Source organism: Triticum aestivum, chromosome 1A, assembly GCF_018294505.1.
Source record: "Triticum aestivum cultivar Chinese Spring chromosome 1A, IWGSC CS RefSeq v2.1, whole genome shotgun sequence".
Classification (NCBI taxonomy): domain Eukaryota; kingdom Viridiplantae; phylum Streptophyta; class Magnoliopsida; order Poales; family Poaceae; genus Triticum; species Triticum aestivum.
The window spans coordinates 549,220,924-549,293,012 of NC_057794.1; the positions used below are offsets into that span (position 1 = coordinate 549,220,924).

The following is a 72,089-nucleotide window of genomic DNA, read 5'->3' on the forward strand; positions in this document are numbered from 1 at the left end:
CATTTTCGGATTGGACCGAGACTTGCCAAGTGGCCTTGGTTTACTACCGGTAGACCGCCTGTCAAGTTTCGTGCCATTTGGACTTCGTTTGATACTCCAACGGTTAACCGAGGGACCGAGAAGGCCTCGTTTGTGTTGCAGCCCAACACCCTTCCAATTTGGCCCAAAACCCACCAAAACCTCTCCCATCGTCTAGAGCGTTCGATCACGATCGCGTGGCCGAAAACCGCATGTCATTTGGAGTCTCCTAGCTCCTCCTACCAATATTTATAGCCCCTCCTCCAAAAATTCCGGGTCAAAACACCCCCTAAAACCCTAGATCCGCTCGCGCCGCCACCGGACGTGTCCGTTTCCAACTGGACACGTCACGCCGCCGCGTCGCACCAGTGGCAGGCTGCCACGTGGCGCCACCGGCCGTCCCCGCGCCGAGGCCCGGAGAGCCCACGGCGGGCCCTCCCCGGGCCATCTCCTCCCGCCGCCCGCGCCATCTTCTTCATCGCCCGCGGCGACCTAGCGCCCCGCCACCTCCTGTCGCCGCCCTGCCGCCTCTGTCGCCGACCTCCGCAAGCGACCTCGCCGCCGGCCGCCGCAGCGCTCCGGCCGAGCGCCGCCCCTCGCCGTCCGCGCCGGCGGCGCTTCCTCCGCCCCGGCTTCCTCTTCCTTCGCCCTGGCTTCCTCGCAACTCCGGTGAGCTTCGTCCACTCCGGCGAACAGGAACCCCAATGAAGCTCGTAATCCGCGCCGATCCGGATCTGGATCTGGAATTGCACCTAGGTTGACTTTCCCTGAAACCCTAGTTTTTTGCGATTTTCATCATGTTGTATCTCTGCATCCGTAGCTCCGATTTGCACGTGTAGCATATCAAAATGTTCGTCTCAATGAGTACATCATTTCATCTCATTGCACCATTTTCATTTGAGCTCATCTTGATGCCCGAAATGCTGTTAGAAGAGGGATATGTGATAAAATTACCAGATCTGTTTAATCAAATAGATATTTGTCATTTTTGCCATGATTAATGTGTGCATGATATGCTCCTGAGCTCTACATGAGTTTTGTTATATGCCATGCCATGTTTACAGAGGTGCTTACCATGTATTTTTGTGACATGTGTGGTGACTAGCACAAGCTTGCAAAGTAGCGTACTCGGTAATGCTGATTTCAGGGACTTAGAATTTGGAGAGGATCGGATCTGGCTTGTGGGTGGGAGAGGAAGAGAGGCACCCCATTTATAGGCCTGTGGGTGGGAGAGGAAGAGAGAAAGGATGAGAACAGTGCGTGTGTGAATCCGGACGCGTGTGTGTATCCGTTACGTTTTGCACACTTAAATTTTTGCACGAAAATGATGCATGGGGCGCGTGCGTGCATCTGAATCACTGCATAGCTCTTTGACCGGGCGGTGCATGTGAATCGCTGCCCTGAACCACTGCCTTGAACCACCTAGCTCGCCTCGCTATCCTAGCTCGCCTAGCGCGCCTCGCTATCCTAGCTCGCCTAGCGCGCCTCGCTCGCATGCATGCACGTCGCCGCCTCCCGCGCATGCAAACCCACGTCGCCGCCTCCATGCATGCAAGGCCTAGAAAGGCTGAGATGGGCTATTTACTGCGGTGTCAGGCCCAGACAACGAGACGGCCCAACGGTCCATCCAGCGCGCCCGGTATTTGTTAAAAAACAATCTCCCAGCCAATCAGATTGCATCTCGCGGATCGCCCCCTCCTCCCCGCAGATTCCTTCTAGAAGGGTTAGATCGATGACCCTTGATCGCCGGTAGGGTTAGATGAACGGTCCTTGTTCAGCGCTAGGGTTAGCGGGATTTGGGAGGGGTTTGGAGCAGTCAAAGCTATGTTTGACCAGATTTCAAATGAGCATAATAATTTAAATAAAAATCAGAAAAATAAAAAACCTACGCACATACTCTTCTTATGTCATATACTAACGTTTTAAGTTGATAAACAAGCTTTACATACATTTAAATGATAAGTTCATGTGTATTGTATGATATCTTGAGTATCTCAAACTCTTTTGTATGAAGTGAAAAGAAGTGTTTTGGGGAAATGAACATGAAAATTTCAAAAAGCTCACCACAGCTTCATTTTGGAGTGACTAAGAAGGATCCATGCTTAGTTTTTCATTTTGATGTTTTAGACTTGTTTAAATCTTGGTCAAAGTTAAGTTTGACCAGAATTCAAATGAGCAAAACAAATTAAAAAAATCAAAAAATGGAAAAACCAGCGCACATAGTCTGTACACATAGAATATATGTGTAGGAAAGTTATTTGGCTGATTTAGACAAGGTCGAAAAAAACCTTGCTTAGAAATGAGGCCGTTTACCCTTACCTTTGGACCCCTCTTTTTAGCACATTTTTCATGAAAATTTCAAAAACCTCACCAGAACTTCATTTTGGATTGACTAAGAAGTATCCAGGCTTAGTTTTTCATTTTGATGTTTTAGACTTGTTTAAATCTTGGTCAAAGTTAGGTTTGATCAGAATTTAAATGAGCAAAACAAAATTCAAAAAAATAAAAAAAAGGAAAAACCATGTGCTCATTCAAACATCATCCAACAGATATTTAAACATGATGTCAAACATACTTCTAACATAGGTCCAACATCATCCAACAGAAATACAACATGTCAAGTGATAAATGTTTCATAATACAACATCATCCCTTATTCATAATGTTTCATAATTATTCATAGATAGCGTTGGGGCTTCTGTCTGTTCCTTGAGCTTCTTGCCATCACTTTGCTCCTCGTGCACCTTGTGCTCATTGCTTCTTCTCTTCTTCTCTTGGTTGTCGGTACCTTGCGCATCTTCTTCAAACCTATCATAGAGCTGTGCAAAACATAAACGGTAATGAGATCATGTCAAGTGATAGATGTACAGTAGTATTTGACCCTTGCAAGATTTACATACCTAGCAGAACTCACAACAACAGAAGGTTGGTCACCATTTGGAGCCTCACTTGGATCATCATTTGGAGCCTCACTTGGATCACCATGATCACCATTTGGTGCCTCACTTGGATCACTATTTGGAGCCTCACTTGAATCATTATTTGGAGCATATTTTGGATCATCGTCAAAATCATGCGGCTGTTGACCATCATCATTTGGAACCTTGTCAAAATCCTCATCTGATGCAACCAGCTGTTGACCATCATTTTCATCATCTGTTGAGGCAACCGGCTGCTGACCAACATTTTCATCGAAGCCTTCATCGAAACTCGCTCCGAACGCTGGATCTACTGTGTTATTGTAACACCCCGGATGTAATTTACCTTATATGTATCCCAATTCTTGCCGTTTCCGGCCTAAGTTATTTTATTTTCCTCGGGTTCGGTTTTTTTGTCTTCATGTGTTGTTGCCTTTGTCATGCATCTCATATCATGTCATCATGTGCATTGCATTTGCATACGTGTTCGTCTCATGCATTCGAGCATTTTCCCCGTTGTCCGTTTTGCATTCCGGCACTCCTATCTCCTCCGGTGCCCCTTTCTACCTCCTTTCGTGTGTGGGGGTTAAACATTTTCGGATTGGACCGAGACTTGCCAAGTGGCCTTGGTTTACTACCGGTAGACCGCCTGTCAAGTTTCGTGCCATTTGGACTTCGTTTGATACTCCAACGGTTAACCGAGGGACCGAGAAGGCCTCGTTTGTGTTGCAGCCCAACACCCTTCCAATTTGGCCCAAAACCCACCAAAACCTCTCCCATCGTCTAGAGCATTCGATCACGATCGCGTGGCCGAAAACCGCACCTCATTTGGAGTCTCCTAGCTCCTCCTACCTTTATTTATAGCCCCTCCTCCAAAAATTCCGGGTCAAAACACCCCCTAAAACCCTAGATCCGCTCCCGCCGCCGCCGGACGTGTCCGTTTCCAGCCGGACACGTCATGCCGCCGCCCCGCACCAGTGGCAGGCTGCCACGTGGCGCCACCGGCCGTCCCCGCGCCGAGGTCCGGAGAGCCCACGGTGGGCCCTCCCCGGCCCATCTCCTCCCGCCGCCCGCGCCATCTTCTTCATCGCCCGCGGCGACCCAGCGCCCCGCCGCCTCCTCTTACCGCACTGCCACCTCTGTCGCCGACCTCCGCAAGCGACCTCGCCGCCGGCCGCCACAGCGCTCCGGCCGAGCGCCGCCCCTCGCCGTCCGCCCCTCGCCGTCCGCGCCGGCGGCGCTTCCTCTGCCCCGGCTTCCTCTTCCTCCGCCCCGGCTTCCTCGCAACTCCGGTGAGCTTCGTCCACTCCGGCAAACAGGAACCCCAATGAAGCTCGTAATCCGCGCCGATCCAGATCTGGATCTGGAATTGCACCTAGGTTGACTTTCCCCGAAACCCTAGTTTTTTGCGATTTTCATTATGTTGTATCTCTGCATCCGTAGCTCCGATTTGCGCGTGTAGCATATCAAAATGTTCGTCTCAATGAGTGCATCATTTCATCTCATTGCACCATTTTCATTGGAGCTCATCTTGATGCCCGAAATGCTATTAGAAGAGGGCTATGTGATAAAATTGCCAGATCTGTTTAATCAAATAGATATTTGTCATTTTTGCCATGATTAATGTGTGCATGATATGCTCCTGAGCTCTACATGAGTTTTGTTATATGCCATGCCATCTTTACAGAGGTGCTTACCATGTATTTTTGTGACATGTGTGGTGACTAGCACAAGCTTGCAAAGTAGCGTACTCGGTAATGCTGATTTCAGGGACTTAGAATTTGGAGAGGATCGGATCTGGCTTGTGGGTGGGAGAGGAAGAGAGGCACCCCATTTATAGGCCTGTGGGTGGGAGAGGAAGAGAGAAAGGATGAGAATGGTGCGTGTGTGAATCCGGATGCGTGTGTGTATCCGTTACGTTTTGCACACTTAAATTTTTGCATGAAAACGATGCATGGGGCGCGTGCGTGCATCTGAATCACTGCATAGCTCTTTGACCGGGCGGTGCATGTGAATCGCTGCCCTGAACCACTACCCTGAACCACCTAGCTCGCCTCGCTAGCCTAGCTCGCCTAGCGCGCCTCGCTCGCATGCATGCACGTCGCCGCCTCCCGCCCATGCAAAGCCACGTCGCCGCCTCCATGCATGCAAGGCCTAGAAAGGCTGAGACGGGCTACTTACTGCGGTCTCGGGCCCAGACAACGAGACGGCCCAACGGTCCATCCAGCGCGCCCGGTATTTGTTAAAAAACAATCTCCCAGCCAATCAGAGTGCATCTCGCGGATCGCCCCCCTCCTCCCCACAGATTCCTTCTAGAAGGGTTAGATCGATGACCCTTGATCGCCGCTAGGGTTAGATGAACGGTCCTTGTTCAGCGCTAGGGTTAGCGGGCTTTGGGAGGGGTTTGGAGCAGTCAAAGCTATGTTTGACCAGATTTCAAATGAGCATAATAAATTAAATAAAAATCATAAAAATAAAAAACCTGCGCACATAGTCTTCTTATGTCATATACTAACGATTTAAGTTGATAAACAAGCTTTACATACATTTAAATGATAAGTTCATGTGTATTGTATGATATCTCGAGTATCTCAAACTCTCTTGTATGAAGTGAAAAGAAGTGTTTTGGGGAAATGTCGTGGAATTGTCACGGCAGATGTCCTAGTGTAAGGACTTAGTCGCGAGGCCAACCCATCTACGTGGTAGCTTGAAGGGGTTGAGCGGAATCGAGAGACGCAACACACAAGACGAGGATTTAGACAGCTTCGGGCCACAGGAAACATCATCCGGTAATAACCCTACATGCTGTTTGTGGCTAGGTCTCATTATGATTATGAGGAAGTCATCGTAAGCTGGCTCTCCTCTTTGTGTCTAGCCCTAGATATTGTTTCTTGTTGCTTGTCCCTCTTGGGGAGCCCTGCCCCTCCTTATATAAGTTAGAGGGGCGGGTTACATGTGGAGTCCTATTAGGATTAGAACTAACTTATTCTCTATTACAAGTCGGATACAAGTACAGGTCTTGCTTCCTCTTAAAGGAACTATTCATCATGCCTTCTGTCTTAAGCCGGCCTACCATAACGTAAGCCGGCCTTCTGGGCCTTGAGCCTCCTGGGCCCCCGGGTCTTGTCGCTCCTCTGATCCGCTTGCCAGGTCACCCATAAGTCACCAGGATCGGGCGGGTCACTTAGTGTGTCGTCCAGTCAGGGCGGGTCATTAGTGAGTCACCAAGTCCAGCAGGGTTATACATCTAGCCGGGTCATACCGCGGGGTATATCCCCGACATTAGCCCCCTAGTTTAATTTGGATTTATCCATGTTAAACTGATATGCAACATAAACACAAGAACAAACTGACAGGTTGTACTCCGGGTTAAATATTCTTGTAAGCCGGCACTTGATCATCCTTAAGTCCTTGTCATCTCCTCCTTCTGGAAAGTCCGGGTCAATAGGCCAGCTTCATATTCAATTTGCTGACGTTGGTTTCTCACAGAGAAATATTGTGAAGAATAATCCACTTGAGTCGGCCTCCAAAGCTCCAGCTTTAAAAAATATTGGTCTTGAAATGCTTATCTGATTTTCAGCCGGCTTGAATATGTAAAACTTGCCGGTTTATCATTACCAAAAACTGCTGGATTATAAAACAGACGATGGCGGGTCATAATTGTTGTTGACATCGGGTTATGTAATTGATCCTCCTGATTTGCTCAAAACTGATAATTTGAAGATTTTTCTCCCTTATATCCATATTACCTGTAGCCCCCAAGTCTTGAGCAGAACAAAGTGATGGTTTAAGACTTGCTCCAATTAATGTTGCAACCTTGAAGAAATCCTGTTTATTCATCTCAATCATATAAACTGAATATTCCACACATGTAGCCCCCAAGTGCCAGGTTGTCATGCTTGCAGCAACCTGGGACTGGTAATTGCTTTATGCTCATGAAAACTTCAACCAGTGTAGCCCCCAAGGGCCGGGTTATTATGCAATGATGAGCAGGGACTTTGTAGATATAACCATGTAAATTTGAACAGCAATGTGTAGCCCCCAAGGGCCAGCTTAGTAAGATAATACTGAGCTGGGACTTTGTATATAATTGATAATAACATCATATAATATAGTCTCCACCATGGGGCTTGAACCCACATCCACAAGGTTAAGAGCTTTGTACTCCACCAATTGAATAGTGGACCGTTCAATATAATGGATTAATGCTTGTGTACCTTGAATTTTTGACAGGAGCAATTGGTAACCCCCAAAGGCCAACTCATTTAGAATGTGATGAGCCGAGTCTTCAATAAGTTGAGCAAAAATTGACTTTGCATTAGCCCCCAAGTGCCATGGTGCATGCTGGCAGTGACATGGGACTTGCATATTCGATGTAATCTCAATTTGAATAATGTAGCCCCCAAGTGCCGGGTCATAAGCCTGCAGCGACTCGGGACTATTCCTTCCATTGTAGAATAAATCATATCCATTGATAAAAATAATAGCCGTTGCGCTAAAGCAACTTTGAAAACCTCAATCATAACACTGGTTATTGATAATCACAATAGAAATCCAGCCATGTTGGCTATTCAAGATTTGAATAATATAACCCGATATGAAAACCTCAATCATTCAATGTCATCATGAAAATCCAGCCAGTTTTGGCTATTTAAAGATTTGAATACCTCATCGGTCGACAAGTAAATCCGGAGTTTAAATACCTGGCGGCTCTTGGCCGATGACGACTTAATGCGCATTCATTGTAAGCCGAAATTTTTGTAACCCGGTGGCCTATAGCCCTTGAGAAAATCAATAATTGATAACCCTTTTGAGACACCAATTTCAGTGATGAGCTTGGACTGAAGCATTTATATAAGTCATAATTCTGCAAATCCCGCACAGGGTTTAAACAACATATGCCCTGGCGACTTAACATCAAGAGCCAGGGCGGGTAAACACCCAAATGTAGTCTTACCCTGCACACAAGTAGATCACAAGATCCCTATGATCCTTTGAATGATACTGCCAGTTTATGTGACCCGTACAGTGAGGGTGAGAACCCAATTCTATAAAAGCCGACACATATGATGTTTGTTATGTGCTGACAACTCTATTGATCAAGGTTAAGCCGGTGGAATCAAAGCCACTCCCTAGATGCTTTCAAATATGATCAAAAAAGTCTCAAGACAGTCAAATAACTGCGATTGCAAAAAACTGTACAAGAGAGACAAAATTTTGAGGCTTCTGATTCGAATACGATCAGTAAACCATTCCAAAGGGGTTAAGCTAAGATTCGAATACGATCATATAGCCCCCAGTGGCTTTGGCGTTGCCGATCAAGAGGGTACCGACAGCTATGTTCTCTTTGGTTCGAATACGACCTATGTTTGAACAGGAAGCCCCCAAATGACCTTTAGAGTTGTTTAGCGACGCTGATTCGAATACGATCCACGTCAATTCCCAAAGGGGTTGAGCTATGATTCGGATACGATCAAGAAGCCCCCAAGTGGGTTCGGCAGTTTGCCAATCAAAAGGGTATCGACAGCTATGTTCTCTTTGGTTCGAATACGACCTATGTTTGAACAGGAAGCCCCCAAGTGACCATATAAGTTTTGGCATTGCGCCGATCAAGAGGGTACTGATAGCTATGCCCGATGAGCAGGAAGCCCCCAAGTGACCATAATAAAATAAGCCGTAAGGCAGGATACCTATGTTTAAACCGCGCATCATGGCAGCAAATTCTTTTTGGCAACCTTTAATTTTTCTTAGAACTCGAACTTATGAGAGATTAATTCTTTTTGAACCGGAACTTTAAACCGGATTTGAAAGCTTCAAAAATTTGTGAGGGACAAATTTACCTTGAGCCGGATTTTAAACCGGATTTGAGAGCTTCAAAAATTTGTGAGGGACAAATTTACCTTGGGCCGGATTTTAAACCAGAATCCTTATTTTGAGCCGGAAATCTTCTGATGGCTTTGAAATTTTCATCAATCTAGCAGTAATCTCCGGGGACGGGTTATTTTTCCCTTCAATAACCTGGAGTTCTTGAATTTATTGAAACCGGCTAATTTTTGCTGAGTCATACCATTGTAGCCCCCGAGTCTCAAGACGACTCGAGGAGTTGGCTTGAGATTCTCCATATTTGACCATAGTAGAAGGTACATATCATTGGCGTTGATAGCGCGATGTAAATCCACAGAAGGTTGAGGTGACTGCGGCGGGTTATAAATGATCCCATATGAGCCGTGTCAGCAACTCGGCCAATGGTTCCTTCCAACTTGCTGTTTGAAGTTAACCAAACTGTAGTGGCGGCGACTTGTGCACCTGCCCATTGAACCATCCAGTGCAGACGGCGGCTGATAATATATGATAATTTGCCTCTAATTTGTTGGAAGAAAACCGGGCTTCCCAAGTAGTGACTTGCTCATACTCAATAAACAGCTCATCCAGACAAGTGCGGCTCGGTGTGTCGATGTAGACCAGGCCGCGAGAGACGGACGGTAAAGACGACTGCAACATCTGAGGCGGCACAGACAGATGAACCGGCCGTGGCGTTGTAAGCCGGTGCGAACGGGCAAGTTGTCTTCCTTATTGTTAGACGGCGTGGTCGCCAGAGACAGCCACGGTGTTGTAAGCCAGCGCGGTCACGAGAGACGGCCACGGTGTTGTAAGCCGGTGCGGAGTCCGTTGAGTAACGATGACCACCTGTGCCAAAAGATGTTGGCGTGCCTCCATCTCTGCGGTATAATATCACTTTTTGTCATAAATAATTGCCCTGCATAAACAATATTGCAGACCAAGGCAAAGATAAACTTGTTCTTTGACAAAAACAACATGTGCTAATAAAACAAACTTGGATGGATATCACCTGATTTGTTTGGACGACGGATGATCCATTTATCGCGACAGAGGTGGCTCAGGCAGACCAGCAACTCAATATAGTCCGGCGGCTCAGGCAGACCAACCACTTAATATAACCCCGGTGGTTCAACGCGGCAAGGGCGGCTCAATGCGGCTCCGGCGGGTTGATGTAGATTAAGCTGCACGGGCGGTGACTTGCGCACACCTGTTCCATCAGTAAGCGGGCGCAGAAGCTGGTGCATGATGGTGCTGACGTACACTTCATAGGCACAACATGGCACCACCTTTGCTGCACATAAAAATATACAGACCAAAGTAATTGTTTTTTGATGAAAACAATATGTTTAATAAAATAAACTTAAACTGATATCACCTGATTTACTCGGTCGACCGATGACCCGTTCGTCGTGACAGAAATGGCTCAGGTAAAACGGTGACTTAATATAATCCCGGCGGTTCGAGAAGACTGGCGTCTCCGGCGACTCAACACGGCAGAGGTGACTCAACGCGGCGCGTATGTAGCCGGTTCTATTGGGTGGCACAGCACAAACAAACGTCCCCTTTTCTCTTTTATATGACAACAAAACAATTGCAGCACCACGTCCCCCTTGGGTTGATGTCCTCGAACCAACACATACATGCATGCATGCACTGCTCCATTATCCTATGGCCACAACAATTTTTCTTTCTTTCACGCCTGTGCCTCCACGCGGGGCGAACCCGGCAGCCCAGAGGCCACAGGCACGGTGGCTCAAGAACTCAGCAGTGGACAATTTGGCGCGACGTCAGCGGTAGTACAGCGGCTCAACAGCTGCAGCGGCAGCGTGCTAAGACGGCGGCGGCTCACCCCTGCTGCAGTTGATGCGGCGCGTGGCGTGGCGGTTTTGAGGCGGCTCGGTGTGGCAGCTGGCGATTCAGAGGCAAACCAGGGTAGCGGCTCTCAGGAGTGCACTGCTGCTGCGGCGGATCCTGCCGCCACTGATTCTTACTCCCACGCCGTAGGTCCGCTGTGGTGCCGTGCTAGTTTGACTTTCCATTAATCAGAAAACACACTGACGCGCATATGAGCTGGAGCCAAGACGAACGTGGTATATGTGCATGAAACAATGCACACCTTTGAGAACCCACGTGATCACCAAGTAGTACTTGTGGTTGATGAAATTATCTTTGGCCTTTACCCAACATGTTGTAGTACCAGCAACTTATGATTTGATGCCTCGGAGTTTTAAATCAGCAAAACAGTGCACCGTAGTAGAATTTGACTGTCTCGGTGATTTGACAACTAACCAAGACACAGCGCAGGTAATCCTGATGGTTTGATTGCATAGGAAACCGAATTGGGGCTAACCTCTGCTGCCGTGTACGAGTTGAATCAGCAGAAGAAATATTTGTCGGTCTCGATAACGTCTGACAAGGCAGAAAAACAATCTTGCTTCGGATTGATGGATCACCAGGTTTACGGCGCCGGTGGCTCACAGAACGCTCCAACCCTAGTTTTCCCGAACTCGGATCCCGTATCTGCCAACTCCAAAATTAGTTACAATCTCGATTCACAGAACGATGGCTGTGCCGGCTCTACCCAAGGTTGTCCGGCGGCAGGCTTTCTTCTACGATCGTTCCGTGCCGACTCTTTTCATCAGATCAATTGCGAGCTTCTCGAACCCTAAAAAAGATTCCTTCAAAACTCAGCATCACCGTGCGCAGGCCCCACGGTGGGCGCCAACTGTCGTGGAATTGTCACGGTAGATGTCCTAGTGTAAGGACTTAGTCGTGAGGCCAACGCATCTACGTGGTAGCTTGAAGGGGTTGAGCGACATCGAGAGATGCAACACACAAGACGAGGATTTAGACAGCTTCGGGCCCCGGGAAACATCATCCGGTAATAACCCTACATGTTGTTTGTGGCTAGGTCTCATTATGATTATGAGGAAGTCGCCGTAAGCCGGCTCTCCTCTTTGTGTCTAGCCCTAGATATTGTTTCTTGTTGCTTGTCCCTCTTGGGGAGCCCTGCCCCTCCTTATATAAGTTAGAGGGGCGGGTTACATGTGGAGTCCTATTAGGATTAGAACTAACTTATTCTCTATTACAAGTCGGATACAAGTACAAGTCTTGCTTCCTCGTAAAGGAAATATTCCTCATGCCTTCTGTCTTAAGCCGGCCTACCATAACGTAAGCCGGCCTTCTGGGCCTTGAGCCTCCTGGGCCCCCGGGTCTTGTCGCTCCTCTGATTCGCTTGCCAGGTCACCCATAAGTCGCCAGGATCGGGCGGGTCACTTAGTGTGTCGTCCAGTCAGGGCGGGTCATTAGTGAGTCACCAAGTCCGGCAGGGTTATACATCCAGCCGGGTCATACCGCGGGGTATATCCCCGATAGGAAATGAACATGAAAATTTCAAAAAGCTCACCACAGCTTCATTTTGGAGTGACTAAGAAGGATCCAAGCTTAGTTTTTCATTTTGATGTTTTAGACTTGTTTAAATCTTGGTCAAAGTTAAGTTTGACCAGAACTCAAATGAGCAAAACAAATTAAAAAAATCAAAAAATGGAAAAACCAGCGCACATAGTCTGTACACATAGAATATATGTGTAGGAAAGTTATTTGGCTGATTTAGACAAGGTCGAAAAAAACCTTGCTTAGAAATGAGGCCGTTTACCCTACCTTTGGACCCCTCTTTTTAGCACATTTTTCATGAAAATTTCAAAAACCTCACCACAGCTTCATTTTGGATTGATTAAGAAGTATCCGGGCTTAGTTTTTCATTTTGATGTTTTAGACTGGTTTAAATCTTGGTCAAAGTTAGGTTTGATCAGAATTTAAATGAGCAAAACAAAATTCAAAAAAATCAAAAAAATGGAAAAACCACGTGCTCATTCAAACATCATCCAACAGATATTTAAACATCATGTCAAACATACTTCTAACATAGGTCCAACATCATCCAACAGAAATACAACATGTCAAGTGATAAATGTTTCATAATACAACATCATCCCTTATTCATAATGTTTCATAATTATTCATAGATAGAGTTGGGGCTTCTGTCTGTTCCTTGAGCTTCTTGCCATCACTTTGCTCCTCGTGCACCTTGTGCTCATTGCTTCTTCTCTTCTTCTCTTGGTTGTCGATACCTTGCGCGTCTTCTTCAAACCTATCATAGAGCTGTGCAAAACATAAACGGTAATGAGATCATGTCAAGTGATAGATGTACAGTAGTATTTGACCCTTGCAAGATTTACATACCTAGCAGAACTCACAACAACAGAGGGTTGGTCACCATTTGGAGCCTCACTTGGATCATCATTTGGAGCCTCACTTGGATCACCATGATCACCATTTGGAGCCTCACTTGGATCACCATTTGGAGCCTCACTTGAATCATTATTTGGAGCATATTTTGGATCATCGTCAAAATCATGCGGCTGTTGACCGTCATCATTTGGAACCTCGTCAAAATCCTCATCTGATGGAACCAGCTGTTGACCATCATTTTCATCATCTGTTGAGGCAACCAGCTGCTGACCAACATTTTCATCGAAGCCTTCATCGAAACTCTCTCTGAACGCTGGATCTACTGTGTTATTGTAACACCCCAGATGTAATTTACCTTATATGTGTCCCAACTCTTGCCGTTTCCGGCCTAAGTTATTTTATTTTCCTCGGGTTCAGGTTTTTTGTCTCCGTGTGTTGTTGCCTTTGTCATGCATCTCATATCATTTCATCATGTGCATTGCATTTGCATACGTGTTCGTCTCATGCATTCGAGCATTTTCCCCGTTGTCCGTTTTGCATTCCGGCGCTCCTATCTCCTCCGGTGCCCCTTTCTACCTCCTTTCGTGTGTGGGGGTTAAACATTTCTGGATTGGACCGAGACTTGCCAAGCGGCCTTGGTTTACTACCGGTAGACCGCCTGTCAAGTTTCGTGCCATTTGGACTTCGTTTGATACTCCAACGGTTAACTGAGGGACCGAGAATGCCTCATTTGTGTTGCAGCCCAACACCCTTCCAATTTGACCCAAAACCCACCAAAACCTCTCCCATCGTCTAGAGCATTCGATCACGATCGTGTGGCCGAAAACCGCACCTCATTTGGGGTCTCCTAGCTCCTCCTACCTCTATTTATAGCTCCTCCTCCAAAAATTCCGGGTCAAAACACCCCCTAAAACCCTAGATCCGCTCGCGCCGCCGTCGAACGTGTCCGTTTCCAGCCGGACACGTGGCGCCACCGGCCGTCCCCACGCCGAGGCCCGGAGAGCCCACGGCGGGCCCTCCCCGGCCCATCTCCTCCCGCCGCCCGCGCCATCTTCTTCATCGCCCGCGGCGACCCAGCGCCCCGCCGCCTCCTCTCGCCGCCCCGCCGCCTCTGTCACCGACCGCCGCGAGCGACCTCGCCGCCGGCCGCCGCAGCGCTCCGGCCGAGCGCCACCCCTCGCCGTCCGCCCCGGCTTCCTCTTCCTCCGCCCCGGCTTCCTCGCAACTCCGGTGAGCTTCGTCCACTCTGGCGAACAGGAACCCCGATGAAGCTCGTAATCCGCACCGATCCGGATCTGGATCTGGAATTGCACCTAGGTTGACTTTCCCCCGAAACCCTAGTTTTTTGTGATTTTCATCATGTTGTATCTATACATCTGTAGCTCCGATTTGCGCGTGTAGCATATCAAAATGTTCGTCTCAATGAGTACATCATTTTGTCTCATTGCACCATTTTCATTTGAGCTCATCTTGATGCCCGAAATGCTGTTAGAAGAGGGCTATGTGATAAAATTGCCAGATCTGTTTCATCAAATAGATATTTGTCATTTTTGCCATGATTAATGTGTGCATGATATGCTCCTGAGCTCTATATGAGTTTTGTTATATGCCATGCCATCTTTACAGAGGTGCTTACCATGTATTTTTGTGATATGCGTGGTGACTAGCACAAGCTTGCAAAGTAGCGTACTCGGTAATGCTGATTTCAGGGACTTAGAATTTCACTAAGTCCTTGTCCTGATTTTGTATTTATGCCATATGTTCATGTTGTTTCCTAGTGATCCGTGCCTCTTTTGAGGATGATCAGTAAGGATGATTTGTTAACATTGTGGCTCTCTACCCATCCATGTCTTTGTTTGCATTTATGGAGCACCCTAGCTTGAGTCAGTCGAGCTCTACTTTTGCTATTTCGTGATTCTTGGCAGATTGTTGACTTGTTAGCGATTTTGCCGAGGATATTGTTTTTGATCCGTTCATGCTATGTTGTTGTTCTTGCCATTTCTATCTTATATGATATGTATTCTTGATGGGTGTATGCTTAGTTTGTCATGCCATGCTCTGTAGTGTGTGCATCGAGCTCGTGAACATGCCTACTCGCTAGCTGATTTGCATGCTCCAGTTTTTCACTAAGTTTGTAGTCTGATTATGTTTTTGCCATGTTCACATGCTTGCAATTGTATTTTCTGACCCCTTTTGGCTCAAGGTCACTAAGGCGCTTTTGTTAAGTGCTTTGAGTAGCTTCATGGAATGGCTTGCTTTGCCATGTTAAGTTCCTGTAGCATGTAGTTTGCATGCTCTAAAGTGTGCTACCTGATGTTAAATTCCAGACTTGTGTTAATTTCACTATCTGAAACCTGTTATCATTTGCACTTTTTCCATGCTTGTTTGAACCTGTTAATGGATGAATTGGCCGTAGCTCAGTGTTCATCTTTTGTCAAGCATCATGAGTGGATCTCTGCCATGTATTTTGTTGTCATGTGTGAGTGCTGTAGCATAATTATCTTGATGCTTTTAGATGGCTACTTGCTAATTATCGCAGACCGGTGCCATATTTGTTTTGCTTGCCATTTCCAAACCGTGCATCCGATTCCGGTGATCTTTATATCGATTTCAACCGAAATCACCTCACCTTTCCAGTGGCACTCTTGGATTTCCAAGTTAAGGCCAGGTTCAATCACTCCTTGTCAAATCTTGCATATGCATCACATATCGCATCCCGCATAGCATACCATGTTCGCATCATGTTGTTTGAGCACTGCACGTGGTTGATTATGTTCCTTTTGCTTGTTTGTATTGTTTGGGTAGAGCCGGGAGACGAGTTCACTAACGAGGAGCCCGTTGAGTTTTCTTACGAGGATCAAGTCTACTCTGACAACTTTGCAGGCAAGATGATCATACCCTCGAAATCACTTCTATCTTTGCTTGCTAGATGCTCGCTCTTTTGCTATGCCTATGCTACGATGCCTACCACTTGCTTATCATGCCTCCCAAATTGCCATGTCAAACCTCTAACCCACCATGTCCTAGCAAACCGTTGATTGGCTATGTTACCGCTTTGCTCAGCCCCTCTTATAGCGTTGCTAGTTGCAGGTGAAGATTGGAGATCGTTCCTTGTTGGAACATTGTTTATTGTTGGGATATCACCATATTATCTTGTTATCTTAATGCACCTATATACTTGGTAAAGGGTGGAAGGCTCGGCCTTTTGCCTAGTGTTTTGTTCCACTCTTGCCGCCCTAGTTTCCGTTATATCGGTGTTATGTTCCCGGATTTTGTGTTCCTTACGCGGTTGGGTTATAATGGGAACCCCTTGACAGTTCGCCTTGAATAAAACTCCTCCATCAATGCCCAACCTTGGTTTTACCATTTGCCACCTAGCCTCTTTTTCCCTTGGGTTTCCGGAGCCCAAGGGTCATCTTATCTAAACCCCCCCGGGCCAGTGCTCCTCTGAGTGTTGGTCCAAACAGAGCCACTTGCAGCGCCACCTCAGGGAAACTTGAGGGTTGGTTTTAGTTGTACGTAGTGTTCATATGAGTGTGCCCTGAGAATGAGATATGTGCAGCTCCTATCGGGATTTGTCGGCACATTCAGGCGGTGTTGCTGGACTTGTTTTACCATTGTTGAGGATGTCTTGTAAAACCGGGATGCCGAGTCTGATCGGAATGTGTCGTGAGAAGGAATATCCTTCGTTGACCGTGAGAGCTTGTGATGGGCTAAGTTGGGACTCCCCTGCAGGGATTTGAACTTTTGAAAGTCGTGCCCGCAGTTATGGGCAGATGGGAATTTGTTAATGTCCGGTTGTAGATAACATGAAACTTAACTTAATTAAAATGAATCAACCGCGTGTGTAATCGTGATGGTCTCTTCTCGGCGGAGTCCGGGAAGTGAACACGGTGTTGGAGTAATGCTTGACGTAGGTTGTTCTAGGATCACTTCTTGATCATAGTTCTTTGTTTGTGCTTTGCCTTCTCTTCTCGCTCTCTTTTGCAAACAGGATAGCCACCATATATGCTAGTCGCTTGCTGCAGCTCCACATATTACCTTGCCTTACCTATAAGCTTAAATAGTCTTGATCGCGAGGGTACGAGATTGCTGAGTCCCCGTGACTCACAGATTACTTCCAAACCAGATGCAGGGACCGATGATACCATTCTAGATGATGCGCTTGAGCTCAAGTGGGAGTTCGATGAAGACTCCCGTCGTTACTATGTGTCTTTCCCAGATGATCAGTAGTGGTGCCCAGTTGGGGCGATCGGGGACCATGTCGCATGTTGGGGTTGATCTTTTATTTTGGTACTGTAGTCGGACCATGAGTGTATTGGATGATTGTAATGTTATTCATGTATTTGTGTGACGTGGCGAGTGTAAGCCAACTATGTATCCTTTCCCCTTTTATGTATTTACATGGGTTGTTGTGAAGATTACGTTACTTGCGACATTGCTTTCAATGCGGTTATGCCTCTAAGTCGTGCTTCGACACGTAGGAGATATAGCCGCATCGAGGGCGTTACAAGTTGGTAATCAGAGCCTTCCCCGACCTTAGGAGCCCTCTGCTTGATCGAATCGCTGGCATTGTTGAGTCTAGAAAAATGTTTTGAGTCATTTAGGATTATATATATCGGAGAGTTTAGGAATTCTTTTTACTCCCCAGTCCCTTCATCGCTCTGGTAAGGCATCCTGACGTAGAGTTTTGACTCTTCTCTTCTCAAATTTCACTAATTTTTTTAGGATCACGCGGGTATCTTGGAATCGTTCCGATCGATTTGTGACGAGAACATTGTTCTTGGTGCCTCCTGTCATTTAGGGGTTGTGGCAGTGTCCCGGGGAGTTGAGCTCCGAGGTGTTGTCGTCACAATTTTATCATTGAGATTCTGGAATACCTGAGTTTCGCCGACATCAAAAATCTCTTCTATGCAGTTGTTGGTGAGATAACCTCGATGCCACCCAGTACTGGGGTGGGAGTTCGGGAGTATTGCCATAACTTGTATAACGGATGCTTTTCGAAGGCTGAGGTAAATGATTTCCGAAGTTTTTCTCGGTTATGTGTTGAAGGATGGATACAGCTGGATGTAGGATTTGCTAGATTTGGGTGAGATATTATGCTTCCCCTGTATCCCCAACACCTGATTGCATAACCGGAAAGGTTCGGGAGTTTCATAGGTGGGAATTCTGGTAGCTCTAGTTCTTCTTCCACAGATATTTGGTTTGAGATTGGGTGATCCTTGCCGAGTATTCGTTCTTGTTCCGTACCTTGTTGTTTTTTTTCTTCTACCTCAATTCTTAGTGGCTTCTCAATTTATGGATATGTGACCATTTCTACTGGAATGCATTCGTTCATTTTGTTCGGATGTGAAGACTATATGTTGCAATTTCAACCCGTTGGATTCAGCTTCAATATTTGTCTATCAATGTGCTAATGGATGTCAACCTCTTCAGGATGGCTCCTCCAATGCGCACGACTCTGAATCCTGATCCGCCACCACCACCTCCACCTCCGGAGGCAAGGCAAGCTGTGATGGCCACTACCAATGCAAACACGCAACTGATCATGCAACTTCTTCAAGAGCGCAATCAAGGGAACCAGGGCCAAGGCAACAATCAGAATCACTTTGCTACACTCAAGAAGTTCCTTGCTAACCAGCCAAAGACCTTCAGCAATTGTGTTGAGGCAACTGACGCTGATGATTGGCTCGTGGACATATGCAAGCACTTCGAGTGCAGTAACATCAGGCCTGAGGACTTTGTCAAGTTCGCTTCCTTCCAACTCAAAGACCAAGCTGCAGAATGGTTTCAGCAGTACAAAGATTCCAGAGGAGGCCGTGTGGTTACCTGGGATGAATTCCGTCAAGACTTCAAAGCTCATCATATTCCTCAGAGCGTGGTTGAAAGCAAGCGTGAGGAATTCCGCAACCTGAAGCAAGGCTCTATGTCTGTTTATGAGTACAACAAGATGTTTCAGAAGCTCGCCCGTTTTGCTAAGCATGACGTCCCTGACAAAAAGAGCATGATATACCAGTTCAGGGGTGGTCTCAGAGAAAAAATCCAGCTAGCTCTCGTTCTCTTTGAGCCCAAGAGGTACGATGAGTTTTACAACATGGCAATGAAGCAAGAGACTGCTCAACTGAAGTGCGATGCTTCCAAGAAGCGAGTCAGAGATGCAACTCCTTCTTCCTCAACTCAAGTGGCTAAGCAGCAGAAGTATTGGCTTCCTCCTCCTCCGTTTCGTCAGCCTTATCAGCAGAAGAGCAAAGGTGGCAGTGGATCTTCCCACCCACCCAACCCTGGCTTTCAGAACAAGACTTCGTCTCAAGCTCTAAGATCGAGTGCTCCGTATCACCGTCCGCTTTTCAGAGGTGATGTGCAACAAGTGCCAACAGAAGCGTCACTATGCCAACAAATGCTTCAATCGGAGGCGTCTCCCTCCTCCTCCTCCTGTGAGATCGGCAAGTACAGCTGTGGTCAAGCATAACCCCAAGCACGCCAAGGTCAACTTGTTGAACGCAGCTCAGACAGAGGACTCGCCAGATGTCATCATGGGTAACCTTCCTGTTAACGATGTTCCTGCAAAAGTTCTTTTTGACACTGGTGCATTGCTTTCTTTTATTTCAAGACCATTTGTTGCCAAGCATGATTTTGTGACCGAAAGGGTTCCTTTCCCGTTGAAGATTGTGTCCCCGGGCAAGCAAATGACTTCTAACAATTGCGTCCCAGATGTCTCTATCATGTTGGGCGACTACAAGTTTCTGTCCTCTCCAGTGGTTCTTGGTAACTCGGATATTGATCTTATTCTTGGAATGGATTGGCTTTCTAAGCACAAGGCTCAGCTTGATTGTGCTGCCAGGCAGATTCAATTGACTCATTTGTCTGAGGATGTAATTGTCTTTGCCGCTCGTGATGATACCATCCGTCTGTTTTCTCTCAACGAGAAGGGTGAACTGGATGCCATCTCTCAAATTCCAGTCGTTTGCGAATATCAAGATGTCTTTCCAGAAGAGCTTCCAGGAATGCCTCCGCACCGGCCAATTGAATTCGTCATCGATCTTGAGCCTGGCACGGAACCTGTTTGCAAACGTCCTTACAAGCTTGGACCTGAAGAGTTGAAGGAGCTGAAGAAGCAACTCGATATTCAAGAGTGAATGGGTCTCATCCGACCTAGTTCTTCTCCGTGGGGTTGTGGAGTTCTTTTTATGAAGAAGAAGGATGGAACGGACCGACTTTGTGTTGACTACCGTCCATTAAACAAGAAGACTATAAAGAACAAGTACCCACTTCCCAACATCAATGAGCTGTTCGAACAACTCAAAGGTGCTCAAGTATTCTCCAAGCTTGATCTCCATATGGGCTATCACCAGATTCGTCCATGAGCAAGATATTCCCAAGACGGCGTTCAGAACAAGCTATGGTTCATATGAATACACTGTCATGTCTTTTGGTCTCGTCAACGCTCCTCCGACTTTCTCTCGCATGATGAACTTCATCTTCAACACCTACACAAATGACTTCGTCTTGGTCTACCTCGATGACATTTTGGTCTTTTTGAAGAACAAGGAAGATCATGCCAAGCACTTGCGTTTGGTGCTCGTTAAGCTCAGAGAATATCAGTTCTACGCCAAGTTCTCAAAGTGCGAGTTTTGGCTCGATGAGGTTCTCTATCTTGGGCATATCATCTCTGCCAAGGGCATAGCGGTGAATCATGAGAAGGTGTCTACAATTGTGAATTGGGAACCACCTCAGAACGTGAAGCAACTCCGCAGCTTCCTTGGGCTCGCAAGCTGTTGTCGAAAGTTCGTTGAGAATTTCTCAAAGATCGCGAAGCCTCTTTCAAACCTTCTCCAGAAACACGTCAAGTACGTTTGGTATCCGGAATGTGACATTGCTTTCAACACCCTGAAAGAGAAATTAGTCACTGCTCCAATTCTGACTCCTCCTGATGAATCCAAACCGTTTGAGGTCTTCTGCGATGCCTCTCTTCAAGGTCTTGGTGCAGTGTTGATGCAAGAGAAGAAAGTTGTGGCTTATACCTCTCGCCAGTTGAAGCCCAACAAGAAGAACTACCCCACTCATGACCTCGAGTTGGCGGCAGTTGTGCATGCTCTTTTGACTTGGAGACATCTCTTATTGGGAAGGAAAGTGGACATCTTCACTGACCACAAGAGTCTCAAGTACATCTTCATTCAGCCTAATCTCAACCTCAGGCAGACTCGTTGGGTCGAAATGATTCAAGAGTATAATCCGAGCATCGAATATACTCCAGGTAAGGCCAATGTGATTGCTGACGCTTTGAGAAGGAAGGCGTACTGCAACAGTCTGATTCTCAAGCCTTACCAACTCGAGCTTTGTGAAGCTTTCCGCAAACTCAATTTGCAAGTTGTTCCTCAAGGTTTCCTCGCCAACCTTCAAGTATCTCCTACTTTGGAAGATCAGATTCGTGAGGCTCAATTTCTTGATGCTATGGTGAAGAAGGTGAAGATTGGGATTGCCAAGAGTCAACCCAAGTACAAGTGCTATCGCCTTGATGACAAGGATACTCTCTTCTTCGAGGATCGCATTGTTGTGCCTAAAGGTGTCCTTTGTAAAGTCATTATGAATGAGGCTCACAATTCACTCTCCATCCACCCTGGGAGTACGATAATGTACCAGGACCTCAAGCAGGTTTATTGGTGGACTCGAATGAAGCGCGAGATTGCTCAGTTCGTGAATGAATGTGATGTCTGCAGAAGAGTGAAGGCAGAACACCAACGACCAAATGGTCTCCTCCAACCTCTTGCCATTCCAGAATGGAAGTTTGACCACATTGAGATGGACTTCGTGACTGGGTTTCCAAAGTCCAAGCGTGGCAATGACCCTTTAGTTTCCGGATCGTTGAGTTGAAAGACTGCTAGATTATTGTGCACATAGTCAACTTTGCTCACTTCTCTGAATTGGCTTCTGGCCCATAACTTGGAGTGGTGTGTTTCCAAGTATTCTTTCATTTTGGGATTCATGTATAACTGCCTCAAGCGGTAGTTGTGCTTCTTCACACTGCATGTCAAAGATGCTGGCCATAAATTCTCGGTATACACCTTTCCTTTGAATTTCTTCATGAAATTTGCAGCAAGGTGACGCATGCATTCCCTATTCTCTACTCCAGGTAACACATTGTCCACGGCCACTTCTAAACCTTTGCAGGCATCTGTATGAATGACCAACCCATTGGGATGTGCAATAGCCCGGCGGAGGTTATGCAAAAACCAAGTCCAGCTCTCCTCAGACTCTGTCTCCAGCACACCATAGGCAACTGGAAATACAAAACTGTGTGCATCAACTGCACAAAGCTGCTACTAACTGTCCTTTAAAACTCCCTGTGAGAAAAGTGGCATCAATAGCCAAATAAGGCCTACAGCCTGCCAAAAAACCCCGGCGACAAGCCTCAAAGCAGACAAAAGCCCTCCTAAAGCATTCCTTGGTCTTTGTCACTCCCCTGAATATGTACTCCACAGTGTGGTGATCAATATCTACAATACTACCTGGGCTTGTCCTCTCCACTTCACCTTTGAATGAATACAACAATTGAAAACTTTCCTGCCAGTTACCATAAATAGAATCCATAGCATGTTGTTTACCATTGAACAACCTCATGTATGGTAAATCTATCTTGAACTTATCTTTGATGTTCTTCTGCAAATTCCTTTGGACCCACTTGCTGGTTTTCTTTCACCCACTTCTTTACTTCTTCTGCCACCCATCTTGACTTGGCTCTACTGATTGTATCCTTCCTAAGGGTTGATTCCTGGCATGTGTGCTTAAAAGGGTTCACTTTGACCTGAACATTAGTGCTATTCCGCATTTTAGATGCGAGCAACCTCCATGGACAATCCTCAGTCGGACAGTGCACTTTGTAACGTACTTGATCGCTCTTGTCAACTTTGAAAGTACGTTCTACCTTGATGCAGTATGTCACAAGTGCATTTCTACACTCATTCATGGATGCAAAAACTATACCTTCTTCCATATGAGGGTTCAAAGGGTCCCATTCAACAGCTGCAAGGTCTTCGTCCTCACCCATCGCGTCATCATCCACACGGACTGCATTGTGAGCCTCATCTTGGTTTTCAGTCCGAGGTGCCCGTCGTAAATTCCGAATAACATCAGAATATAGCTTCTCTTCATCAACCCTAGAATTGTAGCCATCAGGCTCCACTTCAAGGGGGACCCTACTGCTGTTGCCCACACTTGTCGAGCCACCACGTCGTTGTGCACCAACTGAACTGTTCTGGCTAGAGATGCCATTACGATGACTTGGTTTTCCCCGAGATGTTGCACCCGCCATCCTAGGTCCAAATGCCTGCTCAAGCACATCAACTTGCAGCCTCACATGAAAATTATCTTTCTCTTTATGCCTAACAAACATGGTAGCTAGCTCTTCATCATTACTAACTGTCACCCAATTCTTTTCCCCATCATAGTATTTGTATACCACTTCATCAAGCAAACCCCAAGGATATTGGCTACAAATTACCTCCCCAAATTGTCTGAAACTCCAACTACTAGCCATTGGCAACCAATAATCAAAACCTCCTTGGTATTTCTTCTTATCCTTTGCATCGAACATGTACCGGTCCCTTCTAATATGCACCATGAAAGCAAACCGCAACTCCATTCTAACCGGTGAAAAACAAAGACGCAATCAACACACTAATTGGGCAAACCTACTTGAATCGAGTGTTCATATGCACAACTAAGCTCAATCTAAACAAGAGGCGAGACTTACCCCTCGGGAACCCAGTCACGGACGCGGCGGATCTCCGGCCCGATGCCTGCCTCGCCAAATACTTCGGGGTCGCCGCTGCTCACCATTTCGCCCTAGGGTTCTTCCTCCTAGTTCAAATAGCTCCAGCAGCCCCCCACCTTTGAGCACTCCGGCCGGGCGCACGGAAGGAGGCCGCGCCGCGGATCGAGCAGGTGGTGGGCGCCCCACCTGTGGCGTCGTAGGAAGGTGGTGGGCGTCACAGGTAGCCATGGAGCGTAGGCGCAGGGCGGTAGAGGCGGAGCAGGCCGTGCAGCTTGTGGCAGGGCAGGTACTGGCCGCGGCGCAGGTGGCGGCGGCGGCGACACAGGACAGCCGGCCAGGCAGATGGGTGTGAGCTAGAATGATTTGGGGATTTAGTTGCACGGGCCTACATGTCAACTCAGGACCCACGTCCACGCGGTCCCATGTGTAAGCTCTGGACCCACAACCACTAACGCCGGCGGACGGAATGGACTCAAATATGGCCGTTTGGCCTCGTCATAGTTGTTGTGCTCGGACTAGGGGCAAAACTGAGGACAATTCGCATCTGAGGGCAAAACTGAGCACATGGACACCACTGAGGACAAAAGGATAATTAACCCTAAAAAAGTTTGTTGGACATAGGCCTAATCTTCTTATTGTGGAACTATATATAGCTTGGACATGGATAAATTTCTTGTTGTGGAGTATATGTCACCGATGAAGGAAATGGTTCAGTTTAAGAATACATACTTATATTTTTCTTTTTATTTATTTCTCTTCTTTTATGTTCTTTCGTTCTTCTTTGAGGGGAAGGTAACTTTGTTCTCTTAAGGGGTGTAGAACAGCATAATTATTTGAACGATATAACTCTCGTAATTGCAGACAGGTTCGCCATTCAGTACCGTGGTTCCTGAATATTAGTCTTGGCTATGATGTTCAAGATATTTTATTCCCAAACTCTCACAGAACATATTATAATATAGAGAATCTTCTTCACACTGATACTGTGTAGTATCCTAAATTTTGCATCGAGAAGAAAATATTGATGGTTAGAAGGATCTGAAGTTCATTCTTTGAATTACAACAAGTTAAGTATCTGGTGTTGAATCTATCTAGAAGAAAAAGGATGCAGCATATGTACTCCAGTTCCCTTCGCCCCTGTGTGGTCCTTTGCTTTTTATGTCGACATTACTTGATAGAGATTAATCGCTAACATAGCGATTTTCATTCTGTGAAGTTATATCCATTTCCCTGACACTATTGTTGTTTGTATCGGAACATGTATGAACTTAGTATGTATGGCTCAGCTCAACAGAGCATTTGGTAATTCCATAAATGTGCAACGGCGGCCTCTCGTCATTTCCAAACCTGTATGCTCGTTTTTTTTAATTTTGCTGAAGGACACTTTCATTCAATCGACATGTCGAGATAATACAACCACACTAAGCGAATGCCCGGCCTCTGCAACGCACGATGCACACAGCCACCATGCCCAACCCAATCTCGATGCACACACCGTTGATGACTAGTGCGCTAACTATTCAGCTCGGTTCTTACTATAAGTTTCATGTCTGGATAATTACAATGCCACATCTTAAATGGAATCCTAAACTAGTTTTCTATACAAAGGGCGATATACCCCCAAGCACCTGAAGGCTCCTTCATGTGTCAGAATCAGCAGCGGATGGAAAAACAGGTCACCGACCAAAAGAATGAAATGATAAATCCAGCAGAGAGCACTTCGCCAAACGGTCCCTCGGTGCAGCTCATGCTTCACACGTTTGATACGCGAGTTGTGCATCCGACGATCATCTCTTCCTCTTGGACCGACAGTGCCACACATTTTTTGCCATCGTCATCTCACGTTGCAGCAATGGGTGCTACTGGATTGTAATTTCCTCCACAGGCAGATCATGTTCTGTGGAGACTGATAGTGCGTGCAGTGAAGTAACCATCGAAGCAACCAGCCTGGTAGAACCTGACATCATGCCGATACTCTACTGACCTATGAGTGATGTTGAATTTCTCCACCCACATGCCCATGCTGACATCTTCCATCTTAAATAGCTGCACAATGAAGAATTGAATGTTTAGCCATCACCATTTCTGCACGACGTGAGTAAATTCAGTGGGTAGGTGTTGGATAGCGTTAGATGTTTACCCGAAGTGTCTGATCGCCAAATTGAGATACAATGTAGCGTGCAATATCTGATGAGATCACATAGACAGGCCCATTAGCATAACTTGAGTAAGCCTCCCCTGGCCATTCCTGGAAAGAAACAAGAAACTGCATAAGATGCCCTTCTGATATTCAAATCATGGAGATGGAAGACCAACAAGGACAACACAAAGTTCAAAATATCAGACTTTGTTGTCATAGGATTGTATATCCATGTTTTCCACGTAAATCAGCTTGTCGACTGTGCATCATGATTTAATCATTCCAACAACTATCCTCATAATTCACTACAAGATTTGCACTTTTAATGTGCCTGCGAATTCATGCAGCAAGCACATAATCGTTTTCACCAATAGAATACCAGGTGTTAGGTGGTAATTGACTGTTTGCCATGTGGCAGCAAACGGAAAAACGGGTGTACTGCGCTTTTGATGTACCTATGAATTCTCGCAGCAAGCACGAAGAAAGAGAGGTCACTTCTCTCTATATATGTTCATGATGATCTTGTGTAATTAATGGTTTCCATTGTTTGCTTACTAGTTAGCGTCGAGTTCTCTATCTATATATATGTAGCAGCTAGCGTCGACCAAGCACAAAGAAAGAGAGGTCACTTCTCTCTATTAGCTAGATAACACAATATGAAACCCCTAAACCCTCCAAAACCCCAAAAAAAACCCTTTCAAAAAAACAAAAAAACAGCGCCTGAGAGCTGCTAATGCGTGACTGCCTTTTACTCCCGATTGGTGTTACCAACCAATACTAAAGGTCCTCCTGCATGGGCGTCCCACAGCGGCCACGTAGACCTCCTTTGGTCCCGGTTCATAAGCAAACCGGGACTAAATGTTTAGGGCATTAGTCCCGTCTGTTTTGTCCCGATTCCAGAACCGGGATTAAAGGCCCTCTGAAACCGGGACTAGTACCCTGTTTTCTACTAGTGCAACACACAGAAACACTGGTGTGCTGCGCTTTTGATCTGCCTACAAATTCACGCAACAAGCGCATGATGGTTTTCGCAAATAGAATACCAGTTACTAGGTGGTAATTGACTGCTTGCCATGTGGCAGCAAACGGAAACATAGGACACATTTCTTAAGCAATATGATATATTCTGGAAACTTCTTACACAGTATAGATGATGAATGGTGGTTCTATAATACAGTGTTGGGGAACGTTGCAGAAAACAAAAATTTTCCTACGGTTTCATCAAGATCCATCTATGAGTTCATCTAGCAACGAGTGATTGGATTGCATCTACATACCTTTGTAGATCACGCGTGGAAGCGTTCAAAGAACGGGGATGAGGAAGACGTACTCGACGTGATCCAAATAACCGGAGATCCTAGCGCCAAACGGACGGCACCTCCGTGTTTAACACACGTACGGTCAGCGTGACGACTCCTCCTTCTTGATCTAGCAAGGGGGAGGAGAGGTTGATGAATATCCAGCAGCACGACGGCGTGGTGGTGGATTCAGAGCGTCACAGCAGCAGGGCTTCGCCGCATACTGCGAGAGAGAGAGGTCTAGCAGGGGAGAGGGAGGCGCCAAGACTCAAGGTGTGGCTGCCCCCTCCCTCCCCCCTTTTATATAAGCTCCCCTAGGGGGGGCGGCGGCCAAGGGTGGAGTAGCCCCCAAGGCAAGGTGGGGCGCCCCCCACCCCTAGAGTTCCAACCCTAGGCGCATGGGGCGGGCCTAGGGGGCGCACCAGCCCACTATGGGCTGGTTCCCCTCCCCACTTTGGCCCATGGGGCCCTCCGGGATGGGTGGCCCCACCCGGTGGACCCCCGGGACCCTTCCGGTGGTCCCGGTACAATACCGGTGACCCCGAAACTCTCCCGATGGCCAAAACTGCACTTCCTATATATAATTCTTCACCTCCGAACCATTCCGGAACTCCTCGTGACGTCCAGGATCTCATCTGGGACTCCGAACAACTTTCGGGTTACTGCATATATCTCTACAACCCTAGCGTCACCGAACCTTAAGTGTGTAGACCCTATGGGTTCGGGAGACATGTAGACATGATCGAGACGGCTCTCCGGTCAATAACCAACAACGGGATCTGGATACCCATGTTGGCTCCCACATGCTCCTCGATGATCTCATCGGATGAACCACGATGTCGAGGATTCAAGCAACCCCGTATACAATTCCCTTTGTCAATCGGTACGTTACTTGCCCGAGATTCGATCGTCGGTATCCCAATACCTCGTTCAATCTCATTACCGGCAAGTCACTTTACTCGTACCGTAATGCATGATCCTGTGACCAGACACTTGGTCACTTTGAGCTCATTATGATGATGCATTACCGAGCGGGCCCAGAGATACCTCTCCGTCATACGGAGTGACAAATCCCAGTCTTGATCCGTGTCAACCCAACAGACACTTTCGGAGATACCCGTAGTATACCTTTATAGTCACCCAGTTACGTTGTGACATTTGGTATACCCAGAGCATTCCTACGGTATTCGGGAGTTACACGATCTCATGGTCTAAGGAAAAGATACTTGACATTGGAAAAACTCTAGCAAACGAACTATACGATCTTGTGCTATGTTTAGGATTGGGTCTTGTCCATCACATCATTCTCCTAATGATATGATCCCGTTATCAATGACATCCCCATGTCCATAGCCAGGAAACCATGACTATCTGTTGATCAACGAGCTAGTCAACTAGAGGCTCACTAGGGACACATTGTGGTCTATGTATTCACACATGTATTACAATTTCCGGATAATACAATTAAAGCATGAACAATAGACAATTATCATGAACAAGGAAATAGAATAATAATCCTTTTATTATTGCCTCTAGGGCATATTTCCAACAGTCTCCCACTTGCACTAGAGTCAATAATCTAGTTACATTGTGATGAATCGAACACCCATGGAATTCTGGTGTTGATCATATTTTGCTCTAGGGAGAGGTTTAGTCAACAGATCTGCTACATTCAGGTCCATATGCACTTTACCAATATCTATGTCTCCATCTTGAACATTTTCACGAATGGAGTTGAAGCGACGCTTGATGTGCCTGGTCTTCTTGTGAAACCTGGGCTCCTTGGCAAGTGCAATAGCTCCAGTGTTGTCACAGAAGAGTTTGATCGGCCCCGACGCATTGGGTATGACTCCTAGATCGGTGATGAACTCCTTCACCCAAATTGCTTCATGTGCTGCCTCCGAGGCTGCCATGTACTCCCCTTCACATGTAGATCCCGCCACGACGCTCTGCTTGCAACTGCACCAGCTCACTGCCCCACCATTCAAAATATACACGTATCCGGTTTGTGACTTAGAGTCATCCAGATCTGTGTCGAAGCTAGCGTCGACGTAACCCTTTACGACGAGCTCTTCGTCACCTCCATAAACGAGAAACATTTCCTTAGTCCTTTTCAGGTACTTCAGGATGTTCTTGACCGCTGTCCAGTGTTCCTTGCCGGGATTACTTTGGTACCTTCCTACCAAACTTACGGCAAGGTTTACATCAGATCTGGTACACAACATGGCATACATAATAGAACCTATGGCTGAGGCATAGGGGATGACACTCATCTCTTCTATATCTTCTGCCGTGGTCGGACATTGAGCTGAGCTCAATTTCACACCTTGCAACACAGGCAAGAACCCCTTCTTAGACTGATCCATATTGAACTTCTTCAATATCTTATCAAGGTATGTGCTTTGTGAAAGACCTATGAGGCGTCTTGATCTATCTCTATAGATCTTGATGCCTAATATATAAGCAGCTTCTCCAAGGTCCTTCATTGAAAAACTCTTATTCAAGTAGGCCTTAATGTTGTCCAAAAGCTCTATATCATTTCGCATCAAAAGTATGTCATCTACATATAATATGAGAAATGCTACAGAGCTCCCACTCACTTTCTTGTAAATGCATGCTTCTCCATAAGTCTGCATAAACCCAAACGCTTTGATCATCTCATCAAAGCAAATGTTCCAACTCCGAGATGCTTGCACCAGCCCATAAATCGAGTGTTGGAGCTTGCACACCTTGTCAACATTCTTAGGATCGACAAAACCTTCCGGCTGCATCATATACAGTTCTTCCTTAAGATAACTGTTAAGGAATGCCGTTTTGATGTCCATTTGCCATATCTCATAATCATAGTATGCGGCAATTGCTAACATGATTCAGACGGACTTCAGCTTTGCTACGGGAGAGAATGTCTCATTGTAGTCAACCCCTTGAACTTGTCGATAACCCTTAGCGACAAGCCTAGCTTTATAGATGGTCACATTACCATCCGTGTCTGTCTTCTTCTTAAAGATCCATTTATTTTCTATGGCTCGCCGATCATCGGGCAAGTCAGTCAAAGTCCATACTTTGTTTTCATACATGGATCCTATCTCGGATTTCATGGCTTCCAGCCATTTGTCGGAATCCAGGCCCGCCATCGCTTCTTCATAGTTCGAAGGTTCACCGTTGTCCAACAACATGATTTCCAAGACAGGGTTGCCGTACCACTCTGGTGCAGAACATGTCTTTGTGGACCTTTGAAGTTCAGTAGGAGCTTGATCAGAAGTATCTTGATCATCATCATTAACTTCCTCTCTATTTGGTGCAGGCACCACAGGAACATTTTCTTGAGTTGCGCCACTTTCCGGTTCAAGAGGCAATACTTCATCAAGTTCTACTTTCCTCCCACTTACTTCTTTCGAGAGAAACTCCTTCTCTAGAAAGGATCCATTCTTGGCAACAAAGATCTTGCCTTCGGATCTGAGGTAGAAGGTATACCCAATAGTTTCTTTAGGGTATCCTATGAAGACGCATTTTTCCGACTTGGGTTCGAGCTTTTCAGGTTGAAGTTTCTTGACATAAGCATCGCATCCCCAAACTTTTAGAAACGACAACTTAGGCTTCTTCCCAAACCATAATTCATATGGTGTCGTCTCAACGGATTTCGACGGAGCCCTGTTTAAAGTGAATGCGGCAGTCTCTAAAGCATAGCCCCAAAATGACAGTGGTAAATCGGTGAGAGACATCATAGATCGCACCATATCCAATAGAGTGCGATTACGACGTCTGAACACACCATTACGCTGACGTGTTCCAGGCGGCGTGAGTTGTGAAACTATTCCACATTTTCTTAAGTGTGTACCAAATTCGTGACTCAAGTATTCTCCTCCACGATCTGATCGCAAAAACTTGATTTTTCTGTCACGTTGATTCTCAACCTCACTCTGAAATTCCTTGAACTTTTCAAAGGTTTCAGACTTGTGTTTCATTAAGTAGATATACCCATATTTACTCAAGTCATCAGTGAGGGTGAGAACATAACGATAGCCACCGCGAGCCTCAACACTCATTGGACCGCACACATCAGTATGTATGATTTCCAATAGGTTGGTTGCTCGCTCCATTGTTCTTGAGAACGGAGTCTTGGTCATCTTAGCCATGAGGCATGGTTCGCACGTGTCAAATGATTCGTAATCAAGAGACTCTAAAAGTCCATCTGCATGGAGCTTCTTCATGCGTTTGACACCTATGTGACCAAGGCGGCAGTGCCACAAGTATGTGGGACTATCATTATCAACCTTACATCTTTTGGTACTCACACTATGAATATGTGTAGCATTACGCTCGAGATTCATTAAGAATAAACCATTCACCATAGGAGCATGACCATAAAACATATCTCTCATATAAATAGAACAACCATTATTCTCGGATTTAAATGAGTAGCCATCTCGAATTAAACGAGATCCTGATACAATGTTCATGCTCAAAGCTGGTACTAAATAACAATTATTGAGGTTTAAAAATAATCCCATGGGTAAATGTAGAGGCAGCGTGCCGACGGCGATCACATCGACCTTGGAACCATTCCCGACGCGCATCGTCACCTCGTCCTTCGCCAGTCTCCGCTTATTCCGCAGCTCCTGCTTTGAGTTACAAATGTGAGCAACCGCACCGGTATCAAATACCCAGGAGCTACTACGAGTACTGGTAAGGTACACATCAATTACATGTATATCACATATACCTTTCGTTTTGCCGGCCTTCTTGTCCGCTAAGTATTTGGGGCAGTTCCACTTCCAGTGACCACTTCCCTTGCAATAAAAACACTCAGTCTCGGGCTTGGGTCCATTCTTTGGCTTCTTCCCGACAGCTTGCTTACCGGGCGCGGCAACTCCCTTGCCGTCCTTCTTGAAGTTCTTCTTACCCTTGCCTTTCTTGAACTTAGTGGTTTTATTCACCATCAACACTTGATGGTCCTTTTTGACTTCTACCTCTGCTGATTTCAGCATTGCAAATACTTCAGGAATGGTCTTTTCCATCCCCTGCATATTGAAGTTCATCACAAAGCTCTTGTAGCTTGGTGGAAGCGACTGGAGGATTCTGTCAATGACCGCGTCATCCGGGAGATTAACTCCCAGCTGAGTCAAGCGGTTATGTAACCCAGACATTGTGAGTATGTGCTCACTGACAGAACTATTTTCCTCCATCTTACAGCTGAAGAATTTGTCGGAGACTTCATATCTCTCGACCCGGCCATGAGCTTGGAAAACCATTTTCAGCTCTTCGAACATCTCATATGCTCCGTGTCGCTCAAAACGTTTTTGGAGCCCCGGTTCTAAGCTGTAAACCATGCCGCACTGAACGAGGGAGTAATCATCATCACGTGCCTGCCAAGCATTCATAATGTCTTGGTTCTGTGGGACGGGTGCGTCACCTAGCGGTGCTAGTAGGACATGATCTTTCTTGGCAGCTATGAGGATGATCCTCAGGTTCCGGACCCAGTCCGTATAGTTGCTGCCATCGTCTTTCAGCTTGGTTTTCTCTAGGAACGCGTTGAAGTTGAGGACAATGTTGGCCATTTGATCTACAAGACATATTGTAAAGATTTTAGACTAAGTTCATGATAATTAAGTTCATCTAATCAAATTATATAATGAACTCCCACTTAGATAGACATCCCTCCAGTCATCTAAGTATAACATGATCCGAGTTAACTAGGCCGTGTCCGATCATCACGTGAGACGGACTAGTCAACATCGGTGAACATCTTCATGTTGATCGTATCTTCTATACGACTCATGCTCGACCTTTCGGTCTTATGTGTTCCGAGGCCATGTCTATACATGCTAGGCTCGTTAAGTCAACCTAAGTGTTTTCATGTGTAAATCTGTCTTACACCTTTTGTATGTGAACGTTGGAATCTATCACACCCGATCATCACGTGGTGCTTCGAAACAACGAACTATCGCAACGGTGCACAGTTAGGGGGAACACTTTCTTGAAATTATTATGAGGGATCATCTTATTTACTACCACCGTTCTAAGTAAACAAGATGCAAAAACATGATAAACATCACATGCAATCAAATAATAATAGTGACATGATATGGCCAATATCACATAGCTCCTTTGATCTCCATCTTGGGGCTCCATGATCATCTTGTCACCGGCATGACACCATGATCTCCATCATCATGATCTCCATCATCGTGTCTCCATGAAGTTGCTCGCCAACTATTACTTCTACTACTATGGCTAACGCGTTTAGCAATAAAGTAAAGTAACTTACATGGCGTTTCTCAATGACACGCAGGTCATACAAAAAATAAAGACAACTCCTATGGCTCCTGCCGGTTGTCATACTCATCGACATGCAAGTCGTGATTCCTATTACAAGAACATGATCTCATACATCACATATATATCATTCATCATTCATCACAACTTTGGCCATATCACATCACAAATCACTTGCTGCAAAAACAAGTTAGACGTCCTCTAATTGTTGTTGCAACTTTTACATGGCTGCAAAGGGTTCTAGCAAGAACGTTTTCTTACCTACGTAATAGCCGCAACGTGATTTGTCAACTTCTATTTACCCTTCATAAGGACCCTTTTCATCGAATCCGCTCCAACTAAAGTGGGAGAGACAGACACCCACTAGCCATCTTATGCAACTAGTGCATGTCAGTCGGTGGAACCAGTCTCACGTAAGCGTACGTGTAAGGTCGGTCCGGGCCGCTTCATCCCACAATACCGCTGAAGCAAGATAAGACTAGTAGCGGCAAGAAAGTTGACAACATCTACGCCCACAACAAATTGTGTTCTACTCGTGCAAGGAGAACTACGCATAGACCTAGCTCATGATGCCACTGTTGGGGAACGTTGTAGAAAACAAAAATTTTCCTACGGTTTCGCCAAGATCCATCTATGAGTTCATCTAGCAACGAGTGATTGGATTGCATCTACATACCTTTGTAGATCACGCGCGGAAGCGTTCAAAGAACGGGGATGAGGAAGACGTACTCGACGTGATCCAAATCACCGGATATCCTAGCGCCGAACGGATGGCACCTCCGTGTTCAACACACGTACGGTCAGCGTGACGACTCCTCCTTCTTGATCCAGCAAGGGGGAGGAGAGGTTGATGAAGATCCAGCAGCACGACGGCGTGGTGGTGGATGCAGAGCGTCACAGCAGCAGGGCTTCGCCGTATACTGCGAGAGAGAGATGTGTAGCAGGGGAGAGGGAGGCGCCAAGACTCAAGGTGTGGCTGCCCCCTCCCTCCCCCCTTTTATATAGGCTCCCCTAGGGGGGGGGGGCCCTAGGAGATGGGATCTCCTAGGGGGGCGGCGGCCAAGGGTGGAGTAGCCCCCAAGGCAAGGTGGGGCGCCCCCCACCCCTAGGGTTCCAACCCTAGGCACATGGGGTGGGCCTAGGGGGGCGCACCAGCCCACTATGGGCTGGTTCCCCTCCCCACTTTGGCCCATGGGGCCCTCCGGGATGGGTGGCCCCACCCGGTGGACCCCCGGGACCCTTCCGGTGGTCCCGGTACAATACCGGTGACCCCAAAACTCTCCCGATGGCCGAAACTGCACTTCCTATATATAATTCTTCACCTTCGGACCATTCCAGAACTCCTCGTGATGTCCAGGATCTCATCCGGGACTCCGAACAACTTTCGGGTTACTGCATATTCATATCTCTACAACCCTAGCGTCACCGAACCTTAAGTGTGTAGACCCTACGGGTTCGGGAGACATGTAGATATGACCGAGACGGCTCTCCAGTCAATAACCAACAGCGGGATCTGGATACCCATGTTGGCTCCCACATGCTCCTCAATGATCTCATCGGATGAACCACGATGTCGAGGATTCAAGCAACCCCGTATACAATTCCCTTTGTCAATCGGTACGTTACTTGCCCGAGATTCGATCATCGGTATCCCAATACCTCGTTCAATCTCGTTACCGGCAAGTCACTTTACTCGTACCGTAATGCATGATCCCGTGACCAGACACTTGGTCACTTTGAGCTCATTATGATGATGCATTACCGAGCGGGCCCAGAGATACCTCTCCGTCATACGGAGTGACAAATCCCAGTCTTGATCCGTGTCAACCCAACAGACACTTTCGGAGATACCCGTAGTATACCTTTATAGTCACCCAGTTATGTTGTGACGTTTGGTATACCCAGAGCACTCCTACGGTATCCGGGAGTTACATGATCTCATGGTCTAAGGAAAAGATACTTGACACTGGAAAAACTCTAGCAAACGAACTATACGATCTTGTGCTATGTTTAGGATTGGGTCTTGTCCATCACATCATTCTCCTAATGATGTGATCCCGTTATCAATGACATCCCCATGTCCATAGTCAGGAAACCATGACTATCTGTTGATCAACGAGCTAGTCAACTAGAGGCTCACTAGGGACACATTGTGGTCTATGTATTCACACATGTATTACGATTTCCAGATAATACAATGAAAGCATGAACAATAGACAATTATCATGAACAAGGAAATATAATAATAACCCTTTTATTATTGCCTCTAGGGCATATTTCCAACATACAGGACATCAATTTACCTCATAAGTCACAACTCACTTGCTAGATCTCAGTGGTCTATGGTAGTAGTTCATGCCTGGGCAGATTGGAGGTTTTCATAACACTGACAAGTTTTGATATTTTCTACCTAAATCTGGGCAGATTCCCAGCACTTTTATCTAAATCTGGGTGGATTCTCAGGCATGCCTCAGTGCAAGTCTGGGGCGATATATCCTCCACACTGCAAGCACTCGGGACCGGCCTAGCTGGATGCATGCACACAAGCTCATCTTCTTCAAAACTTTTTTTGGCTGTCTTCCTTCAGGCCCTATTTTTTTGTTTTTGTTTTGGAAATGTCTTCTTCAAAGCCTTTTATTAAGGCTACTTTAACGTCGCGGATTCATATAGCTTGAATTTACAAATAACTGCCTACATTTTTATAAACCATCATCTTTGGTTACTTCTAGTCCATGTGTATTTATGTCAATTTGTCAAACCCCTTATGATTTAAAAAGTTAATGGAAAGGTGCCTAGATTTTTTTCAGAACAATAAAGGTTAATGGCTCTGCATATTTTCAAATCAAGCTGTGTAACAACTGAAATGCACTATAGCAATATCATCTTTCAGCTTGCTTTTTTCTCCGCCCCTTTTCCTTTTGCTGTTGTTTATAAGCCAGTTCATCTTTCTCTTGCCATTTTGTAACACATATAAATAAAAGTTCAAGACCCAGCACACAAAATGAGACGATTCATCGCCCGCGCAATTGCTAACTCATCCAGCAAATCAAGCATGATCCATTAAATAAATTAAATAAATTCGGTTGTTCATGCATGCACTCCAAATCAAGCATGAAGCTGTGTCGAATTCATTCACAACAAATCCATCACTAGACTGGATAAATCATTCAACATGTTCCACAGTTCTTCACCACTATTCTGAGAAGAAGATGCTAATCAAACTAACATCTCTGATTGATAAGTCTAATTGCTTCTTTAGCAACATCTCAGTTGGAGGAAGAAGATGCCTTGCAATGCAACTGTTTCATCATACACACAGTGTTACAGGATACAAATAGAGCGAGCCCCCAATGTTTCCCGTAAAGCTAGGCACACATGCCTCATATGTGGAGAGGGGGTCGTGATCCTACAATCAAGGGATCGATACAACATATGGTTATAGAACGTTACATGTACACAATATGAACGTTAACAGCCCCCTGCAGTCAGAACTCTGTCGGGGCGGATGTTCAGGCTAGACCAAAAATCAGCCAAAATCGTAATGGGCCGGCCCTCGGAGAAGACATCAGCGTATTGGGAAGCCGATGGGACGTGGAGGACCCGCACCTCTCCAAGAGCAACACAATCCTTGACGAAGTGTAGATCAATTTCAGCGTGTTTGGTACATTGATGTTATAACCTGGTTTGATGAGAGATACGTCACACTGATGTTGTCGTGGTAAACGATGGTGGAACGAGTAGGAGGATACTGCAACTCCATGAGAAGCTGGTGAAGCCATGTTGTTTCGACAACACAGTTGGCAACCCCCATGTATTGAGGTTGGCCGCTCGAGCGAAAGGCTGCGAGCTGCCGTTTGGAAGACCAATAGATGAGATTTGGGCCCAAGAAGACGCAAAACCTAGAGGTGGATTTGCGTGTATCGGGGTAGCCGGCCCAACCGACGTCGGAATAGGCAGCAAGGTCGCGAGATGACGACATATAGATCTGAAGCCCAAAGTGTGAGGTGCCCTTGAGGAGCAAAGAATTCTTTTGACAAGTTGAAAGTGCGAGGTGTGTGGGTCATGCTTGAAAAGGCAAGCCTGCTGGATGGCATAGGAAATATCCGGGCATGTTAAAGTGAGGTACTGTAGGGCGCCAGCGAGACTCTGGTAGAGTGTAGGGTTGGGAAGAGGATAACTATCAGTGGCGGATGCTTTGGATTTGGTGTCAGCAAGGGTCGGTATGGGATTGCAGTTCAACGCAAGCTCCAAAATTTCAAGCACGTACTGTGGTTGAGAAAGAAACATACCAGAGAGGTTGCGTCTGACGTTAATGCGAAGAAATTGGTGAATATCTCCAAGATTAATCATGGCTAATTTGGTTTTGAGAGAGGTGATGATAGAATTCATGGTGAAGGGCGAGTTGGCAGTGAGAATAATATCATCAACGTAGAGTAAAAGATAGGCAACCGAAGAACCATGATGAAAAATGAAAAGTGAGGTGTCACATTTGGAAGATACGAACCCCAAGGAGAGAATATATGACTGGAAACGCAAGAACCAGGTGTGTTTGGGGGGGCTGTTTCAACCCATATAAAGATTTCTTGAGGAGACATACGTTGTTCGGATTGGAGGAGTCAATGAAGCCAACGGGTTGAGAGCAATACACGGTTTCACCAAGATCACCGAGTAAGAATGCGTTCTTGACGTCCAGTTGATAAGGGGCCAAGCCTGAGTTGTAGCAAGACCGAGGATGATCCGAACGGTGGCTGGTGTGACAACCGGACTGAGCATCTCCATGTAGTTGACACCTTCTTGTTGGGTGAAGCCATGTAAGACCCATGGTGCCTTGTTCCGAGCCAGCAAGCCATTGGAATTGAATTTGTGGTGGTAGATCCACTTGCCAGTGACCATATTTGTACCTGTAGGACGAGGAGCCAAACTCCAAGTGTCGTTCTTAATAAAAGCATTAAATTCATCACACATAGCACCATGCCAATTGGGGATTTTAGGGCTTGTTTATATGAGGAGAGGATGGGTGAGATGGTGGTGGTGGTTGTTAAAGTGAATGAACGACGTGGCTGGGCAAAGCCCCGCTTGGCTCTGGTCAGCATGCGATGTGAATCTAGTGGTGGTGTAACACGCACAACAAGGCATGGCATGGTGGGAGTGGATGGCGTGAGCTGCGAGGGAGAGTCGGTGGGTCCTGGGGCAGAGGGTGCAGGGGAGGTAGGCACGACAGACGAAGGGATCTGCGGGCGATCTGAGGGCGATCGGAAGTGGGGGCAGAAGGGAATCTGCATGCAACTGGTGGGAGGTGGACGCATGGGGAGCGGTAGGTGGGGCGCGAGACCCGGTCAACTCAGTGGTGGGTCAAGGGGACGTGTGGGGTGCACGGGGTGGGTCGATGCGAGACGAGGTGGAACTAGCGGGATTTCCGACGTCCGAGCTAGGTGGGCTGCTAATCCGGGAGCAAATCACACTGCACATGGGGATAGGGATAGGATCCGGTGCGGCTGGGCCAGTTGGGACCATGTCTGTGGGAGGGGTGTAGGGAAAGGTGGTTTCATCAAAAATAACATGCCTGAAGACAGTGACACGTCGACTTTGAAGATCAAGACATCGGTAGACCTTCTGCTCAAGGGGGTAACCGAGAAAAACACACCGTGTCGAGCATAGCGCTAATTTATGAGGACTTGTGGTGTAGAGATGGGGAAAACATAAACATCCGAAGGCACGGAGATGATCGTAGTTGGGTTGGACACCGGTGACGAGGAAGTAAGGCGTGTAGGGCTTGGAGGTGGTGTGGAGGAATTCGACCCAAAAAGGTGGGGGGAGGGAGCCATGAAGAAGAAGCATACGGACAACATCATTGGTGGTTCCAATCATGCGTTCAATTTATTTGGTCTTTTTAACAGCCCCGCCGGCTCAACACAGACTAGACATCCAAAAATGACCGACTTGCATGCGTTTGTATGTATTAGGTGTTTTGGAAATAGGGTTTGTGGTTGTAAATGGCAAAATTTGAGGTCCACCCGTTTACTGTCTATGGGTGCGCCCGGACATGTTTGTGGACGTTTGAGGGCCCAAATTCACTGGTTGTAGCAGTAGATGCTCTAACAGGATCCGTTGATTCGTTGTGTTCATGTGAGTTTGCCCCGGGGGAGTTGATCGATCCGATTCATCTAAAGGATGGCTTGGAGTGCAAGTGGGGAAAGAAGAAGGCGGCTGACACAGGGGTTGTCCGGCTGTTGCGGCTCTGCGCGCGTGTCCGCTGGTTTTGAAATTGAGCCCGTGTTGTATGTGGAAAACAATGTTGTGACGTGATCAAGGGGCTACACGTCGACGGTAGGAGAGGACTGACTTGCATTGGTGACCAAAACCGGGGCGGCGACCGACAAAACCAACTGCGAAAACGGCAACGTCCTCCTTTTGGAACGGCCCGCCACCTGATGCATCGTCGACGGGACGAGGCGCCCAATCCAACGCTCGCTTCTAAATGGACCAGCCCATCTGGCTTCTCCGTTCGCGGAAGCATGAACAGTTTTGGGAAGCTTCTAGAAGCAGCACAAATGCTTTTGTGAAGCTTCTAAAGCTTCCGACTTTTTTTTTGGTTTCTGGTTTCTTCGACTGGGTTTTCTTCGGTTTTTATTCTTTCTTTTTTCATTTTCATTTTCTCCTTTTTCTAGTTTTTCGTTTTACTGAACATTTCCTTAATTTCTTGATTTTTTTTCAAATTTGTGAACGTTTTCAAATTCTTGAACTTTTTTCAAATTCACGAACATTCTTTTCAAATTCCCAGAATTTTATTCAAATTGTGATTTTTTTCAGATTTGTGAACCTTTTTTTAAAATTGTTTCAGACCTTTTTTCAAATACATGATTTTTTAAATTCATGAACATTTTCAAATCCATGAGATTTTTTCGTACTCGTTAACTTTTTCAGTTTCATAAGCTGTTTTCAAATTTACGAACTTTTCTAGATCCATGTTTTTAAAAGATAATGGTTAAATTGGTCAACACTTGACCGACAACTGTTAATGGAGTGAACATATACCGGTTGTTTGAGCAAGGCGATTGAACAAAACCGGCTGCATGCGCGAGCGAGTGATCCGTGCGCTTGTTGGGCCAGCCCACGGAGGCGGTTGCAAGCGCCAGGTTTCGTACTGGCGCCTGAAGCGTCGATTAGGAATTGTCGGACAAAGCTTACTTGTAAGGGCCGGTGTCGACTGACACCATGCCGAAGGTAAATTTGGTCCAAAATTTCACTCCTAGCCAAAGGTGTTTGTTTGCTAGTTTATGGCCATCATATGTTCAAGTTGATTTCGGTTTTGGAGTAGTGGAGTAATATGGTAATATGAGTAGTGTGGTACATTTTCAGCTCTAGAGGATAGGTTGTGTCCCTTCACAAGTATCTATCTAGGGCAATATCAATAGTTGGTCCATCTGCTCAAAAGGTGCACTATGGAGCCTCATGCTTTGGTGGATCCTCGTTTTAGTAAGTAGTAGAGGCTCTTTGAATTTTGTGGGAATTTTCTAAGTGGAGAAAATATGGGTTGCTTTGTCAAGCCACATTATCAGGGACATTGTTTTCAGAAGAAAAGAAAATTTCTTTGGGAAGAGTGGCTTGGCTATGGGAAGAGGATTACGGTATATCCTTAGAGATATTTTTGGGTTGCTTGATGCACCTTTCTTCTGGCTAGAAACAAAGTGGTCAAGGAAAATTCAAATAAGGGCACAAAAAGCAAACGAGCCCCAAAAAATGAAAATGAAAAAAGAATCAGGGTATTACAACTTGTGACCACACGTTGCGGTTTAGCAACATGAATATCGCGTTTTACATGGTGGGGAACACAACCACCCAAAATTAAGTTATAATAGTTGTGCCGCTAATCAGTGAGGTGTTGTCCATCTTTAGCAACCACAAGCAAGACGGCTGTGTTGCAGTGTTCAAAAGCAACGTGATGGTGTCACCCCTTCTGGCGTCTTCTCCTTTGACAGGCTAGCACTGCGGTGGAAGGCAACGATGGCGTCAGCCATTGTAGGCACACACTCTCCAGGTGAAACCCCATGATCCAGTCGGATTAGACGATGTCGACATCTTGTTACCTTGTTAAAGGTGTCGGATCGAAGCCTGTTTTTAGGGTGATAGCCCTTGTTCTAACATCTGGCTGGGCCAGCCAATATTGGTGTTTGGGCTGTTATTCCTTCTTAAAGGTGTTGTTTTAGAGTGACGCACCCTTTATCTATTACTATATAGCTTCTAGGTTTTCGGTAGCATTTGAAGATGTTGCCACGTGGCTTGCCTATGCGGATGGCCTCCGACATGTTTCTTTTATTTTCCCGTGTCGAGTTTATCGGCCTCAATACTTAGCTTTGCTTGACATTGGTTCTATAATTAATAATACATGATTGTCTGCACCATCCAATGCAGAGGCCGAGGGTGTATCCTCATTAAAAAAACATGGATCACTTGAGTAGATTGAACACATTAAGTGTCTGAGAAGTAGTAAATTTACAAATTTTCCCATAAAAATCATCATCAGAAGACTAGCTACTTCCCTTGAAGATAAATAACACAACTTGTAGACGTGGGGTGATGGCAAGTCCTAGTTTCAGCCTTCACTTGGCGCTCACATGCTCCGTCTGAAATGTGGTGTTGATCTGTCTTGCATCGGTGGACATGTTAGTGTCATATCCCGTTGTAGCCGTTCAGGTTTCCAACACTCGCGGTCGTATAAAATCAAGCATTCACGTCGTTGCGCGCGGCCTCAAGCTTAAGGCACTCCTGTAGTTGTAACACCACGTCGGTCATTGTGGGCCGTTGCTCTGGTAGTTGGGCCGTGCATTTGAGCGCAGTCTCTGTGGCTTTCCACACGCTGTTGACATCATGATCGTTGTGCATGCGCACATCTACTATAGTTTCAATGTTGCCATGGGCGAGGCGCTGTCGCACCCACTGGACAATGCTCGTCGGCTCTGGATCGTTCAGGATGTGAGGTTGCCCTGTGATTATCTCGAGAAGCACCACACCGAAGCTAAACACGTCACTCTTGTTGGTTAGTTGAAATGTTGCTAGGTACCTACCAAAATATGAAATCCATTTGAGTGTCAAGTGAAGTATAGCACGTCATTTGTTAATAATAGGCAAGATGTTTTCACACTATAATCAATAGGAACATGCAATGGTGCACTTACTCAGGGGCAAGGTAACCGCGTGTGCCGACCACCCTGGCCGTGGACACATGGGTATCACCGTTGCTGTTGAAAGCCTTGAGCAGGCCAAAATCGGCGATCTTTGCCTCCAGGTTTGCATTCAGCAATATGTTGGACGTCTTCACATCCCTGTGGATGAGGGGCGGGTTGCATCCCTTGTGCAGATACTCTAGTCCTGCATGCATCAACATCACATCATCATGGACGATATCACCATTAATTTGAGCTTCCATGGTTAAGTTTGATGAAGAAAACCCAGATTAAAAAACTCACCTTGCGCGGATTGCAGTGCAATACGAAGAGTCTGTCTCCAGGTTAAACACCTTGCATTGTTCTCTCTCCCTGCAAAAGATCATCAGATAAGTAGCTTGCGCTAAGCTTTTTCATATTTGTCACTTAGAGCCTATATATAAATTATGTTCTGGGTGTTTACAAATTGAGTAATTTTCATACTTCTTAGATGTTCATGCAAGGCTCCTTCAGACATGTACTCGTAGACAAGGGCCATGTACTCCCTGTCCTTGCAGTAGCCAATCAAGGACACAAGATTCTTGTGATGAATCTTTGCCAAGGTCTGAGCCTAAACTAAGCCAAAAAGATCAATGCATAAGCATAGAGAACTCAAAACTAGTGTGCTTAGAGGAATCAATTATAGTTGTCAAGATCTTATTCACACCTCTGCTAGGAATTCTTGTACACCTTGATCTGAAGATTCAGAACGCAATTTGACAGCCACTTGTGTGCCATCCTCCAAAAATCCAGCATATACTTTCCCGAATCCTCCTCGGCCAATCACTCGCTCGAAGCCGTTTGTCACGGCCACCAGTTCATCATACTTGAACCGTCGATTGTCCAAACACAATGAATCGTGCTCGTTGTTGTTTTGGGAGTGCAAGGGCGTGATATTTGCCTCGTCTTGTGACTTGACGTGGTTGCTTGTTGTTCCTTTAGAGTTCAGAGGCCAAATTGTTACTTAATCACCTCACACTTGCACTCGTGTCTTTTCCAAAAAAAAAAAAAAACACTTGCACTCGTGTGCCCAGATTTATGTGTTTGAGAAAGCTAGCTCACCTTGCATTCTCCTTCGCATGCAAAGGAACATAATTGACAAAAGCACAATCACGGACACTGCAATTATTGGGGTAAGAACATAGACGACAACCTTAGAGCTGCTCTTATTTTTAGGAGGTTGGCAATAATTTCCATTCCCGCAGAGGTTTGGATTGTTACCATATCTAGCAAAATAAAAACATCAAGAAATCCTAGTATTCATTAGTTGAGGTATAAAAAGTTTATGATCATAGAACTATCATTGGAAAATTTTGATGCTAGAGGGTACCAACTTAAGTGTTAGGGAGCCATCTTGAGTTCTTTTTAGAAGTGCCGAAGGTATTGATCCACTGAGCTGATTGGTTGTGAAATCTCTGAAAGAAAATATTATATTTAACTGGTTAATTCATGTATGACGGAATGGATCTGAAAGCAACGTTTTCATCGATATGAAAACGACATCATGAATTACTTACAAAAACACAAGCGACGGCAATTGCGAAAGGCTCTCAGGAATTGAGCCCGTCAGATTGTTGTGTGACAAATCCCTGCCAATTAGTAAGGTCCCGGTAAAGAAAACAATAACTGCATACTTTAAGAAAACAATAACATGTTGGTTGGAATTGTTGGTTTAACTGCTTACAAGTACTGTAAACCTCTAAGACTGGCCAAAGAAGATGACACATTGCCACTGAGACCACTGGAAGATAGATTCCTGCAACAAGTATATGCACAGTTACAACTTAACTTAGTGCTACTTCAACTCTTCAGGTAGTTTTGAAAAATAAGAAATTTGATGAGAAACTTCTGACTCACAAGCCTGTGACAGTTGGTGGGCTAGAAGCAGCATAGCTACAACGCAATCCATTCCACACAAAATTCTTGGGCGCACATGGATCACCCATCCAGTTCTTCTTCACACGGTACTTTTCTCTGATGGCCGAGATGGCAGAAACTGTGGCATTCTCAGCAGCAACACATAAATCTATCAGGTTCATGGCGCTATATACATAAATCGTCTGAAATATGATCACCTCCCAACTAGTCCACATGCATTCTGTGCATAACTGCTTACCTTCTTGAACGGTAGTGGCTATGTTGGTGGTGGGGATGACAGAGTAGATCTCGGCAGCGTTGATGATCGGCGGAAGTGTCGAGTTCACGGTGGCATCCAGTGAGATGTTGTACTGGTTGGAAGCATAGACGGGTTTGGTGCTGTAAAGGGTGGTGGTCGAGAGGTTGTTTGGAGTGCAGCTACCGTTCATTAACCAAGATTTTCCGTTGAGAGAGATGTAGAACTGGCGAACACCGGTGGGCTGCAGCTCTGCGAAGTGCAGCATCCATACATACCTACATATATACAATCAAGACTTCTATTATCTGAGTATCTTAAATTTCAGCCACATTTCTAATCCATATGACCAGTTATCAGTATACTGCCATCTTCATCTTTAAGTCACTCCATATATAACCTCCAAACTGGAATTGCACTAACAAGTTACATACACTCGAAAGGTGTAGTTTTACGCTAGTAGCTAGTGCGCGATTTTTTGTGTGTGTGAGAATGTGCAATTTTAGTTCTGTGTACATTTCACAAAAAAGGGTATAATTATCGTCTTGGGTTATCCAACTATTGCTACCTGTATGTTTTTATCTTCGGAGAAGTTATGCTTTACTCGTCGCTTAACTATAACTTATTTTTGCGGGTGCGCTTTAACGATAGCTATATAGACATGATGTGACAAGTTACCTAAACTATTTTTCATCTACTGCTAAACTTTCTGTGCAGAATCACTTGGTTTTTCCTAGATCATCTTATTCAATTTTGTTATTTGAGAAAAATAGCAGGTGCACGCCTTACCTTTTTTTTAGACAGAAGACTCAAAGTGAGCCCTGCTAGATTGATAAACCCCTCGACCGGTTAGACACATCGTCATTCGGGTCAATGCGCCATCTAGGGAGTCTCACAACCCACAACGGCGAGCCATGGCGACGGCAAAGTGCCGTGCCGGCACGGCGCTTCCTCGTCAAATCACCTTTACTCATCACCTCTAGCTAACGTGCTACTGGCAGACTGCTCATCATCGTTATACAACAGAAAAAAGAGCTTCCTACTCTAGCTAGCCCATGACACGGGCTAAACCTAGCCCCTGCGTCGCTCCTCCCGCGGGCGACACGGGCGGCGCCGCCACTCCTTGCCGCTAGCCCTCCTCCTCCTCCCCTTCCCCGCCGCCGCCGGCCAGAGCCGCCGGGGCAAAGCCCCCCCGCGGTGGCTGGCGGCGGGGCCTTCTCCCCTCCTCGCGTTCGTGGCCTGCGGGAGCGGCCGGGCTGAGCGGAGGCGCCAGGGCGCGCGGATCCTGGCGGCGCGGCGGCGGCCCCATGCGCGGCTGCAGATGGGTCGATGCCGAGCTGTGTGGCGGCTGCGTGCGGGTCTCCTCATGGCGGCGGCCTTCGCCGGCGGCGGGGCGGCACGTGCGCGGCATCCGGCGAGGGGTGGGGACGCGGCCAAGGTGGCTTCTCGTGCGAGTACGCGGAGAAGAGGCTGCGGCGTGTGTCCTCGGGGAGGATGGCTATCCTCGCCCAGATCCGTCGGCGGCATGGCGGCGGAGGTCGCAGTGGCCGGTCAGCGGTGGCGTAACTTGGCCAGTGGCAGCGGCGAGGTTCCGTCTGGATCTCGGGGCGGCGGCCCTGGAGGGTGGTGGCTGGTGAAGCTAGGGCTTCCCGCGGCAGCATGGCGTGGTGCAGTCCCTGTCCAAGGCGGATCTGTGACGGCGATCTACTTTGGATTGGTTCGGATCAGAGACGGTGACGAGCGCGCGGGATCCTTCTCGGCGGCTCTCGGGGCTTGGCGAGGCGGGGTGGGAGCCCTCCTCCTAGGCTCCAGTGGTGGCACACTCAGGCAGTGGCCGGTGCGCCAGGGATCCCACGGTGGCACTGTTGCTGTGGTTGGTCGCCGGATCTAGGCCGCTAGATCTGGGGCTTTGAAGGCAGTCGAGACAGTGCACAGGTTGTTGGGTGGATTTCTTGGGACGGATCCGGGTGAAAACTTGGTCTTCGGTTGATGGCCGGAGCCGATGATGACGATGCCCTTATCATCGTGTCCTTCATGAAGGCATCATTGAGGTGAAGCTCCCAACTCCACTCAATACCTCCTGGGAAAACCCTAAATCAGCTGATCGGATGTTGGTGGCATTCATGTGTCGTAACCCTCTTTGGGGCTGCATTCTTGGAGGTGCACTCGGCTTCGCAGGACCAGCGGACGGTTTCTTTGGTCGAACGGTGCTTCATCCTACAGATTGATGGTGACGGATCTTGACGGCGTGGTACAATGCAGATTCGGAGTTCGATGTGGGAGGATGGCCTCGCGTAGGAGGACGGCGCTGTCTGGCGTCGTGGTCGCGTCGATGGCAGAGAGACCTGGCACGGTAGATGCAACAGTACAACTCTGAAGATGGACTCGTGACATGTGGCTGTGGCGGCCTCATACCCAGCAGGCGTCCTGATTGGGACCTCAGGTTTTAGATGTTTAGGTTTGGCTGCGATGTCTGTTTGGTATTAGGCCCAGGCTATCAGCGTGTCTTTATCAATTGGATAGGTGTAGCGACAGTTGTTGCTTAGACGATGACTTTAGTCTGGCTGTTGTATGACTTTGTAAGGTCTCGTGAGAATAATTAAAAAAGTGGCTGCATGCATCGTTTAGATACAGAGCCGGAGATCATCCTCCTTTTAAAAAAAAACAACAGAAAAAAGAGAGAAAATATATAGGAATTCCAACTAGAGTAGTTTCCCATATGCTAAAGGTGGAGGGTTTAATGATTTGCCTACGCTTATCTCAGCATCTCGGCTAGAAGCCTTAAAAAGGCAGTTTCTTGTAATAACCGACGGACTAGAAACTAGACGCATTTGTACAATGCAATGCCGATAGTGGATACAAATAGGCGAGAGTTGGCAGTCGACATACAACATGTGACCGACGGTCATAATGCATAATTTGCTGGTTCAGAAAATCTCACATCTATTTGGTAGTACTAGCAAAAGAGCCCGTACGTTGTAACGGGAAAAAAACACAACACACACTCTTAACCGAACAACCATCACTCAGGACCACAATAGATCCATCTTCTTTATTTTAGCGACGCATTATATTTGTGTTGACACTTATCCTTCTTCTCACCCTCGCCGGTGATGGCCTTAGTGTTCACACAAATCAAAACGTGTTAGAATGTGGTTAATCCTAAGACGTCTCTCTCTCCCTCTCTTCTCCTCTCCCTCTCTCGCTTTGTCCCACACTCGCGATGAGAAATCTGTTGTTTTTCCCTGTGACGTAATCAGAGGTATGCATGTGTAGTTCTCAATGTTTTCTTTTGCCTATATGATTATAGTGCGTGTTTATTTGCAATCCGAATCGCCGCCTGTATGAAAGAAAAATGGATCATGCGCTATAGTTATAAGTTTGCTTCTAAAACAATATTTAAAAAATATTTAACAGGTAAAATTAACATCATATACAGATTTCACACATTTTTCTAATCAAATTTCATATATAACATATTAAAATCGGAGTTACGGTTTAAAAGATATGTATAATTTTAAAAACCATTTGTTTGAATTAAATATTTTCCAAAATAATATTTATAAATACTTAACATGTTAAAATAATCTTATATTCATATTCTACATATTTTTCTAATCAAATTTCATATACAAGATGTTTAAATCGGAGTTACGGTTTAAAAGATATGGATAGTTTAGAAAAGCATTTGTTTGACTTAAATAAGATCCGTAGATGGAATACCTAAAAAGTCAGGGGGGGTTTTGAAAAACTGTAAAATAACGGTTCAGTGTGACTTAAATCTAAACCACGGTTTGATTTCATAAAAACGCAGGGGCTTTTTTGCAAATTGGCGCGACGGACGGGCAGAAACCCTACGTGCTTTATTATTAGATAGAGATAGAGATATAGCATCTGACAATCACAATACATACCGGCGGGTGTTGGTTGCATCAAACACTAAATTGTCCGAAGCTATTACCGACAGTGAGTTAGTAAATAAAGTAATGGTCAGTTATTTGAGAGGAAAGCCGGAGGTTTCCTCAAATAGCCGACAGACAGAGGGTGACGCAAGTCCGTGAAACAGATTGATCAAAAGCACGTAAACATTTAAGGCCAGTACTATACTGCATACCTGGGCTAAGATGATGGCTTGAGACTACCCTGATATACTACTTTGTAAGGTCTTTCTTTATGAATAATTAATAAAATGGTTGCATACATCGCGTAGATGCAAAGGCCGGGGTAATCCTTCTTTTCTAAAAAAGATACTGCATACCCGGGCTTTGGGTTGTTGGTGGTGCTGGCCTGGGCATCCCAGGTGAAGTCGATGGGGCTGGAGGAGTTGATGGGCGTGATGGCAGTCTGCATCACGGGCAACGGCGGCTCGAAAGTGTCGTTGCCGTTGGTGGCGCTGTTCTGCACCTTCTCAGTCGTCGAGATCACCGACCAAATTGTCGAGTTGCTCCATGGGGACCATATACGGTCGAACCGATCTTCTGGGTACCTGATCCATCATCACAATATATAAGCCATTATAAGATCGATGGAAACACACACGTGTGTGTGTGTGTGTGTGTGTGTGTTTTCTTCAACGTTCATGATTACCTAACGAATGTGGTATCACTTGCGCCAAAGTTGGTCCTGGACACCAGAACCAGCCCCTGTGACTCGTCGGCGTGAGGATAGAACTTGTTCTCCAGGGGCCTGACGTCCAGGCTAGAGATGAACGGCGTACCGGAGCCGGTGTTCACAAGGCACATGTGCATGGAGTCGCCAGGTACGACGGTGATGATCTCCGCCATCACGCCGGCTACCGAGACGTTGATGGTTTGCCAGTAGTTGACGCCGATGTGGAGGTCGAAGACGGGCAGCCGGTTGAGGCCGTCGTAGTTGCCGTAGATGAATCCCGCCCGGACGAGGTACTTGAGCCCGGACACGAGGGACCGGACCGTGTAGCAGCTACGCGCACCGGCGCTGCCGCCGGCGAAGCTCCGCACCGTGTGCCAGATCCTGCCTATCGATGGCTTGAGGTACTCGGCCGACAAATTGTGGTTAGTGCCCGTGTCGATGAAGCCCATGTCTGAGACGTACCGGAGTTTGGTGTCGTTATCCACGTAGCCGACGACATTTTCCGGCAGGCCGCAGTCGATGCTTACAAAACCTGTATACACGCACATGGGAAATTGGGAATACACGGGATATAGCTCACTTGCAGACATTGATGAGTGGAGTGGCAGATATTGATCGCCGAAATCAAACAAGGTACGATGTGCTCACCTAAGTTATCGACCTGGCCATGGGCTCCGCCGCCGGCGAGGCCGACGAAAAGCAACAGCAGCCACCGGCGGGCCGCCATTTCTCTTGCTCGTGGTGTCGGGCCCTCCACTAAGCTAGCTCTAACGTAGATCAAGGAATTTCTAATAAGTTATAGAAGTACTTACCAAGTTTGGGTAGATCACATGGGCCATGGGTTGACTTGCATGCAAGTCAGTCAACCGCCCTGCTGGGCTCGTGGCGTGGATACCCGGAGATCTCTGACTTTTTCCTGCGCGATTGTCGCGGTGACAGGCGATCCCTAGGGTTCCGCAGATTCTTGTGGACAAGCTAGCTCGAGCCAGTGTGTCCATGCACATTGGCTTCCAGAGCGTGCAGGTTGCATCGATCATGAACCGTAATAAACGTACTAACACGATAATGTGAGTCAAGTACTGCTCCAGACATGCGATGACTTGCGCCGTTTCCTGGTGTACGAGATCGGATAAAATCACATCACGCTAGGTTGAAATGAATGCTAAAGGGTACTAGTCCACATGATATAACATGCATTTGTGTTCACGCGGGTAGAATGTCTCCGATTCCAGCCAATCGCTCTGCCAACGAGCCCACGTTGCTTGGTAGAGATAGTAGTTGCGGAAACTAATTATACAAATCTAAAATTAAATTACAACAACAATAATAATAATTAGAGGAAAGATAAAGAAAGCCTCACTCTTCCAGTTCTTATGATGCACCTCGGATCTTCAAGAGTTCTATGTTCTTGGTCATCGTCTGGTGATCATGCATCCTTGTTTTGTGAGAATAAAATTACTCCCTTCGTGCAAAAATATAATAATTTTACTCTCAATCTTTTGGCGGTGTCATGAAGGTACATAGTTTTGTGTCCTCACAGATCCGATTATTCGGATTTGATGAAATTTATTTTAGCGTGTCAACCTTTGTTTTGTTGATTTGACTCTTTGTGCGGGGTGAAATCTTTCTTCAACACCATGTTGAAGATATCATCATTCAACGGCCTGCATTTCTAGATGATCATCTCCTGTCCAAGTACGTTCATCGATCAAGGTTTCCGTATTTTTGGTTGGACGACTCAAGGCGATGTGTTGCAGGGTGGAGACCCTAAGCATAGATCTTTCACGAATTGAAGGGGAATCCACGAAGAACGCGAAGAACCCGAAGAACAAGAGGGGAAACCACAAGAGGAAAACACTCAAGAACAAGTCCAATCACACACCCACTAGACTCACAACCACACAAGATCCACAAAGGCACAAGAACAACAAAGGGAAAGATACAAGGTAAAGTTTATCCCAAATCCAAAGTAGATGAGGTCTTGATGATCCTATGATGGGGATCCCTCTCCAAGAGGAGGCCTTGATATCCACAAGAAGATCTTCTCCAAGAGGAGGGCTTGATTTCCAGGAGGAGCTTCTCCAAGAGGAGGTCTAGATCTCCAAGAGGAGGAAGATGAGCAAAGCTCTCTCTTTATCTATCAAATACTTTGCTAACCCTAAAAACTGAGAGGAGCGCGGAATATATAGTCTGGGGGTGAAAGGGTATGGACCTCGATGGTAAGACGGGCTTTTTAGCCCAATTCGTAGCGAAACTAGGCCTACCGGACAGTCCAGTGCTAAGGACCGGACAGTCCGGTGAGGACAAATGCATTTTCATGCGCCACCGGGCTGTCCGCTGTGGGGACCGGACTGTCCGGTAGTGCAATTTCAGTGTGACCGGACTGTCCGCTATGGGGACCGGACTGTCCGGTAGTGCAATTTCGGCACGCTTCCTTTTCTTCATCTTCACGCTTCCGGTCAGCTCTTGGGTCTTGGGGTCCTACTCCTTGGCCTCCGGGAAGCTTCCTAGCTGCTTGGTGGCGGTTGCCCTCGTACCTAATGATGCACAATGTTCCATGATGATGTACAAACCAAGTCCAATGGATACTCCTCGTGTTCTAGAGTCCCATAGAAAGGAATCTCATGGTCGGTGTCGAGGTTGTAGTACCTCGTGGAAGTCGCGGACTTGAGCTTGGGGAGCTTCTCTTGAGCCTAGTCTTGAGGTGCTTGTTGGCAAAGATGTCGTATATCCGAAGGCGAAGATGCCTTGAATTCGCTTGACGAAGATGCCAAGGAGATGGTGAAGTCGTTGAGCGGTTGTTGGTGTTGAGCTCTTGACCTTCACGTTCGTGGTGGTGATGGTGTCGATGTCGATGTGATCTTGCTGGAGATGGTATCTCGGAAGGATGTGCACTAAAGCTTATGGAGTAGCTCGGTGAGGATAGTGACACAAAAATTTAATGCAAAATGTTAGCAAGAGTCAATAAAATTGAAAGAGATTCAAAAATTCGCAAGTGAAACAAGTAGACCAATAGCAAAGAATGGCACACGGAAACACACACACGGATAGATAAATGGGGTCGTGCAACCAAGGAATGAGCATAAAATGTGGAATCCACGGAAAACGCTCGTGTTGCACAACTCAAGAGAGACGTTAGCACGATTGCTCAATAGGCGGATACGACACTTGTGTACAACCTATAAGATGCAAAATGGATAAACTTTCTATCCCAAGTATGCTATTATGTATGGTTCTCGGTGTTTCGCACACGATGATCCAAGATGGTCAATATGGTAGTATGATATGCAATGTGGCGATGCTATGGCTATTGCTTACAAGCTATTTGTTTTCGGTTTTCTTAAAAGCTTATTCTCTTTTTTGTATTTCCATTATGCAAAATGCACAAACCAAGATAGCAATTGTGTATATGCGAGAACAATCTTGTGACACAAGAGATGATATGATGATACCAAGATGATGATACCAAGATGATATGGTATGTATGCAATGGAAGGTGCGGATCACTAATGTGCACAAGTAAAGTTACCGGCAATACTCAAATGGCTAGTCTCGATAGGCAAGTGACGCAAAATGGCTAGGGGTTAACAAAGCAATGGCAAGAAAGAATGTATAATGATGGGATACCACGATACCAAGATGATATAGAGGTTGCCGTTCTTGCTTACGGTTAGGGTGTCAAAATGGTGAAGGTGGACGATGTCGAATCCTTGTTGAAGTTGAGCGGCGGTGTTACCGATGTTGAACCGTTCCTAGTTAGCTGAAACACCCCAGGAAATGGAAAAACTGCAAACTCAAAATCTCCAACGGAAAATGTCAAATGGTGATAGCGGAATGCGATGGTGGTTCCGGAGTTGACAATGCAGAAGTGGTGGTAGTGGTTGATGAAGACGCAGTCGTCCCTAAGTAGCCGAAACACCTTAGGAGACTCAAGTCACCACTCAAGCAACCACAAATGCTGTATGGATCAAAATGGGTTAGGCTGAGGAAAGCTATGGTGGTTTTGCGGAAGATGTGGTGGAGGGCCTTGGCAAAGATGTCAAAATGTCAAAATTTTGGTGGAGTCAATTGATGTTGGAACACATCTAGATGGATAGGGGATGTCAATAGCTACTCAACGAGCTAAAGAACGTCAAAATCGGACTCCGGATGTGGAAGATATGGCCGAAACAAGAAATCAGCCGAAGCAGTTTTTGAACTAGCGGACAGTCCGGTCCTGGGTAGCGGACAGTCCGGTCTTCATCCGAAAACCTTCTGATTTGAGCGGACAGTCCGGTATTGGGGAGCGGACAGTCCGGTCTGTGAGTGATTTGCTCCTGATGCAAGCGGACAGTCCGGTCTGTGAGTGATTTGCTCCTGATGCGAGCGGACAGTCCGGTCTGTGAGTGATTTGCTCCTGATGCGAGCGGACAGTCCGGTAAGGGGGTCCGGACAGTCCGGTGCGGATTAGGAAGACACGAAATTGAATTTTTTTTGGGGCGGAAATGGATGATTTTGGGGTCAAAATTAAGGAGATTTCGTGGATGGAAGGTGGGGAAATGATAACCCACAAGTATAGGGGGATCACAACAGTTTTCGAGGGTAGAGTATTTAACCCATATTTATTGATTCGGCACAAGGGGAGCCAAAGAATATTCTCAAGTATTAGCAGCTGAGTTGTCAATTTAACCACACCTGAAAACTTAATATCTGCAGCAAAGTGTTTACTAGCAAAGTAATATGATAGTAGTGGTAACGATAGCAAAAGGTAACAATAGCAAAAGTAATATTTTTGGGTTTTCTAGTGATTGTAACAGTAGCAGCGGAAAAGTAAATAAGCGAAGAACAATATAGGAAAAGCTCGTAGGCATTGGATGGGTGATGGAGAATTATGCCGGATGCGATCGATCATGTAACAGTCATAACATAGGGTGACACAGAACTAGCTCCAGTTGATCAATGTAATATAGGCATGTATTCCGAATATAGTCATACGTGCTTATGGAAAAGAACTTGCATGACATCTTTTGTCCTACCCTCCCGTGGCAGCGGGGTCCTATTGGAAACTAAGGGATATTAAGGTCTCCTTTTAATAGAGTACCGGACCAAAGCATTAACACATAGTGAATACATGAACTCCTCAAACTACGGTCATCACCGGGAGTGGTTCCGATTATTGTCACTTCAGGGTTGCCGGATCATAACACATAGTAGGTGACTATAGACTTGCAAGATAGGATCAAGAACTCACATATATTCATGAAAACATAATAGGTTCAGATCTGAAATCATGGCACTCGGGCCTGATACGTCTCCAACGTATCTATAATTTTGATTGTTCCATGCTATATTATATTCTGTTTTGGACATTATTGGGCTTTACTATACACTTTTATATTATTTTTGGGACTAACCTATTAACCAGAGGCCCGGCCCAGAATTGTTGTTTTTTGCCTATTTCGGAGTTTCGCAGAAAAAGAATATTGAACGGAGTCCAAACGGAATGAAACCTTCAGGAACGTGATTTTTGGAACGAACGTGATCCAAAGGACTTGGACCCTACGTCAAGACATCAACCAGGAGGCCACGAGGTAGGGGGCGCGCCTACTCCCCTAGGCGCGCCCTCCACCCTCGTGGGGCCCCCTGTTGCTCCACCGACGTACTCCTTCCTCCTATATATACCTACGTACCACCAAACTACCAGATACAGAGCCAAAACCCTAATTCTGCCACTGTAACTTTCTGTATCCACGAGATCCCATCTTGGGGCCTTTTCCAGAGCTCCGTCGGAGGGGGCATCGATCACGGAGGGCTTCTACATCAACACCATAGCCCCTCCGATGAAGTGTGAGTAGTTTACCTCAGACCTTTGGGTCCATAGTTATTAGCTAGATGGCTTCTTCTCTCTTTTTGGATCTCAATACAAAGTTCTTCCCCTCTCTTGTGGAGATCTATTCGATGTAATCTTCTTTTGCTGTGTGTTTGTTGAGACCGATGAATTGTGGGTTTATGATCAAGTTTATCTATGAACAATATTTGAATCTTCTCTGAATTCTTTTATGTATGATTGTTTATCTTTGCAAGTCTCTTCGAATTATCAGTTTGGTTTGGCCTACTAGATTGATCTTTCTTGCAATGGGAGAAGTGCTTAGCTTTGGGTTCAATCTTGCGGTGTCCTTTCCCAGTGACAGTAGGGGCAGCAAGGCACGTATTGTATTGTTGCCATTGAGGATAACAAGATGTGGTTTATATCGTATTGCATGAGTTTATCCCTCTACATCATGTCATCTTGCTTAAAGCGCTACTCTATTCTTATGAACTTAATACTCTAGATGCATGCTGGATAGCGGTCGATGTTTGTAGTAATAGTAGTAGATGCAGGCAGGAGTCAGTATACTTGTCTCGGACGTGATGCCTATATACATGATCGTACCTAGATATTCTCATAAGTATGCTCAATTCTCTCAATTGCTCAACAGTAATTTGTTTACCCACCGTGAATACTTATGCTCTTGAGAGAAGCCACTAGTGAAACCTATGGCCCCCGGGTCTATTTTCCATCATATTAATCTTTCAACACTTAGTTATTTTTATTGCTTTTATTTTACTTTGCATATTTATCATAAAAAATACAAAAAATATTATCTTATCATATCTATCAGATCTCACTCTCATAAGTGACCGTGTAGGGATTGACAACCCCTTATCGTGTTGGTTGCGAGGATTTATTTGTTTGTGTAGGTGCGAGGGACTCGTGCATGGCCTCCTACTGGATTGATACCTTGGTTCTCAAAAACTGAGGGAAATACTTACGCTACTTTGCTGCATCACCCTTTCCTCTTCAAGGGAAAACCAACACAGTGCTCAAGAGGTAGCAGGAAGGATTTCTGGCGCCATTGCCGGGGAGGTCTACGCAAAAGTCAACACACCAGGTACCCATCACAAACCCTTATCTCCTGCATTACATTATTTGCCATTTTCCTCTCGTTTCCCTCTCCCCCACTTCACCCTTGCCGTTTTATTCGCCCTCTCTTTTCCATTTTCCTCTTTTTGCCCGTCTCTCGTTTGCTCGTGTGTTGGATTGCTTGCTTGTCACGATGGCTCAAGATAATACTAAATTGTGTGAATTTACCAATACCAACAACAATGATTTCCTTAGCACTCCGATTGCTCCTCTTACCGATACTAAATCTTGCGAAATCAATGCTGCTTTGTTGAATCTTGTGATGAAAGATCAATTCGCCGGCCTTCCTAGTGAAGATGCCGCTACCCAACTAAATAGCTTCATTGATTTGTGTGATATGCAAAAGAAGAAAGATGTGGATAATGACATTGTTAAATTGAAGCTATTTCCTTTTTCGCTTAGAGATCGTGCTAAAGCTTGGTTTTCGTCTTTGCCTAAAATTAGTATTGATTCTTGGAATAAGTGCAAAGATGCTTTTGTCTCTATGTATTTTCCTCCCGCTAAGATTATCTCTCTTAGAAACGATATTATCAATTTTAAGCAACTTGATCATGAACATGTTGCACAAGGTTGGGAGAGGATGAAATTAATGATACGTAATTGCCCTACGCATGGTTTGAATTTGTGGATGATTATACAAAAAATTTATGCCGGATTGAATTTTGCTTCTAGAAATCTTTTAGATTTGGCCGCGGGAGCCTCTTTTATGGAAATCACTTTAGGACAAGCTACTAAACTCCTAGATAATATTATGGTTAATTATTCTCAATGGCACACTGAAAGATCTACTAATAAAAAAGTGTATGCGATAGAAGAAATTAATGTTTTGAGTGGAAAGATGGATGAACTTATGAAATTATTTGCTAATAAAAGTGTTTCTTCTAATCCTAATGATATGCCTTTGTCTACTTTGATTGAGAATAATAATGAATCTATGGATGTGAATTTTGTTGGTAGGAATAATTTTGGTAACAACGCGTATAGAGGAAACTTTAATCCTAGGCCATATCCTATTAATTCCTCTAATAATTATGGTAATTCCTACAACAATTCTTATGGAAATTTTAATAAGATGCCCTCTGATTTTGTAACTAATATTAAAGAATTTATTACTTCACAAAAGAATTTCAATGCTTTGATTGAAGAAAAATTGCTTAAGATTGATGAGTTGGTTAGGAACATTGATAGAATTTCTCTTGATGTCGATTCTTTGAAACTTAGATCTATTCCACCTAAGCTTGATATCAATGAGTCTTTCAAATCCATGAGAATTTCCATTGATGAGTGCAAAGAAAGAACCGCTAGGATGCGTGCTAAGAAAGATTGCTTTATAAAAGCGTGTTCTTCTAGTTTCCATGATAATAAAGATGAAGATCTAAAAGTTATTGATGTGTCCCCTATTAAATCTTTGTTTTGCAATATGAATCTTGATAATGATGGGACTGATTATGATCCACCTTTACCTAGACGACGTTCCAAAAATTCGGAGTCTTTAGATCTTGATGCTAAAATTGTTAAAAGTGGGATTGAAGAAGTCAAAAATTTAAATATTAATGAAGCCACTATTTTGGATTTCAAGGAATTTAATTATGATAATTGCTCTTTGATAGATTGCATTTCCTTGTTGCAATCCATGCTAAATTCTCCTCATGCTTATAGTCAAAATAAAGCTTTCACTAAACATATCGTTGATGCTTTGATGCAATCTTATGAAGAAAAACTTGAGTTGGAAGTTTCTATCCCTAGAAAACTTTATGATGAGTGGGAACCTACTATTAAAATTAAAATTAAAGATCATGAATGCTATGCTTTGTGTGATTTGGGTGCTAGTGTTTCCACGATTCCAAAGACTTTGTGTGATTTGCTAGGTTTTCGTGATTTTGATGATTGCTCTTTAAACTTGTACCTTGCGGATTCCACTATTAAGAAACCTATGGGAAGAATTGATGATGTTCTTATTGTTGCAAGTAGGAACTATGTGCCCGTAGATTTTATTGTTCTTGACATAGATTGCAATCCTTCATGTCCTATTATTCTTGGTAGACCTTTCCTTAGAATGATTGGTGCAATTATTGATATGAAGGAAGGGAATATTATATTCCAATTTCCGTTAAGGAAAGGCATGGAACACTTTCCTAGAAATAAAATCAAATTACCTTATGAATCTATTATGAGAGCCACTTATAGATTGCCTACCAAAGATGGCAATACCTAGATCTATCCTTGCTTTTTATGCCTAGCTAGGGGCGTTAAATGATAGCGCTTGTTGGGAGGGAACCCAATTTTATTTTTATTCCTTTTTATTAATAAATAATTTATCTAGCCTCTGTTTTGGTTTTTTTTGTTTAATTAGTGTTTGTGCCAAGTAGAACCATTGGGAAGACTTGGGGAAAGTCTTTTTAATCTTGCTGTAAGAAACAGAAACTTTAGCGCTCACAAGAATTGCTGCCATTTTTATTTGGAAAGTGCTATTTAGTTAATTCTTTTTGCAGATGATTAATAGATAAATTCCTCACGTCTTATTTTAGAATTTTTGGGGTTCCATATCTTGCGTTAGCTACAGACTACTACAGACTGTTCTGTTTTTGACAGATTCTGTTTTTCGTGTGTTGTTTGCTTATTTTAATGAATCTATGGCTAGTAAAATAGTTTATAAACCATAGAGAAGTTGGAATACAGTAGGTTTAAAACCAATATAAATAAAGAATGAGTTAATTACAGTACCTTGAAGTGGTGTTTTGTTTTCTTTCGCTAACGGAGCTCACGAGATTTTCTACTTTAAGTTTTGTGTTGTGAAGTTTTCAAGTTTTGGGTGAATGATTTGATGGATTATGGAAAAAGGAGTGGCAAGAGCCTAAGCTTGGGGATTCCCATGGCACCCCAAGATAATCTAAGGACACCTAAAAGCCAAAGCTTGGGGATGCCCTGGAAGGCATCCCCTCCTTCGTCTACTTCCATCGGTAACTTTACTTGGAGCTATATTTTTATTCACCACATGATATGTGTTTTGCTTGGAGCGTCTTGTATGATTTGAGTCTTTGGTTGTTAGTTTACCACAATCATCCTGGCTGTACACACCTTTTGAGAGAGACACACATGGTTCAGAAATTATTAGAATACTCTATGTGCTTCACTTATATCTTTTGAGATATATAGTTTTTGCTCTAGTACTTCACTTAATCTTTTAGAGCACGGTGGTGGTTTTGTTTTATAGAAACTATTATTCTATCATGCTTCACTTATATTATTTTGAGAGTCTTAAATAGCATGGTAATTTACTTAAATAATCCTAATATGCTAGGTATTTAGGACTAGTAAAAACTTTCTTATGAGTGTGTTGAATACTAAGAGAAGTTTGATGCTTGATGATTGTTTTGAGAAATGGAGGTAGTGATATCAAAGTTGTGCTAGTTGAGTAGTTGTGAATTTTAAAAATACTTGTGTTGAAGTTTGCAAGTCCCGTAGCATGCACGTATGGTAAATGTTATGTAACAAATTTGAAACATGAGGTGTTCTTTGATTGTCCACCTTATGAGTGGCGGTCGGGGACGAGCGATGGTCTTTTCCTACCAATCTATCCCCCTAGGAGCATGCGCGTAGTGCTTGGTTTTTGATGACTTGTAGATTTTTCCAATAAGTATGTGATTTATTTATTACTAATGTTGAGTCCATGGATTATACGCACTCTCACCCTTCCATCCTTGCTAGCCTCTTCGGTACCGTGCATTGCCCTTTCTCACATTGAGAGTTGGTGCAAACTTCGCCAGTGCATCCAAACCCCGTGATATGATACGCTCTTTCACACATAAACCTCCTTATATGTTCCTCAAAACAGCCACCATACCTACCTATTATGGCATTCCCATAGCCATTCCGAGATATATTGCCATGCAACTTTCCACCATTCCGTTTATCATGACACGTTCAATATTGTCATATTGCTTTGCATGATCATGTAGTTGACATAGTATTTGTGGCAAAGCCACCATTCATAATCCTTTCATACATGTCACTCTTGGTTCATTGCATATCCCGGTACACCGCCGGAGGCATTCATATAGAGTCATACTTTGTTCTAGTATCGAGTTGTAATCATTGAGTTGTAAATAAATAGAAGTGTGATGATCGTCATTTTCTAGAGCATTGTCCCAAGTGAGTAAAAATAAAAAAAATAAAAAGAGAAGACCAAAAAAATGAGAGAAAAAGAGAGAAGGGACAATGTTACTATCCTTTTTACCACACTTGTGCTTCAAAGTAGCACCATAATCTTCATGATAGAGAGTCTTTTGTTTTGTCACTTTCATATACTAGTGGGAACTTTTCATTATAGAACTTGGCTTGTATATTCCAACAATGGGCTTCCTTAAATGCCCTAGGTCTTTGTGAGCAAGCAAGTTGGATGCACACCCACTTAGTTTCTTTTGTTGAGCTTTCATATATTTATAGCTCTAGTGCATCCGTTGCATGGCAATCCCTACTCCTTGCATTAACATCAATTGATGGGCATCTCCATAGCTCATTGATTAGCCTAATTGATGTGATACTTTCTCCATTTTTGTCTTCTCCACATAACCCCCATCATTATATTCTATTCCACCCATAGTGCTATATCCATGGCTCACGCTCATGTATTGCGTGAAGGTTGAAAAAGTTTGAGATTACTAAAGTATGAAACAATTGCTTGGCTTGTCATCGGGGTTGTGCATCATGAGAGCATTCTTGTGTGACGAAAATGGAGCATGACTAAACTATATGATTTTGTAGGGATGAACTTTCTTTGGCCATGTTATTTTGAGAGGACATAATTGCTTAGTTAGTATGCTTGAAGTATTATTATTTTTATGTGAATATTGAACTTTTATCTTGAATCTTTTAGATCTGAATATTCATACCACAATTAAGAAGAATTACATTGAAATTATGCCAAGTAGCATTCCACATCAAAAATTCTGTTTTTATCATTTACCTACTCGAGGACGAGCAGGAATTAAGCTTGGGGATGCTTGATACGTCTCCAACGTATCTATAATTTTTTATTGTTCCATGCTATATTATATTCTGTTTTGGACATTACTGTGCTTTATTATACACTTTTATATTATTTTTGGGACTAACCTATTAACCGGAAGCCCAACCCAGAATTGCTGTTTTTTGCCTATTTCAGAGTTTCGCAGAAAAAGAATATCAAACGGAGTCCAAACGGAATGAAACCTTCGGGAACGTGATTTTCGGAACGAATGTGATCCAGAGGACTTGGACCCTATGTCAAGACATCAACCAGGAGGCCACAAGGTAGGAGAGCGCGCCTACCCCCCTTGGGCGCGCCCTCCACCCTTGTGGGCCCCATGTTGCTCCACCGATGTACTCCTTCGTCCTATATATACCTATGTACCCCCAAACTACCAGATACAGAGCCAAAACCCTAATTCCACCACCGTAACTTTCTGTATCCACGAGATCCCATCTTGGGGCCTTTTTCGGAGCTCTGCCAGAGGGGGCATCGATCACGGAGGGCTTCTACATCAACACCATAGCCTCTTCGATGAAGTGTAAGTAGTTTACCTCAGACCTTCGTGTCCATAGTTATTAGCTAGATGGCTTCTTCTCTCTTTTTGGATCTCAATACAAAGTTCTCCCCCTCTCGTGTGGAGATCTATTTGATGTAATCTTCTTTTGCGGTGTGTTTGTTGAGACCGATGAATTGTGGGTTCATGATCAAGTTTATCTATGAACAATATTTGAATCTTCTCTGAATTATTTTATGTATGATTGGTTATCTTTGCAAGTCTCTTCGAATTATCAGTTTGGTTTGGCCTACTAGATTGATCTTTCTTGCAATGGGAGAAGTGCTTAGCTTTGGGTTCAATCTTGCGGTGTCCTTTCCCAGTGACAGTAGGGGCAGCAAGGCACGTATTGTATTGTTGCCATTGAGGATGGGTGATGGAGAATTATGCCGGATGCGATCGATCATGTAACAGTCATAACCTAGGGTGACACAGAACTAGCTCCAGTTGATCAATGTAATGTAGGCATGTATTCCGAATATAGTCATACGTGCTTATGGAAAAGAACTTGCATGACATCTTTTGTCCTACCCTCCCGTGGCAGCGGGGTCCTATTGGAAACTAAGGGATATTAAGGCCTCCTTTTAATAGAGTACCGGACCAAAGCATTAACACATAGTGAATACATGAACTCCTCAAACTACGGTCATCACCGGGAGTGGTTCCGATTATTGTCACTTCGGGGTTGCCGGATCATAACACATAGTAGGTGACTATAGACTTGCAAGATAGGATCAAGAACTCACATATATTCATGAAAACATAATAGGTTCAGATCTGAAATCATGGCACTCGGGCCTGATACGTCTCCAACGTATCTATAGTTTTGATTGTTTCATGCTATATTATATTCTGTTTTGGACATTATTGGGCTTTATTATACACTTTTATATTATTTTTGGGACTAACCTATTAACCAGAGGCCCAGCCCAGAATTGTTGTTTTTTGCCTATTTCGGAGTTTCGCAGAAAAAGAATATCGAACGGAGTCCAAACGGAATGAAACCTTCGGGAACGTGATTTTTGGAACGAACGTGATCCAAAGGACTTGGACCCTACGTCAAGACATCAACCAGGAGGCCACGAGGTAGGGGGCGCGCCTACTCCCCTAGGCGCGCCCTCCACCCTCATGGGGCCCCCTGTTGCTCCACCGACGTACTCCTTCCTCCTATATATACCTACATACCACCAAACTACCAGATACGGAGACAAAACCCTAATTCTGCCACCGTAACTTTCTGTATCCACGAGATCCCATCTTGGGGCCTTTTCCGGAGCTCCGTCGGAGGGGGCATCGATCACGGAGGGCTTCTACATCAACACCATAGCCCCTTCGATGAAGTGTGAGTAGTTTACCTCAGACCTTTGGGTCCATAGTTATTAGCTAGATGGCTTCTTCTCTCTTTTTGGATCTCAATACAAAGTTCTCCCCCTCTCTTGTGGAGATCTATTCGATGTAATCTTCTTTTGCGGTGTGTTTGTTGAGACCGATGAATTGTGGGTTTATGATCAAGTTTATCTATGAACAATATTTGAATCTTCTCTGAATTCTTTTATGTATGATTGTTTATCTTTGCAAGTCTCTTCGAATTATCAGTTTGGTTTGGCCTACTAGATTGATCTTTCTTGCAATGGGAGAAGTGCTTAGCTTTGGGTTCAATCTTGCGGTGTCCTTTCCCAGTGACAGTAGGGGCAGCAAGGCACGTATTGTATTGTTGCCATTGAGGATAACAAGATGGGGTTTATATCATATTGCATGAGTTTATCCCTCTACATCATGTCATCTTGCTTAAAGCGTTACTCTGTTCTTATGAACTTAATACTCTAGATTCATGCTGGATAGCGGTCGATGTGTGGAGTAATAGTAGTAGATGCAGGAAGGAGTCAGTCTAGTTGTCTCGGACGTGATGCCTATATACATGATCATACCTAGATATTCTCATAACTATGCTCTATTCTGTCAATTGCTCAACAGTAATATCTTTACCCACCGTGAATACTTATGCTCTTGAGAGAAGCCACTAGTGAAACCTATGGCCCCCGAGTCTATTTTCCATCATATTAATTTTTCAACACTTAGTTATTTTTATTGCCTTTTATTTTACTTTGCATCTTTATCATAAAAAATACAAAAAATATGATCTTATCATATCTATCAGATCTCACTCTCGTAAGTGACCGTGTAGGGATTGACAACCCCTAATCGCATTGGTTCCAAGGATTTATTTGTTTGTGTGGGTGCGAGGGACTCGTGTGTGGCCTCCTACTGGATTGATACCTTGGTTCTCAAAAACTGAGGGAAATACTTACGCTACTTTGTTGCATCACCCTTTCCTCTTCAAGGGAAAACCAACGCAGTGCTCAAGACGTAGCAGGGCCCTAGTGACAAGCATTAAGCATAGCAAAGTCATAGCAACATCAATCTCAGAACATAGTGGATACTAGGGATCAAACCCTAACAAAACTAACTCGATTACATGATAAATCTCATCCAACCCATCACCGTCCAGCAAGCCTATGATGGAATTACTTATGCACGGCGGTGAGCATCATGAAATTGGTGATGGAGGAAGATTGAACATGATGATGGCGATGGATTCCTCTCTCCGGAGCACTGAACGGACTCCAGATCAGCCCTCCCGAGAGAGTTTAGGGCTTGGCAGCGGCTCTGTATCGTAAAATGCGATGAATCCTTCTCTCTGATTGTTTTCTCCTCGAAAGTGAATATATGGAGTCAGGGTTGAGGTCGGTGAAGCATCAGGGGCCCCATGAGGCAGGGGGCGCGCCCCCACCCTCGTAGACAGGGTGTGGGCCCCCTGACGTGGATCTTTCTTCTAGTATTATTTATATATTCCAAAATAATTCTCTGTTGATTTTCAGGTCATTCCGAGAACTTTTCTTTCTACACAAAAATAATACCATGGCAATTCTGCTGAAAACAGCGTCAGTCCGGGTTAGTTCCATTCAAATCATGCAAGTTAGAGTCCAAAACAAGGGCAAAAGTGTTTGGAAAAGTAGATACAACGGAGACGTATCAACTCCCCAAGCTTAAACCTTTGCTTGTCCTCAAGCAATTCATTTGATAAACTGAAAGTGATAAAGAAAAAATTTTACAAACTCGGTTTGCTCTTGTTGTTGTAAATATGTAAAGCCAGCATTCAGGTTTTCAGCAAAGATTATGAACTAACCATATTCACAATAACACTTAGGTCTCATGTTTACTCATATCAATGACATAATCAACTAGCGAGGAATAATAATAAATCCCGGATGACAACACTTTCTCAAAACAATCATAATATGGTATGACAAGATGGTATCTCGCTAGCCCTTTCTGAGACCACAAAACATAAATGCAGAGCACCTTTAAAGATCAAGGACTGACTAGACATTGTAATTCATGGTAAAAGAGATCTAGTCAAGTCATACTCAATGTAAATTAACAGTAATGGATGCAAATGACAACAGTGCTCTCCAACTGGTGCTTTTTAATAAGAGGATGATGACTCAACATAAAAGTAAATGGATAGGCCCTTCGCAGAGGGAAGCGGGGATTTGTAGAGGTACCAAAGCTTGGTTTTGAAATAGATATGAATAATATTTTGAGCGGTATACTTTCATTGTCAACATAACAACCGAGAGATTTTGATATATTCCATGCTACACACATTTTAGGCGGTTCCCAAACAGAATGGTAAAGTTTATACTCCCCCTCCACCTACAAGCATCAATCCATGGCTTGCTCGAAACAACGAGTGCCTCCAACTACCAAGAGTCCTGGGGGATTTTTGTTTGCAGTTTTTGATTTGATTTGCATAAAGCATGGGACTGGGCATCCCGGTGACCAGTCATTTTCTCGTGAGTGAGGAGCGGAGTCCACTCCCCTTGAGAATAACCCTCCTAACATGGAAGATACAGACAAACCTAGTTGATACATTAGCTATTCGAGCATACAAAACAAAATGTTTATTTGAAGGTTTAGAGTTTGGCACATACAAATTTACTTGGAACGGCGGGTAGATACCGTATATATGTAGGTATGGTGGACTCATATGGAACAACTTTGGGGTTTATGGAATTTGATGCACAAGCAGTATTCCCGCTTAGTACAATTGAAGGCTAGAAAAAGACTGGAAAGCGACCAGCTAGAGAGCGACAACAGTCATGAACATGCATTGAAATTAATCAACACCGAATGCAAGCATGAGTAGGATATAATGCACCATGAACATAAATATCGTAGAGGCTATGTTGATTTTGTTTCAACTACATGCGTGAACATGTGCCAAGTCAAGCCACTCGAATCGTTCAAAAGAGGATACCACCCTATCATACCACATCACAACCATTTTAATAGCATGTTGGCACGCAAGGTAAACCATTATAAGCTCCTAGCTAATTAAGCATGGCATAAGCAACCACAATCTCTAATTGTCATTGCAAACATGTTTATTCATAATAGGCTGAATCAGGAACGATGAACTAATCATATTTACAAAAACAAGATAGATCGAGTTCATACCAGCTTTTCTCATCTCAATAAGTTCATCATATAATCATCATTATTGCCTTTCACTTGCACGACCGAATAGTGTTGATAATAATAATAGTGCACGTGCATTGGACTAAGCTGGAATCTGCAAGCATTCAATTCAAGAGAGAAGACAAGGTAATATGGGCTCTTTGTTAGATCAACAATAATGCATATAAGAGCTACTCAACATTTTCATTATGGTCTTCTCCTCTCGACCCCCAAAGAACAAGAAAAGAAATAAAACTATTTACACAGGAAAGCTCCCAACAAGCAAAAGAAGAACAATAAATCTTTTTGGGTTTTCTTTTTAATTACTACTACTACAGGCATGGAAAGTAAAGTAACTAAAAGCTACAACTATATTTTTTGTTTTTCTTAAGGTTTATCAAACACACAAGAAGAAAGCATAAAAAGGAAATTAACTAGCATGGATGATACAGGGAAAAAGTATGAGCATAGACAACTAGCATGGGTGTGTGAACATAAATGTAATGTCGGTAAGAAATACGTACTCCACCAAGCTTAGGCTTTTGGCCTAAGTTGGTCTATGGCCAAAGTAATAGTTGGGGTTGTACTGAGAAGAATCCCCCTGGTGGCACTGGTTGGCGATCTCTTCCGGATTCCACTGATAAACAGGCTGCCGGTGAGGATCAAATTGTAGTTCCGGCTCTGGCTCTATAGCTGGTGTGGGGTTTTGGTAGGCGTGAATGGCCTCCGGTGGAATAAGGTACTTGCCTGCAGATAATTCAAACAAGGAAGGAGCAGGCAAAGTAATAGTCTCAGGATGATTTTTATCAAATATCAGCTTTTACTTAAGCATATTTTCCTTATTCTTAATGATAAAATCATGTGCTACCATACTCTTATAGTCTAGAAAAACAGGAGGTAACAACTTCTCTTCTTTCTCATAATGCCTAATAGGTATGTTAAAATGTGCAACGAGGCGCGAGGCAAAAATACCTCCCAAGATGGGGCCCTTAGTACGCTTAGGATTTAACCGCTTTGCAACAATAGCGCCCATACTAAATGTGTCATCACGGAACAAGGTATGGCACAAAATAACAATATCAGGGGCACTAAGGTTGCCACAGTTTCCGCGGCCACTTAAGCATCTACTAGCAAATATTGCAAAGTAACGTAAAACAGGAAAATGTATGCTAGTAATTCTTGCATCGGAAACCTTCCTCGTTTCTCCTACAACAATTGTGTCAATAAATCCCTCCACATCATCACGATGTGGTTCCTCTATGCTGCCCTCAAAAGGTATCAAATAAACCCGACAAAAATCACGAAGTGTCAGCTCCTTATGCTCATCATATAAATAAAATTCCACCGTAGGTGGTGAGCTCCTAGCATGAAAATGAAAGTTTAGCACAAAGATATTGGTTAGTAAGAGATACTATTCGCGTTGGTCGTGGAGGAAGACGGTGAGGCCTACATTCTCAGCCAATTCATAGAAATCATCATAAATCTCGGCTGCTCTCAAGAAATCATCACAAGGCCATTCACACGGCCGAACCTCCGCGGTGCAAGGGATATTATACTTGGGCTTCTTGTTCTCTTCACTTTGTTTATCCTTCGAGCTTCGGCTCGATGAGCCCCTCAAAAATCTCTTCATCTTTTTCTGAAAATTTCTAAAATTTTTAGTAACATAAAATAAAAGTGAACCAAACTCAACAAAATTGATAGCAACTACTCCTACAAGTGCCTAGAGGCAATATCATGCATTAAAACTACTTTTGACCATATAAATTTGACATGCAAGCTCAAGAACAGGGTCACCTAAGCAGCAAAAATTTGCAATGAATAAGGCACTAGAACAAAAACTAATTGGACCATTGGAGGAGTCACATACCAAGGAACAATCCCCCAAAGCAGTTTTGTGAATGGGGCTTTGAGCTAGGAGATCGAAAATGGCAGCAAGATGAGCTTGGGCTCGGGTTTGAGCTGGCTAGTGATTTTTTTGGGGAGGAAGAAGGAGTGTGTGGTGGCTGGAATAAGTGGAGGGGAGCCACCATGGGCCCACAAGGCAGGGGGCGTGCCCTGGACCCTCGTGTCCAGGTGCTTGCTCCCCCTGATGAGTTCTTAGTGCCAAATATTCTCAAATATTTTAGAAAAAATCATATTTAAATTTCAGGGCATTTGGAGAACTTTTATTTTCAGGGTATTTTTTGTTGCATTGATAATTCAGAAAACGGACAAGGAAATACTATTTTTGCTTTATTTAATATAAATAACAGAAAGTGAAAGGAGGGTACAGCGAGTTGTGTTTTTTAAATTCATCCATCTCATGCTCATCAAAAGGAATCCACTAACAAGGTTGATCAGGTCTTGTTAACAAACTCATTCCGAATAACATGGAATCGTAGAATTTTCGAATGGCACTATGTTACCTCAACGGAGATATGCACATCCCCAATAATAAGAATATCATATTTCTTCTTGACAGTAGGTAGAGGAAATTCAAAACCTCCAATAGTAATTGTTGAAATTTTTCCAATAGAATTGATATTGTGGACTTGAGGTTGTTTCCTCGGAAAGTGTACCGTATGCTCATTACCATTAACATGAAAAGTGACATTGCCTTTGGTGCAATCAATAACAGCCCCTGCAGTATTCAAAAAGGGTCTTCCAAGAATAATGGACATACTATCGTCCTTGGGAATATGAAGAATAACAAAGTCCGTTAAAATAGTAACGTTTGCAACCACAACAGGCACATCCTCACAAATACCGACAGGTATAGCAGTTGATTTATCAGCCATTTGCAAAGATATTTCAGTAGGTGTCAACTTATTCAAATCAAGTCTACGATATAAAGAGAGAGGCATAACACTAACACCGGCTCCCAGATCACATAACGCAGTTTTAACATAGTTTCTTTTAATGGAGCATGGTATAGTTGGTACTCCTGGATCTCCAATTTTCTTTGGTATTCCACCCTTAAAAGTATAATTAGCAAGCATGGTGGAAATTTTAGCTTCCGGTATCTTTTTTTATTAGTAACAATTTCCTTCATATATTGAGCATAAGGATTCATTTTAAGCATGTCAGTCAAACGCATACGCAAAAATATAGGTCTAATCATTTCAGCAAAGCGCTCAAAATCCTCATCATCCTTTTCCTTGGATGGTTTAGGAGGAAAAGGCATGGGTTTCTGAACCCATGGTTCTCTTTCTTTACCGTGCTTCCTAGCAACAAAGTCTCTCTTATCATAATGTTGATTCTTTGATTGTGGGTTATCAAGATCAACAACAGGTTCAATTTCTACATCATTATTATTGCTAGGTTGAGCATCAACATGAACATCATCGATACATCTCCAACGTATCTATAATTTTTGATTGCTCCATGCTATATAATCTACTGTTTTGGACTATATTATTATTGCTAGGTTGAGCATAATTTCTACATCATTATTTTTGATTGCTCAATTTCTACATCATTATTATTGCTAGGTTGAGCATCAACATGAACATCATCGATACATCTCCAACGTATCTATAATTTTTGATTGCTCCATGCTATATAATCTACTGTTTTGGACTATATTGGGCTTTATTTTCCACTTTTATATTATTTTTGGGACTAACCTATTAACCGGAGGCCCAGCCTAGAATTGCTATTTTTTTGCCTATTTCAGTGTTTCGAAGAAACGGAATATCAAATGGAGTCCAAACGGAATAAAATCTTCGGGAACGTGATTTTCTCAGCGAACGTGATCCAGGAGACTTGGACCCTGCTCCAAGGAACAAAAGAGGCGGTCACGAGGGTGGGGGGCGCCCCCCTAGGGCGCGCCCCCCTACCTCGTGGGCCCCTCGTTGCTCCTCTGACGTACTTCTTCCTCCTATATATACACACGTACCCCCAAACGATCAGAATAGGAGCCAAAAACCTAATTCCACCGCCGCAACTTTCTGTATCCACGAGATCCCATCTTCGGGCCTGTTCCGGAGCTCCATCGGAAGAGGGCCGTCATCACGGAGGGCTTCTACATCACCATAGCCTCTTCGATGAAGTGTGAGTAGTTTACTTCAGACCTTCGGGTCCATAGTTAGTAGCTATATGGCTTCTTCTCTCTCTTTGAATCTCAATACAAAGTTCTCCCCCACTCTTGTGGAGATCTATTTGATGTAATCTTCTTTTTGCGGTGTGTTTGTTGAGATCGATGAATTGTGGGTTTATGATCAAGTCTATCTATGAATAATATTTGAATCTTCTCCGAATTCTTTTATGTATGATTGGTTATCTTTGCAAGTCTCTTCGAATTATCCGTTTGGTTTGGCCAACTAGATTGGTAGTTCTTGCCATGGGAGAAGTGCTTAGCTTTGGGTTCGATCTTGAAGTGTCCTTACCCAGTGACAGAAGGGGCAGCAAGGCACGTATTGTATCGTTGCCATCGATGATAACAAGATGGGGTTTATTTCATATTGCATGAATTTATCTCTCTACATCATGTCATCTTGCTTAAGGCGTTACTCTGTTTTTAACTTAATACTCTGGATGCATGCTGGATAGCGGTCGATGAGTGGAGTAATAGTAGTAGATGCAGAATCGTTTCGATCTACTTGTCACGGACGTGATGCCTATATACATGATCATGCCTAGATATTCTCATAATTATGCACAATTCTATCAATTGCTCAACAGTAATTTGTTCATCCACCGTAGAATACTTATGCTCTTGAGAGAAGCCACTAGTGAAACCTATGGCCCCTGGGTCTATTCTCATCGTATCAATCTCCATCACTTTTATATTGTTTTGCTATTTACTTTGCCTTTACTTTTTACTTTGCATCTTTATATCAAAAATACCAAAAATATTCTATCTATCAGATCTTACTCTCGTAAGTGACCGTGAAGGGCTTGACAACCCCTAATCGCATTGGTTGCGAGTAGCTATCGCTTTGTGCAGGTACGAGGGACTTGAGCGTGGGCTCCTACTGGATTGATACCTTGGTTCTCAAAAACTGAGGGAAATACTTACGCTACTCTGCTGCATCATCCCTTCCTCTTCGGGGAAAACCAACACAAGCTCAAGACGTAGCAAGAAGGATTTTTGGCGCCGTTGCCGGGGAGTCTACGCAAAAAGTCAATATACCAAGTACCCATCACAATCCCTATCTCTCGCATTACATTATTTTCCATTTGCCTCTCGTTTTCCTCTCCCCCCAATTCACCCTTGCCGTTTTATTTGCCCTCTCTCTCTATCCTCCTTCTCTGTTTTCCATTTTGTTTGCTCGTGTGTTAGTTTGTTTGCTTGTTTGTCGCGATGGCTCAAGGTACTACCAAATGTTGTGACTTCACCAATACTAATAATAATGATTTCCTTAGCACTCCGATTGCTCCTCTTATCGATGTTGAATCTTGTGCAATTAATACTGCGTTGAATCTTGTTATGAACGATCAATTCGCCGGTCTTCCTAGTGAAGATGCCGCTACTCATCTGAATAGCTTCGTTGATTTATGTGATATGCAAAAGAAAAAATATGTCAATAATGATGTCGTTAAATTGAAGCTATTTCCTTTTTCGCTTAGAGATCGTGCTAAAGCTTGGTTTTCGTCTTTGCCTAAGAATAGTATTGATTCATGGAACAAGTGCAAAGGTG

At 44.7% G+C, this 72,089-nt stretch overlaps 1 protein-coding gene across 1 annotated transcript; it reads right to left on the reverse strand.

The window, feature by feature from the left end:
- Positions 1 to 42,098: 42,098 nt before the first annotated feature.
- LOC123180475 (probable LRR receptor-like serine/threonine-protein kinase At1g51860) lies at positions 42,099 to 49,950 on the reverse strand. The gene is made up of 13 exons (XM_044592536.1): positions 49,417 to 49,950; positions 49,088 to 49,315; positions 44,833 to 45,107; positions 44,574 to 44,712; positions 44,401 to 44,472; positions 44,234 to 44,305; positions 44,051 to 44,131; positions 43,779 to 43,942; positions 43,384 to 43,652; positions 43,161 to 43,287; positions 42,981 to 43,049; positions 42,690 to 42,882; positions 42,099 to 42,574 (listed from the first exon to the last, which is right to left on the reverse strand). The coding sequence occupies exons 1-13, from the start codon at positions 49,887 to 49,889 to the stop codon at positions 42,235 to 42,237; spliced, it is 2,502 nt and encodes an 833-aa protein (XP_044448471.1). The 5' UTR covers positions 49,890 to 49,950; the 3' UTR covers positions 42,099 to 42,234.
- Positions 49,951 to 72,089: the final 22,139 nt, after the last annotated feature.

Coding starts and splice junctions, on each gene's coding strand:
- LOC123180475 (XM_044592536.1), bottom strand. CDS start 49,889: ATGGGCTTCATCGACACGGGCACTAACCACAATTTGTCGGCCGAGTAC. Junction 44,713..44,832: donor AGCCACTACCGTTCAAGAAG/GTAAGCAGTTAT, acceptor AGAATGCCACAG/TTTCTGCCATCTCGGCCATC. Junction 42,883..42,980: donor TGCACTGCAATCCGCGCAAG/GTGAGTTTTTTA, acceptor TGATGCATGCAG/GACTAGAGTATCTGCACAAG.